Source organism: Pteropus alecto, unplaced genomic scaffold, assembly GCF_000325575.1.
Source record: "Pteropus alecto unplaced genomic scaffold, ASM32557v1 scaffold73, whole genome shotgun sequence".
NCBI classification, from domain to species: domain Eukaryota; kingdom Metazoa; phylum Chordata; class Mammalia; order Chiroptera; family Pteropodidae; genus Pteropus; species Pteropus alecto.
This window is the reverse complement of record NW_006436284.1, coordinates 5,237,462-5,309,550: the sequence shown is the minus strand read 5'-3', so window position 1 is coordinate 5,309,550 and position 72,089 is coordinate 5,237,462. Positions and strand designations below refer to the sequence as shown.

The window sequence follows — 72,089 nt, the reverse complement described above, 5'->3', positions numbered from 1 at the left end:
GTGTGTGTGTGTGTGTGTGTGAGAGTTGGGCCTGGTTAGTACTTGTATGGGAGACGACCTAGGAAGACCAGGTGCTGTAGGTGTAAAAAATAAAATAAAATATACAGGATTGTAAGCTGATAAGGGCCTTGCAATCGGTGAGGTCAACCAAGGGTTGTCTAGAGAGAGAGAGAAAGAGAGAGAGAGAGAGAGATGGGGATTGTGAGAGGGATTTGTTGCAATGGCCTGGTGGTGGGAGGAGGAAGGCGAAGGCAGGGTTCTTTAGAGAGTTCTAGAATGCCAGAGCTAGACAGTTTCTTAGAGATCACACTCCAGAGCTGTGCTGTCTGATACGGTAGCCATGAACCACATGCAACTATTTCAACTTAAGTTAAATTAATTAAAATTTGAAATCCAGTTCTTTGGTCTCAATAGCCACATTTTAGATGCTCACTAACTACACGTAGTTGGTGGGAACCATATTGGGCATCACAAACAGAGAACGTTTTTATCCTCTCAGAAAGTTCTGTTAAACAGCGCTGTTCTAGAGTCTTCTAGACACATCCTTTTGTTTAGAAAACGGGGAAAGTAAAGCTCAGAGAAGGGACTTGCCCAACTGCTTCATACTAGAGCTGGGACTAAGACCCAGGTTATTGGCACTTATTGCCTGGTGCCACCAAAACATTTTCTAATTAAGTTTATGGCATTCTGCTAGGGATCGGGGGCAGTGATGCGATTCTGACCTCTTACCCTCTTGGAGAGCATAGTCCTTTTCCTTTTGCGCTGAGAGTCTCACTTGTAAAATTTCAAGAAATCTCACCCAATCGAATTTATGCCCTTCTAATGGACAATATTTTTAGCTTTCTTCTGATAAACCATTCTTGAAATTTTCTATTTTCATATGTTACTTTTATGAATGTCAAGAAGGATGATGGTTTAAAGATCCTTGGAAAAGTTACTTCTTGTTATGTGAGAACATGATTTGCCATATTGTGTATTCTCTATGTCTTAAGTGAGGATTTGTGTGGAACATAAAAAGTATGTGGGCAAGGAGTTATTTTCAGTTTTCTTGGTGCTATTGGCAGTTTAATTGTTTCACAGCAGATTCACTAAAAAATTTTAAGTCAGGTAAAATTTATGGCCAGGAGCTCAAGGAACGGAGATCCTGTCCAGGGTAAAAAGAGACTCTGAGGAGGTAACTTCTAGCAGGAAAATGAAATTTTCCTTAAAGTGTTGGGGCCGGATTGGGGCTAGATTTAGTTGGTGAGCAACAATCCTATAAATCAACCTGAAGATTTTCTCACAGAGATTAAACCCATCATGAGTGAGGCCATTATCAGTTTAAGGAGAAGCTGACTTTGGTGTGGTTGTTTATTCAATTGTTACAGAATAGATGGTAGTAAATTGATTTTTCATAATAATTCATGGAAATTTGGAGGTGAGGTGTGCAATTTATAAACTCCGTGTAAGCCTTCCAATAGTACAAATATTCCTAAGGAGTGCTTCCTCAGAACTCCGGACAGGTGGAGCAGGGGACTGAATTTTTCTGTAGGGTAGATTCATTTTGCTTAGCAATTCCTTCTTTAGATAAGCCTTCCTGCATTTGAGGGCACTGAGCTTGCTTCTGAAGGATGAGGGGACAAAGGTCAATGAGCGAGCACCAGAGACGAGGGCACATCTGCCGAGTACTGTGTTGGGCACTGCAGACACACTCATGAACAACAGTCCTCATGAGCAGAGATTACTCACATCTTTGACCTTTAATTGCTTCAGTGCCTCCTGCTGACTTCCATATGTGTCCATCTGCTTTTTTGGTCTTTGGGAGCATTTAATATAGTAGAGTTTATTATGAGTGAAGTGGTGCTAAACCACCAGTTTATCTTCTTCATCTTCACCCTTCCCCTATGCACCCTCTATTTCCCATTCATGTTATTTTCGAAACAGATAAAATTATAAAGATAGTACCTGTCATATTGTATTGTAATGGAAACATGTGGAAGGCTAGGTCAGGCCTTTGATTTAGTCTTACCTAAAGGGTGAGGGGCTTGGTAGACCAGAGAAGTCTCAATTCTACAAATAATTTACATTAAGTAATACAATGCAGCAAATTTTAGTAAAAATTGCAAACCTACTCTGACATAATGTAAGTAAAAAAAAACCCTTTGGGATTGCTTTAGAGCTACTTTTCTTTGTGTTATCTCCTTGCATGATTGTGCCTTTGGAAAAGCCTATTCTTATACTAGTTTACCTTTCAGTCAATACTTATTCATAAAATAAAACACTGGCTCAGTGGTGTGCTGGTTCTGGTTATACCAGCTCACAAGAGCCAACTGTTAAATTTTCAGGAATTTTGTAAGCTAGGTGTTAAACACAGTCAATATTAAACATTAAATTAGATAAACTTACATTAAATAAATTACATAAAAACAAAGTTAATTAATATTCAAAATATACTACTTCTTAATTATTTTACTATATTCCTTTAATATCTAAGCTCTTAAGGTTATTTATTTCAATCATATCTGTAATGTATAATGATGTGCTACTATGCACCTCAACTCCATATTTGGTGGCGTCACATCGGTTGCTTGAGATTGGTTATGGTGAAATATTTATACCATAGAAATTGACAGACACTGTAAATTAGGGCTTTTCTGCCTAAGGACCAGCCAGTACACCACTAACCGGTTGTGCTTTTAAGGGCGTAAATTAGGGCTTTTCTGCCTAAGGACCAGCCAGTTGCTAACCATTTACCAGTACACCACTAACTGGTTGTGCTTTTAAGGGGATTGCACTTACATTTCACTTGCAGTGAGATCTGGGGGGTCATCTCAAAGATGGAGACAGCACCCCAGCATTCAATGAGACCCCTCCCTTCCTCTGTAGTCAGACAACCACACTGAGACACACTGGAAGTCATGTATCTGGGCCACTTGCTCTGTCTGATCGGGTCAAAGACATTTTCTCTCTATACCGGAGCTATGGCCAGGGATAAAAAAAAGGCTGTGGCCCAAGGCCAGTTTTAGGTTAGGGTGGGAGACTTGGCCATCAGGAAACTGTCGTGGGTTCACTTGCCAAGCAGCAATCTTTCTGGACAGAGTGCTTTTTCATTTTCTCTGTTTCTTTCTCTAGAATCGTGGACTCCAAGTGTATTCAAAAATAAATACTGCCTGATGGAAACTCATCATTTTTGAAGCAACATGTGTGACCACATTCAGGGATCACATGACTTAACTCTATGTCGGTCAGTTGGCTAGTCACTCTCTGGTAAAAATACTTCTGCCTCCTCCTAACCCTTTCGCTCTTCAGCTGCAGGCTTTTGGTATGTTCTCCCTAGGTAGCAGGGTATCCAGTTTCCAGAATTTCCTCTCATACTGTTCATAGAGTCTGACTAAATCTTTCTAGACCTCCACACATTTTTCCAGAATTTCTCCTCCATTATAGTAAGTACAGTATAAATTTTGAGGTCAATCTAACATGGTACAAATACCAGCTCTTTTATTTATTGGCCATTATTACTGACTATTATTACTATTGTCATCTCTGAGCCTAAGTTTACTTATCTATGTAATAATTGATGTGAATCAGGTTACCCTTAGGTCTCATTCACTTGAGCATGTCAAGGAGATTACATTAAACTCGCTGTGTGAATGCTCCCTCTAAGTGAGAGCAGGACCTCCACTTGCTCTTTTCAAGGGTCTCTCCCAAATCCCCACCCTCCCCCAACCAGTTGTTCTGGGGAATTGTCTGGCAAGTGTTGCTTCATTGGGCTCCCACTGCGTCTGTGCCTTGCAGTCACCTGGATGCAGACTGCCTCTCTGCTTAGCCACAGGCCACCGTACCTGTGGTTCTGGATACTACCCTCATCTCCTCCCCCGCCCCCTCCTACTATCACTGCCTTTTTTATTTCTCTGGCTCAAATGTGGACATATCCTTTTTCTTAATTCCCCATAAAACTGCTCAGACAGGTGTATCTTTTAACAAGATTTTATGGAGGACTCAGGGTGAGAAAAGGGAGTTATAATACAAAGAGTGATTATCAGCTGCCTACTGGGTGTGGCTGCCCTTGGGGCTCACAGGCTCAGGATCTTCTGTCTCCACTCTGATTCCAGCTGCTGCCCTGGAGAGGAGGCCCGTGTTCTCCTCCCAACACCTGGGGGCTCCATGAAGCTTATTTCTACTCCTCAGAATCAGATTCTCAGCAACCCTTGCTGCCCACTCAACCTTGACAGAGAGAGTTCTCTGTTGTTACACTGCCTTTTATTTACTTTAAAATTAATCACTAAATATTAGTGTTCATAATAATAACAACAGCTTGCATTTCTATAGAGTTTACTATGTACCAGGTTCTGTTCTAAGCATTTTGCATATGTTAACTCATTTTATCTTTATAACAATCCTGGAAGGTGGTTCTATTATCATCCTCATTTAACAGAAGATGAAACAGACACAGAGAGGGTAAATAACTGATCTCGGGTCAAACATCAACTAAGGGGTGTATTCAGATTCAAAAGCAAGCTCTAGAGGCTGTATGATGCATGAGTGTGTGTGTTTATGTGTATTTGTGAGTGTGCATGTGTTTGTATGTGGGTGTGCATGCACATACGTGTGTGCTTGGATGTGTGTATGTGACTATGTGTCTGCGTGAATGTGTATTTATGTGTATGTGCGTGTGTGTATCAACATTAATCCATATCCTGGGTGGAGAGATCCGCACTCAAGGGGAAGTTAGCATTTGAAGGACTAATCAGGAGTCCTACTGAGATGAGTGCTTCAAATATTATTTTCTAAATTTGTACTGCAGTACTGGGTGAGTAGCATAAGGAATGATAGAAAGACATTTTCATTGACGAAATGAGTCATGGTAAGATATATGATTGCTTAGACAGATTTTATAGGTACCTCAAGGCCTGCATGAATGGAATATAAAAATCAGGGGAGTCTATTACCTTTAGGGCAGAACTCTGGGACCAACACTGTTGGTACTATGTTGTACCATTAACAGCAGGAGTTTATCCTAATACTGCTGTCAAAGTATTGTTGTATTTGCCTAAGAAGGAATCTTTCATGTGCTAGGAATTTCCTGAGCTTCCAGAATACATCGTTTGAATATTTTTGTTCCTGCAGAGCTTTACCAGTTAGAACCTGATGTGTGTAGAGTAGACAACGTGGCTTAGGTCAGTTTGCAACACTTTCTCATCTCCAGTCTAGGCCTCATCCTCTCACTTCTCATTTCTTTTTCAGGTGTCTTCCAGGTTGATAGTAGGAATGTTTCTTCCTTTCAGGGAAAACCTGACTCCTACCTATTGCAGGTGGTCTTACCTTTAGGTCCCAAAAGAGCACTTCTATTAGATAAGATTCCCTCATCAGTTCATCTTTCCAAGGCTGGGTTATTTATTCTTAAATAACACTGCTCTTAAGATAACAGTGCTGTCCAGGCTGAGTTTTCTCCAGACCGCTGGTCCAGTACCAATTCCAGCTATTAATGAGGATTCACATCTTGACTTCTGGTTTCCTGTGAGCAACTCACATGAAGACATATGCTCTTTCCAAAACAAAAATTGAATTTCAGGCACAAAATTCTATCTTAGAAAAAAAATAATTTTATAAAGCACAGGGTGTCAACTGGCTGCACATAGACCGTATTCTGATCACTGTCATATTTAGTTTGGTCTTAATGGCATGGACCAACCCATTGTTTTAAATAATATAAGTTCATTTTTTATCACTTTGTTATTTTATTTTATCTTTTTTAGGTGAGGCAACCGTTTGTTGATCTCATAGATTGCAAGGACCTTGTCAGCTTATAATCCCTTATTTTTTATTTTTTACGCCTACAGCACCTGGTCTTCTAGGTGGTCTCCCATCCAAGTACTAACCAGGCCTGACCCTCCTTAGCTTCTGAGATCAGACGAGATTGGGCTTGTTCAGGGAGGCATGGCCGAAGACTGTATTTATCACTTTAAAATAGAGAAATTACATATAAAAATCTGGATGTCTGACTTATTCTCAAAAGATCAGAATATTTGGCAACACGAGGTCTGCAATCTCATCCGTCAACAATCAGTAAGAGCTACGTAGCAACTGCCATCTTTAGGGGGCGCAATCTCTCCTCAGTTCACCACAGTCACCACCACTCCTTTTTGTACTCCAACAATGAGATCAGGTGTTATTTATTGTTTATTATTGTGTTTTTGCTGTTATTTTTCATATAGTAGAATTAAAAGTATCATAAACTGTATCCTGTACTACTGTCTCTATTATAAGTTAGAACTAAATAATATCTGGAGTTCACCTATACTCAAAATGTCTAGGTTTCAGTCCAAAACCACACATTATACTGAAAATAAGGATGATCTCAAACTGTATGAAAAAAGACAAAAGTGCCAACAGAGATGTTAGAATTATCTGACAAAAAATTTAAAGCAGTCATCATAAAATTCTTCAATAAGCAATTACAAACATGCTTGAAACAAATAGTAAAAAGTGAGAAAAAAAATAGAAGATATAAAGAAGATCCAAGTGGAAATTTTAGAACCGAAAAATACAATAAGAAAAAAAAAATCTCAAAGGATGGGCTGAATATTAAAAGAAAGGGAACAGAGGAAGAATCAGTGAACTGAAATATAGAACAATAGAAATTGCCCAATTTAAACAGCAGAGAGAAAACAGACTGGAAATAAAAGGAAAAAGAACAGAGCCTGAGGAACCTGTGGAACTAGAACAGAGGATCTAGCGTCATGTCATAGGGGTTCGGAAATAAAAGGAGAATAAAAGCGGGGCTGAAAAAGTACTCAAAGAAATAACATCTGAATACTTCCCAAATTTGGCGAGAGACATGAATGTAAAGCTGAGTATATTCCAAACAGGTTAAATCCAAAGAAATCCACACCAAGGCACATGTCATAGTCAAACTTCTAAAACTAAAGATGAAGCAAAAATCTTGAAAACTGTGAGAGAGAAGCAATAACTTTCTTTGAGGGGAAAAACAATTCAAATGACAAATGATTTTTCATTAGAAACCATCGAGGCCAGAAGGAAGTGGCACAACATTTTGAAAGTGCTGGAAGAAAAATAAAACCTGTCAAACCAGAATCCAGTGAAAATGTCTTTCAGGAATGAAGAAAAACTAAGAACTTTTTTTGTCAGCTCACATATCCTAAAAAAATGGCTAATGAATTTTTCTAAGAAAAAAAATGATAAAAGAAGAAATCTTGGAATATCAGTAAAGAAGAAAGAACATAAACAAAAATATGGATAAATATTATATACTTTCCTTCTCTTGAGTCTTCTAAATAATGAACTTGGACACTCATTTGCCAGTATTTTATATCTATCAATATAAATTAGAAGTATAGGCTGAAGCTCTGGGAAAACATTCTGTAGGTCCTCTTTTGTTTTGTTTTGTTTTGTTTTGTTTTCCCCCTCAAGGCATGGGCAGTAAACTTGATCTAACAGGAGTAAATTTTGTGGTCCTGACTCAGGGTCAAATGGTCATTAAACAGCCCACAGTAGAGAACAGCCAGTCCAGAAATGTCCCCAACAGCAACACTGATTGGCATGAGGAGACCAAGTCTTCCCCCTCGATTATAGCTGCTGCTTCTGTGGCCTGTCAGATGAACAGGCTGTTCCAGCCAGAGCCCATCAGTTTCGGGCCCACGTCCTTTATATGTGTGCCTCCCACTTAAGATAAGATTAAGTTTGGAGCCTTCATTTACTGTCTTCCTTCCAGCTGTGTTATCTTTAGTTTCTTACTTTCTTGCTGTTTTGTTTTATCATTTTCATTTCTAGGGCAGTAGTGACATAAATAAAATTCATGGGAAATTGTTTCTGGGGCTTTAAATTGCTAGCAATGTTGTGCAATTAAAATCCACTAATTGGTTGAGAGAAATGCAGCAGTCCTTTCTCTTTGGGATACGATTGTGGCAATGCAGGAGGAACCTTGGAATTAACAAACTGTTGACTGAAATGTACTTTGGCTGGATAAAAAGAGTAATTCATGACAACCACATATAGGAAGAGACTCAATTCTGCTATATCTGAAAGGGAAGTGTGCAGTGTTTTGCCATTCATGTAGTGTAACCTGCATGAGTTTTGTTTAAGGAAAACTGTGGCTCCGGCCTTTTGTGACAAAGGTCTTCCATGATCTGTCTCACATCTACTCTCATCTCTTATCACCTTTTCACCCTCTCCCCTACTCCTCCCACATGGAGCTATTTGCCGTTCCTCCTTTTTCATGCCTCTGTGCCTTTGTTCATGTTGTTCTTTTTGCCTATTATGACATTACCTCTTATCCACTCAGAAAACACCTACTCATCCTTTAATCCAGTTCAACAGCTTCTTCCTCTGTGGGGCCTTTCTTAAATCTAATCTACCCTTACTTTCCACTCCACTCCAATGAGTTTCTTTCTCTTTGGTCTCCTACAGCACTTTATACAGATCTCTATTAAAGTCTGTATCATTTTGTATTGTCCCTTGTACTGCACTGTGAAAATGAGATCTTGTTCATCTTCGTACCTTCAGGGACTGATTGTACCTGGGCATGTGTTAAGAGCTCAATAAATTCTCATTGAATTAACAAATAGTGGATGAGGATACATTCAGTGTCATAATGATAAAACATTGCCCAGCACATCAATGTTAGAAAAGAGAAAATAATAAAATACAAGGCAAGGCTTCTACTTCTGGGAAGATGTAGTAGATATACTTTCTCCTATTCCTTCTCTGGATATTCTATTTAAAAAGTAAACATAATACTCTTCAAGTTAGAGAGAAGAAGGCAAACTGTTTGGGACCTGGGGACCTAAGGAATTCAGTAATAAGTTCTTAGGCTTTTCCTTCTGCCTTTCATATCCTAGACTTACAGCTGAAGAAGCTGGCAACCTGGAAACACCAATATGGCCAGGCAAAATAAGTCTCAGCAAAAGCCCACTGCCTCTGGCGATGCCAAAGAAAGCTTAGTAAGGAGCTGGGACTTCATCCCCACTGAGTGGTAGTGAGCCACCATGCCCATGTGATGTCAGTGGAGGACATATGGAGAGTCATATGTCTCCCTTAACTCTCCTAGTCAGACATGTATCAATGGAGGTGTAGTGGGAAGCCAGAATGCCCCCTTCTGCTCAGCAATAATGAAAGGCTCCTCTCCTCATGTATCAATGAAAGCTAGGTGGTAAACTTGGACTTTCTACCTCTGCTTGTCAATAATGAGGCGATGTCCCCACTTCCATTATTGGAGCATTGTCAGAGGAAGCCAATTAAAAACCAAAGGTTAAAATCAGATTTGCTACCCTGCAACATTTTGGTTTACACTGGAGAGAGGTGTTTCCTATTAAAACCCTGGATTCATTAATTTATTCAGCAAACGTTAATCGAATATCCTGCATGCACCAGGTTCAGTGTGGGGCCTTAAGAATAGAACTAAGAACTCAACAGACATAGGTATGATTCTGCCCATGAAGAACTTGCAATCCAGCAGGGAACACAGATCTCACAGAAACAAAGAAATTATAGCATGATAAAATAATTAAAGTCCAATAAGCAGTAAGAACACAATAAGAGAGCCACATCATCATTAACTTTTTGGCGGTGCCTACCATGTACATATGGATAAACACATACCTAGAAGCCAAACTCTTTTCTCTCCCACACCGGTTACCACCATTTTCAACTCTTTGGTCAGGAATTAGCCTAGAAAGGAAACCCAAGATCCTATGAATCTATGAATCACTGAGAATATCTTTTAAAAAATAATCCTAGTAATGTATTAGCTATGAGAAGTTTTTAGATTCACAGTGCATTAATAGATAAATGAGCCTTTGAGTATATACAATAGTTACTAACCTTAAAGGATTTGCACTAGCTTCACCAATATTTCCTGATTTTCATTCATGTAATTAACTGGCATATTTTTAGGTTTTACACATGATGATTGAGCTCTAACTCAGCAAACATTTACTGAGCATTTACTATGTGTCAGACTGTACCAGGCTTTCAGGACACAAAGGTGAGGAAGATACAAAGGGTTGAGAATAGGGGCAGGGAGAATTTTTCCATTAACTTTCTATGTGTGAACCTTGTCAAAACAAACAAACAAACAAATAAACAACAGAAAAACGAGATATCCTATTTTGCAGCATTATTTGGAATTCATAAAGACTGGAAATAATCCAGAAGTCCACCAGTAGAGGACTGATTGAATATTTGGAATTATTGGAACATGTATACAGTGGTGTACCATGTAGGTATAAAAAGAAATGAGGAACATCTCTGTACATTGGTATGGAGTTATCTTTAGAATATAATGTTAAAAAAAGTAAGGTGAATAAAAGTATATTTTATTTTATAAGATAAATGGAAGGGTAAACTTAAAACAAGTGTTAATATTTTAAGAAATGGAAAGATAAATTTTTTTTTTTTAATGCCTACAGCACCTGGTCTTCCTAGGTGGTCTCCCATCCAAGTCCTAACCAGGCTTGACCCTGCTTAGCTTCTGAAATCAGACATTGGGCTTGTTCAGGGTGGCATGGCCATAGACCATGGACTATAGCTCCACTGGGGTATAAACCCAGGACCTTCTGCGTGTAAAGCAGATGTGTTAACTGCCACACTATGGAACCACAAAGATAAGATAAATTTTAATAAAGCATAATTACCTGTTGAAAGGGAAGAAATAATACTATGATCAAAGCTACATTTCTCCAAATATTTCTTGTGTTATAGGTATGACTTTGAAACCACATGAATATTTCACTTAACTGTAAAATAAAATTCAATTTAAAAAACCTAATCTCTAAATATTAGAAGCAATAAGAAACAAATAAACCTAACCGTGTATCAAGTTGGTTGCAAAACCACACAAACAAAAACTCCTTTAAGTGACCATAAAACACAGCTGTTTGTCTCTAATAATGGGATTCCAACGTGAGAAAAGGAGATATGAATGCAAGAATGAGATTAAGTAAATACCCTGTGGATGTAAACGGGAAGTACCTGTGTCAACTGGTTATGTGCTTTTTAAACAAACTCCTCTCCTAGCTGTGTCCACAGAAAAAGCCTAGGAAAAATGGCTAATGCAGTAACAAGAAGCACTTGAGTGAATTAATGGATCTAGGCAATGACCAATAGCTGCTAACATCACAACGAAAGAGAGGTAGCTATTATGTGTTCTTAATAGACATACAAACCACACATTGCTCTAAAATTGAACCTCAATCTGATCAGATCTCTAAATTTCACTATCAACTCACAGAAAATAGAATGAATAGAGAAACATGTTAAACGGCATGATGAAGATTCAGTAATCAAAACCCACTCTGAGAAACTACAGGAAAAATGACCCAGTTTCTTCAACAACTAAATTATAAGAAAAAAAAATATGATAAAAAGACTTAAGAGACGTATTAATCAATTTCAATACGTAGACCATATTTGGATAAGTTACTTGTTTAAATTAGACAATTGGAGAAACTTGAGCATTGCCTGGATATTGTTCAATATTAAAGAATTAATGTTAATTGAAAAATATGCTAACTAAAAAGATTTTAAAAACCACAATATAGTTATGCTTTTAAAAAGAACCCTTGTCTTTTAGAGATATGTACTGAAATATTTATAAGTGACATGATATGATGGTTGAGGATTTGCTTCATAATAATTCAGATTTGGGGGCACTGGAATGGATGAAACTAGATTAACTATGAATTGAAAATTATTGAATTGGATGATAGGTTCATGGGGACTCTCTACTTTTGCATAGGTTTGAAAATTTTCATAGTAAAAGGTTAATTCCAAAAAGAGGTAGCCTATTAAATATAAGGTTTACTCTCTGAGTTCGTTTGTGCTTGGTCTGACCATGTTTAGGACCTGTCATCTGGTTCCCGTTTCCTTAGATACCAACAAATATTATTACAAAAAGAAAAATGACTTTGTTGAGATACTGTTTCCGTATGCTACCCTAATGTAAGAAAAATTGGGGGCTGCCAAACCTGTGTAACTGAAACTGGGGTGAGGAGGCTCGTGTGGCTGCTGACTTGCTCTTTAGGGTTCTGCTTCTTCCATTTGGTCTCTGATACTGATACCTAACAGCCATCTGTGGCTGCGGCTTGGAAATGATGTGACTTCTGAAAAGGAAGGACCTCCAACAGCAAGACTATGTCAACTGCTCAAAAATGAGGAACATAAAATATTACCTCCATCTAGCAGTATAATAATTGAAAAACATTTTTGAATCCAGACTCATGGGTTTTTAGGGCTAGTAGGAACCTTATAGCTTGTGTAGTTCAAACCATTTGTGGCAGATGGAGAAATGAAAGCCTGGAGAGATTAAGTGGCTTGGTCAAGGTTGCACAGGCCATGGAAAAGTTGAGATCAAAGCCCAGATTTCACCAATTTCCAGAGTTCAGTGCTCTTTCCTCCACACAGCATCTGGAGTGGGTAGGACCTTGACTTGTTTCTTTGGTTTTAGTCTGAACTCCCTATAATCTATACCACTAATTCTCTGGAGCAACATGCTATGACAAAGGGGAATTTTCAGTCCTTCCAGTATCTGGGCATGGGACTAGTGACATGTGCGTTAGTGGAGGGAGTGGGATGACTTTAGAATAGTTGGCAAAATAAGCTGAAGGACACTTCTCAGGATGAGTTGTGATTTGTGCTTGGAAGTGAAGATGGCTGCATATCAGAGCATGAGTTTGTGCCTGCCGGACCCCAGGAAGAGGTTTAAAGGACAGGCAGGCTCTGGATAGATTATGTGAGTTTAAATCCATGCTTTGTCACTTACTAGCTGTATGTGTTACCAATCTCTGTACCTCATCTATAAAATGGTGTCGTTGTGAAGAATGAGTAAGTTAACACAAGTAAAACCCTTAGACCAATGCCTGGCAACATCCAAATGTTGGCTATGACCTAAGAAGGGAAACTGCATGCAAGTAGCAGTCACTGGGCATAACCAATAAGACTTACCTATTAAGACCATTAGATATCTTGGTAATTTCAAATAGGGCCTACTTGCTATAATATTAGGGTGTCAAAAGTCTCCTTTAATCCAGAGCTGAGACACACCGTGCCCGGATGTCTCAGCCCTGGATTATGACATTAAAGACTCGGTGTCAAAAGTCTCCTTTAATCCAGAGCTGAGACATGCCTGGATGTCTCAGCCCTGGATTATGACATTAAAGACTATGCTACCAAATGTGTTACCTAGAAGTAGCAAATATGATCATGTAAGTCATTGACACTCCATTACCAATTCATTTATCATCTGAGAGAACTAGTCATTTGGCCAAGCCTTTAGGTAGGAAGCACAGTCAAGGACAGTATTGAGGGTATCTGGTAAATATCTTCCAAGCAGTTGTAGCAGACACTGTTGGGTCCCACATCCCCTTGGCATTCACCTCTACACACTGAAGGCTGCTTACTCAGAAACATACAGCTCTGTCTGAGAGTACGTTTTTTTTTTTTTCCTGGCTGTGAAAGTACATTCGGCCCATGAGCAGGGCAAGCTAGAATTGCAGGAAAGTTAGTGACCCTGGAATGGCCCACTAACAACAATGGTGGAGCAGTTAGTGATTAATATCTCAGCCCCTTTGTTGAGGTGTGTTGTACACTGTTGCCCAGAGTTCTCCATGAGACTGAGCCCCCTTTGCCCGTAGTGGTAACCAGCATAAAAATGCACTTTATTGGCTTTTTATTCTCTACTTTCTTACTCCTCTGCTCTCTTATTTGATTCCTGGTGCGACTTTAAAATAGTTGGCAAAATTAGCTGAAGGACACATCTAGTAATTAGACCACTTGTACACTAAAATTCTGATATCACTGCAACATATGTGTGTGGGGGGGTTTCCCCCACACCATCAAGCAATGCTCTAATACCAGCGGGGTGTCCTACGATTTAACTCAATTCTGACACTGTCCACCTGGATATAGCATCAGTTTCTAGAGGTTAAGGACTCAAGCCCACAAGACTAATTCCACTTCAGATGCCAATCAAAAGTCCAGGTTATTACCTGTGCTTTTGCCTGACTGGTTTATAAACCAGAGATTCCCACAACCCCCAAGATTAATTTTTTAGAGTGGTTTACAGAACTCAGGAAATCTGTTTACTCACTATATTACTGATTTATTACCAAGAATATTAAAGAATATGAATCAACAGTGAGATTAAGAGATACATAGGGCAGGGTCCCAAATAAAGAAGCTTCTGTCTCTGTGGGGTTTGGGCCTAGCATGGTGTCACATGGAAATGTTCTGGTTTACCAACCTGGAAACTCTCTGAACCCCATCCATTAGAGTTTTGTGGAGGCTTCATTACATAAGCATGATTGATTAAATCTTGGCCGTTGGTAATTGATTCAACCTCCAGCCCTTCTCCCCTCCCTGGATGTCAAGAGGTGGGATTGAAAGTTCCAACTCTCTATTTTCGGTCAGCTCCACTGGAAATTAGCCCTGATCCTTCGGTGCATCCAAAAGTCATCAGCATAAACTCAGCACTGGTATAAAGGGGCTCGTAATGATTAACAAGACACTCACTTTACCTTTATGGCTCTGAAATGGTTTCAGGAACTAAGGACGAGAGACCAAATATTATAATTAAAGATGTTCTCATTGCTCTTATTGCTTAGGAAATTCCAAGGGTTTTAGGAGCTGTGAGCCAGGAACCATGGGCAAAGACCAAATATATATGAGAAATACATATTTGATTACCTGAATGAACAAATATATATTCTTATAAATCATAATATCATACACTCAAATCTATGTCTCAGGATCTGCTTTTGGGGAGCCCAAACCAAGATATTATCCTTCAAGTGTTTGTTTGGATTCCCCCATGCTTCTTGTTCTTTTTGCCTCTCTCTTCTCCATATCGACATCGGCAATTCCAATCTCGAAATTTAGAGGCTATTTTTCTGATATAGCTACTCTGTAGTGTGGGATGATTACCCTCTCGGCCTCAAATATCTCTGTGGCAATCTCCCTGGAGTAAGTAAGTAGAGTATTCAGAATTAATTAGTGTCACAGAACTCTCTTGAGACAGGCAAGCCACATACAATGACATTTGGGAAGTAGAAAAATCATCAAAACACCATTTCTTAACAGAACTCAAGACCTTGAATCTGGTTGACAACCAATTCCTAAATGAAATCAGGAAGCTCAAGTTTGCGCTTGAGGCAAGTTATCTGATAACCCATACCACTATCAACAAGATTCGCAGGTTATATCTGTCCTCAGTCTTACTGATCCAGATAGCATTATAATAACACATAAAGTTTATTAGTTTCCTTTGAAACTAGAATTTCATACAGAATTGAAAAATATTAATATTTCTAAATCTTTTAAGTATACAGTGAATTAAACAGAATAAACATCTTATTAAGCTAATGAAATGATTTGCAGTTTAAAGTTCTACTCTATATTCAGATGACGACAAGGCTAAAACAAATAAATAAAAGTAATCTCTCTCAGATCAGGAATACTAATTATGTTCATAACCTTTTTAAAAAAAATAATCCTGGGACTCTTTCTAAGTCACTTACTTTAACCCCGAAACCATCCTACCCCTTGCCTTTATGAAGAATTTTAAAAGGCAATTTTAAGCATATAATTATTATATTATTCAATGGTTCCAGAAGTAGAGATGTATTATTAATTCATCATTCATTCACCCATTCATCCACTCACTCGGCCACCTACTTACAAATATTTATTAAGCAGCCACTGCATGTGAAGTCCTACGCTAAGTTCTGGCTATACACTAGTAAACACATGTGGGTCCCAGCTCTTGTGGAGCTACTGGTATAATGAATTCTACAGTGTAAATTCTAGTAAGATTTCTGTGAGTATACCATTTTTATATTTGAAATATTGTTTTCCTCATTAAGACTCAGAGAGTTAAATTGAGATATAATATTTTTAACTACAAAAATGTAAAGGTAAGAACGCTTGGAAAGAGAATGGAGGCCCTGTGTAAATACAGCTGAGTGCAACCTGTAGTCTGTGCAAGCAAAGTGATTAGATCGCATACTGCGAGTTGGGAAAGCAGGGCAGTGGCCCACGAGAACCAATACACTGGCCTGTTTCTGTTTAATATTATTTTGTTGAGTTGCTTTTTTTTTTTTTTATGACTAGGAAAACAAAAGCAGGCAAGACAAAGTTTGGGACAGGTATACCCTTGAATTCCCATGTCACATTGGAGTTTGCAAATTCTTCTTCTGTTCCCTGGTCCCCAAAACTTCTAAAAGAGCAGATGAATAATCATTCCTGGTTTATGGAATGAGCTGAATCATCTCTTGTTGAGAGAAAAGGAACAATTCCTCTTGAGAAAGATTGTACTGATCATATTGCTTAGTCTTGGATTCCCTGTGGTGGGGTTAGGTTGTGGAGAGAGCTGAGTCCTTATAAGGAGGAAATGTGTTCACTCATTATATTGATATAGTTTTACTACAGCAACCGTTGTAGCTCTTGTTCTCTTTTATCTGGTCAGGGGTAGGTGATCAGATCTGGTGATCTAGATATTTCCCTTTATTTGCCTTGGGAAATTGTTGATAAACGACAGTGAATCAGGCCTCATCTGTACAGGCCCAGAGTGATTGAGCAAATTGTTTCTCCTGCCAAGATTCTGGATGACTTGTGCTCAAATCAGCTTTCTGTTCTTATGTTGGTATTGCCATTATAACAATTTTTGGATCACAGTATAATTATTTTGTACAGGTCTCCATTATGATTATTTGATACATGTCACCTTTATAACAAATTTTGGAGCACGGTATATTTGTTTATTTGCATGTCCATGTTTGCTTGCTAGACTGTGAGTTACTGCAGGGCAGGAATTATGTCTTTTCTTCTTGGTATCTTCAATGACTAGCGCAGTGCTGGGTAAACAGAGGTGCCCAGTAAGTATTTGTCGACTGAATGAACAAGTGAAGGATGGAGGGAATCTCTCTGGGTGCTCAACAAGAAAGATTCAGAAGTCTATCTGGATTGGTTGTTAACCCAGTCACTCTTTGCACTGTTGGCTGGCCTGACCACATGTAGGCCTGCTTTGCTAATATTCAGGGTATTACTATGTCCAACTATCTTCAAATGGAGTTGCTTTTATAGTTTGGATGGAAAAAACTGCTATATTATTTCAAATGATTGTGAAATAATAAAACAAATAATAACCTCAAATGCCAGAAAACATTATTTTCATGGAACTTTCTAAAAAACAGTTCTACAGTATCTACTTACAAAATATACACAAAAGGAGAAAATAGCGTTACAAACTACTGAGTGCCATGGATTATTTTCATAATAGGAACAAGAATGTTTGCCATGCAGCAGAATGTGGTTAGGATAAAAATATCTTCTCAAGCAAGGCAGGGCATTTTCTCCATGTTAAGCCACAGGATGGAACAGTAATAGGGAAATTATTTATTGATTATAACATTTAAAAATTCCTTTTTTAAATCACTTCTTCTTTAAATAGGGTAAAGTGAAAAGCTATTGGAACTTTGGAGGATATGGGCAGAAGGACCTGAAGACATCTGCTTGTCATTGTTTGGAGCATACATTGGAGATAGAAAGTTTAGGTTTCTGAGTTTATCTGTTAAGATTGGGTGGGAATGTATAAAACAAAAAAACTGCAGATAATGGTGGATTAAACATGTTTTTCTTTTCTTTCGTGTCAAAGAAGTCTCCAGGTAAAGAGTACAGGATTGGCATAGAATCTCCTTCTGTCTGCTTCACTTTCACTAACACTTGGCTTCTCTTCAAGTTTGCCTCATGCTTTTGGCATTATTACTGGAGATCTAGCCATCACATCTGCAATCCAGGCAGTAGGAAGGAGGAAGGGGAAAGGGCACTCCTTCCGGCTGAATCAGTTCTCTTTAAAGGAACTTTCTGGAAGCTCCCAGCCAATGATTGTCGCTTACCTCTCCTACTAATAGTGAAGGAGTTTTGTTACCAGGGAAGAGAGAAGACAGCTGTTTGAATAGCAAAACAGCAGTCTTTGATACCGAGTCAGTCAGATAGCACAGTTTAAAAACCATGATACTTCTCAGAGTTATTGAATAATCAGAGTACTAATGGGAATATGTATGTATAGATGCTCCAAATCCGAACACACTTCATGCCTGTGGCCAGAGCAGGGATGCCAGGAGTACTCTCTATGGGAAAGGCAGGCTATCAATCTGTTGAAAGTCTCATGGGATAGTTAATATTCATTATGTTGGTAAATTTACCAAGGTTCAGGATTTGACCTTCATTAATGCAGGGATGAAAACTTGATTTAAAAAAAAAACAAGCTTGATTATTTTCAGCACACCAAACGTGGATCTGAGTATCAATGAAAAATTCAAATTACCCACACTTAGAGGTAGAAAAATCATAGATGTGGAAAAGCAAAATGTTTATTCATTCGCAGTGAGAACTGTTGCAGGGAACGAAATGCTCACAGAAGTTTGCTTGATGAGCATGGAATTAGAAAAAGACCAGATAAATAGTTGAATGCTTAGTGGAATTAGACCAAAGTGAAGATGGGCTTGCCATGGGACCAGAAGGCAGTTCAAGGGGCTCAACTTCCTTCCTCTCCTGTCAGTTCTTCTTGGTCCACTACCTGTGTTGCTTCCTTTTCCCGTATCCTCAGCTGTCCCCCTCCCCCGCTTCTAAATGCGACACTCAGAATTATTTACCCTCAAGCAGATTACAGCCAATCTTGTAGGCTTGGGAACCTCACTGTCTCTTTAGAGTGATTTTGTGTATCTCTGCTCTGACCCAATATGTATGGAGTTTAAATGTTAACTCTCAGAAGGAAATTTAATTTTACTTATTTCTAAGTTTTTAGGAGGAGCCTCAATTGTAAACCCCATATGCTGCCTCTAATGGGCTGTTACATAGATATTTAAAAATGAACGTTATCCTTTCATGGTAGAGGATAAAAAGTGATGAGGGAAGATTGTCAATTAGAGTTGACTGATATGACTCAGAAAAATGACGGACGAAGTTACTGTTTGGAAACAGGAAGTCAATGTGTGAAAGCTTAAAAGCAGGGCTCAATCATTTAAGACTCAAGGAACCCAGTGTTCAGCCAGTATGCACTTGATACTCAAATAACTCATACGAGTAGCATTACAGGTGTGCCTCAGTAATTTTGTGAAATTGTAAGCTTTTGGAGAGACCTGAGTATATCGCCCTCTACTGAAAAAATCAAGCTCCGAAGCACTACTCTTCTATCATTTCAGGGTGAGCTGAGATTTATTATGTGCAAAAACTATGAGAGTCGGAAGGTAGGACTAATTCTGCTACCTGGTTCTAGCAGAATTATTTTTTCTAATTGTTTTCAGTGCGGTCACTTTCTATTAAAACCAACTAGTTGTAAAATAAAGCATGAAGCCTTTTTCTATGTCTGTGGGGAAGGCAAATGTGCTCTGTCCACAGTCACGAAGAAAGGAGAAAGTGGGATAATTCAGAGTAACAACAGCCAGCCATGTTCTCCTAAAACCTTTGAGCAATTTTAAAATTTCGATATTTGCCTCATCAACTCTCAATGTGCACTTGAGGCCTTAGGTGGAATCAAATAATCTCTCAAAGACAGAACTCCCCAAACTACAATGTTATCTATGTTCTTTTAGGCTATGTTAGGAAGATTTCAAAATGTTTAATAAAATACTACTTTCCTGAAAGAATGAGGTATTCTTTTCAATTGTGGGCTTCATCATTAACTGCTGTCAAAATAAACTGTTTACCTTCCAATTTAACAGTCACAGATCTGCCATAGCTGTTGAAAGAGCTTCCTCTCTGGCAATCTCATCTGGTTTGACTATTGGATGTGAACAGTATAGAGTCTGAAAACACAGTTCTCAGGTGTTAATGACAACTTTTCAGGATACTGACCAACTGCAATCAATAGTCCTTTTGTTAGATTAAAGAGTCCTTTTTTTCCTCCCCTGGGTTTTTAATTCAATTTTAAAAATTTTTATTTATTTATTTTAATTAGTTTCAAGTATACAGTGCATTGATTAGACATCTACATAGTTCATAAAACGATCCCCCCAATTGTTCTCTCCCTCCCCAGACCCTCCACGTAGCCAACATATTAATGCTAACTGCATTCCCTGCATTCCCTCTGCCTTGCTCCCCATCCCCGTGACTATCAGCTACTAATTTGTACTTCTTTAACCCTTCACCCCATTCTCCCAACTCCCCAAACTTTTTCCCCACTGTCCATCACCAAATTGTCCACTATATTTGTGAGTCTGTTTTTGATTAGTTTGTTCTTTTTATTCCTTAGATTCCGCATATAAGTGAAATCATATAGTGTTTATCTTTCTCTGACTTAAATACCTTCTAGGTCCATCAAAGTAATATGTTTTTCCATCCCTTCCTTTTAGTCTCTGTCTTTTAATTTGAAGTGTCTCTTATAGGCAACATGTAGAGGTCTTGTTTTCCTTTCCATTCATTCACTCCTTTAGTTGGAGCACTTAATTCTTTTCCATTTGAGGTACTTATTGATAGGAATGTAGTTGTTACCATTCTTTATTCTTGTTTTTGATACATGTTTTTTCTTCTTAGAGAAGTCCCTCCAACATTTCCTATAATATGGGCTTGGTGATAAATTCCTTCAGGTTATTTTTGTCTGGAAAGCTCTTTATCTGTCCTCCAACTCTAAATGATAGCTTTTCTGGGTAAATTATTCTTGGTTGTAGATCTTGGGTCTTCATTCTGCTGAATATTTTTTACCAAGCCCTTCTATCCTGCATAGTTTCTTTACAGAAATCAGCGGTAACATTTCCTATAATATGGGCTTGGTGATAAATTCCTTCAGGTTATTTTTGTCTGGAAAGCTCTTTATCTGTCCTCCAACTCTAAATGATAGCTTTTCTGGGTAAATTATTCTTGGTTGTAGATCCTGGGTCTTCATCCTGTTGAATATTTTTTACCAAGCCCTTCTATCCTGCATAGTTTCTTTAGAGAAATCAGCGGTAAGTCTTACGGGTTTTCTCTCATAAGTAACTATCTGTTTTTCTCTTGCTCCTTCTAATATTTAAAGAGTCTTTTTGTTAGATTTGTTTCATGGATTTAAAGTTTAGATGGAATAGATAATTAGTTTTTAATGGTGAGTCTAGAGTCCTTATAATTTCCTTCTTTTCTTTTCTTATGAAATATAGTTCAGAATTTCTGGGTCATAATCATATGTTTTTAATGAATCAAAAATGACATAAAATGGAATATTTAGAACCTTTTGTTTTACTACTTCATTCTCAAAGCAGTTCTATAGTTTAATTAGGTTACTTTTTAACCTAGTGCTTTTATTTGCTTAAGTATTCATAGTAGAGTAATGCTATCTACAAACCATGACAAGCAAATAAGCGAATTAAAGCATCCATTCTATAGAAACGTAGGAAAACTCGATGGTGCCACCTTGAAATGAAAACTATCCTCTGAAACCCAAATTAAATATAAAAGCTGAGATTAACCCTTTGGTTTCTGACTATTGCAGGAAAAGCCTGAATGACTTTCCTGTCCTCCACCACCACCCACCCAAATCAGAAATTGTTGCCATTCTAATCACTGCACAACCACATCGTGGACAGCTCAGAGCTTCAAGCACACTTACTGAGTACACTTTGGTCTTTCAGTCATCAGTTCACACTGAAACATTTATAAAATGAACAATTTCATGACACTTACTGTTCTTTTTTGTAAGATGTTATTAAGAATGTTCATTATCAGTAACTCTCAGATTTGCCCATTTATCAGAATCAACTGAACTGCTTTTAAACAATGCAGATTTCCAGGTTTGCTTCAAGCCTATTCAATTCGAATTTCTGGGCAAGGAGTCAGGGTCATCTGTATTACAAACAATCTTCTCAAGTGATCCTGAGGCAGTTGGTAGGGACATTGGAATCATGGCACAGTGGCCTTCTTAAAAGGTTCATGGAAGAAATTTTCTCTCACCTCAGTTCTGGTACCAGTGATCTTGGGCAAATAATTTATTTTTATCTTTGGATACTGTAATTCATATAACTGACTGTGTTGATCTTTTTTCACTGACTTATGTGAGACACACAGCCAAATATGGCTTCTTCTAGCAAAAGTATAGGAAGAAAATGATGGCCTTTTGGGTGTTAACAACACTCCTGTCTTCATCTCTTTCTTACTCTCATTTCAGGCTTTCCTCAATTTCTTCACCAAGTTATTGTTTTTTAAAAATTAATTAAGTAACTAAAAAAATTTTAAACCATTTGACACCCCACCTGGCAACCACTAATCTATTTTCTGTATCTATGAGCTTTTGTCTTTTTTTTTTTTTAAGAGAGATTATACAGTATTGGTCTTTCTCTGTCTGATTTATTTCACTTAGCATAAAGCCCTCGACGTCCATTCATGTTGCCGCAAATGGCAAGATTTCATTGTTTTTTTCATGTTTGAATAATATTCCATACAATTTCATTATCCATTCATCAATGGACACTTAAGTTGCTTCCAAATCTTGGCTATTGTAAATAGTATTGCAGTGAACATGGAGATGCATGCATCTTTTCAAGTTAGTGTTTTTATTTTGTTCAGATAAATACGCAGAAGTAGAATTGCTGGATCATACCGTATTTCTATTTTTAATTTTTTGAGAAAAAATTATTTTTAATTTCATACTTCTTATTGCAGGTATTTTTTGTACATTTCTTTAGATCCTGTATGAAACAAAGTGTGACATGAATAAATGGTAAGTACTATCCTAAATATTTGTACAAACCTTTATGCGTCTTTCTTAACTTGAGTTGGGGTGTTTGAATTTACTGTTTCTTATTTTGAAAATACAGTTCAGGATAATCTAGCAGAGATCACAACATAAACCTAGTTGAAGGTGGTGCCATAACTGTCTAGTTGAATCAACTTTTGCCCTTTTGGGGACTGTAGGTAGAGTAGGGGGATATGCCATTTGCCGTACTCATTCCCATAAAAGACAGATAGTCTTCTAAATTTTATTCAGAATGAAATCAGCATAGCAGAAATACATCAGTAAGACATGTGAAAGAGAACTTGAACTCATAACAAAGTCAATCATAAGGGGCAAGAGTGGACTCTAACTATGTTCCACTTTAACTCCATCAAGCTACATCTGAAGATAAAGTTAGCCTATAGAACACATTATGGGAAAAACAACAAACAAACACAAACACCCGCCCCCCGCCCCGCCGAAAAAACAGGCAACTGGCAGATCCAAAAAAATCATTTGTAGCCTCAGTTTGCATGAGATCGGGCAAGCTTGCTTTTGATCCAAATCAGGTATTTCTTGGTAAGTAGGGTGTAGATTCCAGGTTTCTTGGCTACACCACATTTACGACCTCCAGAGACTAGGGCATAGAAGGCACCTTTGCAGACCAAGGGACCACCTGAATCACCCTGGAAAGAAGAAAATGGGAAAATACTTGGTAAGAAGTTGTTGAACTTTTTCTACCACCACCTGTTGATTACTCAAAGATTATTATCTGGGTCCTTGGTTTTTTGTGTCCTGAATAGTGCCCAATGTAGCCCCTTACTGGTGTAGGGTCTCTGTGTCTCTGTCTCTGTCCAGGACTATGTTCCTGTCTGTCTGTCTCTGTCTAGGACCATACATATACATTCTTTGGTAATCAGTGACTATTGAACTTTATTCATTAAGGAATGAATGGGTAGACATAAAGTTTAAACTAACTCACTGAAATAAAAGAAATTTTTTAAATTGTGAATTTCATTTTGGTGTTTATGGATCTGAAATCAAGTGGGTATTTAGACTGGCAGAAAGAGTATTGCAGTAATGTCTTGGTGGCAGGAGCTCTATCTTCTGTATAGCTTCTCCCTGTTTTGCATCCTCATAGAGATGAACATAGTGCTCTGCACATACACAACGCTTAGAAAATATCTGCTCAATAACCGATTCTTGAGGACTCACTCTGATAATAAAACATGTAACTAAAATTCTGTCAAGGAAAGTGACAGGGTCATAGAGGGGGCAGCCTGGCCTTTCAGATTAAGAGCTGCTTTCAAATATGAAAAGTAGCCTTTGCCTCTGCTGCCACTCCCATCGAAAACTGCAGTACCTCATGCTCTGGTTGGCCTTGAAAATAGAAGTTCGGGAGATGATGATCCTGGGGCACTGCAAATGCACATGATCTTTGAAATCATCATACCTTCTACCTGATAATCACATGTATAGTGTGATGCAAATATTGTATTCTAATTTTTAAAAATATTGATAATCTATGTGCTACCTATTTGTCATCTGTAATCATGTACACCTATTTTTTTTTTTAGTACTCCAAGAGACAAAATTTTGAAAAATATGACTGTTGTTTCTTTGAGTCAGTCAGTTGACATGATTTAAAAAACACACACTATATAGTTGAGCTTTTTTAAGTTAAGTCTTATAAGACCTTTCTATTAATTTAAAATGTGGTTCTTTTCTTAGAGAAGTTATCTTCTAATTGCCACTAGTGACTTCAGAGTTGGTAGACTTTCTAGGATGGTAATACCCCTCAGAGGAAGCCTGTACAAGTCATCAGATACAGTCTATTATCCTGATTAGAAAGCATTTAATGAGTCTTTATTATGTGTTGGGAATGTTCTTATGATTCATTCAGACTGAAAGATGAGAGATAACACTGTTTAGGAAGGGAGAGTTCTTTTAGGAACTGTGATTTTGTGTATTCCATGCCTCTCCTCTGAGCTAATGAGCAAATGGAGCCTTGACTATAGAACAGCTCTCTGAGATGCCTCTTTGAGTGATAGGCTCTTACCTGGCAGGAATCCTTCTGGCCTTTGGCATCTCCTGCACATACCATGTCTTTAGTTATAATCGGATTGCGGTTGTAATAACGTGGGGAGTTGCAAAGTTTTCGATCTATGATAGTAACAGTGACTTCTCGCAGGGTATCAGAGGGGTGGAAAAGTTCTGGATCGGTGGTGCCCCAGCCAGTAACTTGGCACTTTGTTCCAGCTTTAATAGAATTTTTGGTGCTTGGGTAGAGCAGCTGGACGTGCTTATCAAGTTTTGCGACCATGTGAAGCTGACAAATTGAAAAGAGAATAAATTATTATTCGTCCCCAATAATATTCTGCTATTAGCCTGAGTGATCCATGTGTGGTCCTTCTGTTCTAGGAGGGCGTCCCTCTTCTTGAATCTTCTTTGGTGGTAGCTCACAGCTGAATTCATGGTTGTTGCTTTTTGGAACATGCTCTCCATTCCCCATGGAGTTCAGTGATGTTTGGAGAGGGAACTTATGCAGAGCAGGAATTTTGTTCAGTCTCAAGTAAACTGGCCTTTGCTCTGCATTGGATGGTTTTCTGTGGAATAACATCCACAGGTCATGACTTTGAGGGTTGGGCTATTTCCTGCTGGATAGGACCCTTGAGTATGGTCTAGACTAAGTTTGGACTAGACTAAGTATGGTCTAGACTAAGTTGTAACTCACTTCTGTGTCCCTGAAGTCACTTGGTTGGCTCTGTTATATAAATGACTTGTATTTTTCATTTGCTAATGATAAAAGCATTTGGGGAAAAAGCTTTTGATCTGGATCCTTAGGCCTGTTAGGATGTTCCTTCCCACATATGTGAGCATCAGAGTTGCTTTTTCTTGTGTTAACACAGCCTGATGCATTTGTAATAAATTCTTGTTTCTTTCAAGGCAGTACATGGAGTTAAAATGAGCCCTTATATAGTATGTCACAGTCATCTCAAACATGAAGAGAGTGCTAACAAAGTGTTTTTGTATAGATGATTTAACAGCTGAACTATATTGTATAAGAATGTTGGAGAAACTAAAGGCAGGCAATGCTACATACCTTAACAAGCATGATATCATTTGATTCAGGATCTGATTTAAATCTTGAGAATGGTATGAATTTTATAATCTCAAATGTCTGTTTGGAGGCCTCATTCTTTGAGAGAGAGTGTGCTCCTAAAACCACCTTGGGAGACTGGCCTCTAGCAAACCTAAAAAAGGCAAAGAGAATAGAAGCAACGAAATGATTCCCAAATCCCCCATTGGATGAGAAATGATGGAAAAGGTCATATGCCTACAGGAATAAGGACCATTTCCACCTCAAATTCCCCAGCACTGTGAAAGAATATTAGAACTCATAACCTACTATGGGAAAAAGGAGTGAAATCCTAATTGACTAAAATCAAGTTTACAACAAAATTGTGTTAATTTATGTAAAATTAAAGGAAATTCTACTTCTCAAGTTTTTGGGTTGATTTATACCTACCATTGTTAAGTTTTCTTTTTTTTTTTTTATTAATTGAGGTAAAATATACATAACATAAAATTTACAACTGTAAGCATTTTTAAATATATAGTTCTATGGTATTAAATGCATTTAATTGTTCATCCATCGCCACCATCAATCTCCAAAACTTTTTTATCTTCTCAGTGTTAATGGCATTAATAACTAAAAGGTAAAGACTCAGCTATTCACTTGTTAACCGGTATGTCTAGATGTTATTTCAGGGCAATCTGGAGAAGTAAGGTCCATTACATGGCTGTCATATATGCTCAGATGTTGTGTCCCCTCAATTAGAAAGATGATTTGAACAAGAAAGGAGAATTTTCCTTAAGGTAAAAAATAACTGCTAATTTAAAATGAAGACACTTTAGGGTTAGTAGCCATTGATAATTCCATTGCGGAGACTTAGAGGATATAAATGGGTGGGTCAGATGGAAAAAAAAAACAGTTTTTTTTAAATCCCCAGTCATATACAGTTCTAGTACCAGTACTTCAATAGTGCCACAACTGATCTGATTTACCGTATATTAAATAAAACTACATTTACATGTAGTTGTGAAAATAGAAATGACTTTTCTAAGTTCTTGGCAATACCTGGGAGCCATCTGCATATTACAAAACTATCCTATTCTAATATGTGTTTTTAGGAAGTCACTTCAAATCCTTTTTTTGAACAAGGAAGGTTATACAAAGAATTATATTTGTTTACGTATATCTATTTAGTTGTCATTTGAAAAAGGGATCAAGACAGATTATTAAAAAACCACACATACCCATACATGCAGATTAATAAAGATTAATGAAAGTTAAAAAGGGCACCGAAATACAGAAAAGAAAAGGAAAGTTGTTTCAGGTTCGGGGAATGAGTGCATAACTACTATGGGGCAAGTTGCGTATGGCAGGGCCTGCCAGGAATGACCACTTTTTGGTTTCTACCAAAAGAGTTTATTTTGTTTTTTTTTTTTGGACTTCCAGCTCTATTTGTTGAAAAGTTTACCTATTGCAAAATCAGGATGGGGATAAAATTTCTCAAAGGATGAGGACTGAATTTCCTAAGATTGATTCAAACTCAAATTCAACATATTCTCTAAACCCAAGGCTTTGGAGGGGAAGAATGAGAGAAAATCCCCAAGATCTTGGGTCTAACAGAAACGATGGGTACACGAGTAAATAACGAGCCCAAGGAAGGCTGTGAGGTACAATGCGGACTGCGGAAGATAAAGTCTGACTAGGGGGAGGGTGCTGAGAACATTTCTGGTTTCCCTTTATCTTTTACCAATTTCCTTGATTAGTTAACACTTTTGAAACATTTTGGTTCTTTTCATCTCCACTGGGACACGTTAATACTAAAAATCACCCAAGCAGATTATGAACGCTCTCTAAACTTTCCATTTCTGGATACACTTTAACCGTAATCTGTACTACAAAGGTCAGTTTTTCTGCTCACATGATACCTGAGTTCTAGGATCCCACCTCCTTATAAACCCAGGTCTAAATTCATACAGAGGCATAATAATACCAGTGTCTTTCATTTGTACATTTGTACAGCACAGTGTTTCTCCATGGGTGGGCCACCTGCTTCAGAATGGACCACCTGCTTCAGAATCATCTGGAGGTATTGGTTTATAATGCAGCTTTCTGAGTCCCACCCTGGACTTACCTGGATCAAAACTACATATAGAGCAGAGTCAATGTGTTGCTTGCAGTACGTCTTTACTTCATCTGCTGAAGACATTCAGAAACATTGTCTCTATTGAGCCTAACAATAACCCTTCTCAGTGTTGTTAAAGCCAAAGGGCTATGTAGTCTTTATTGGCGAAAGAGTCCTTTGACTGGCCAAAAGTGACACACATTGTAAGTAGGGGAATCAGGACCCAAACCCAGTTTTTGTGACTTTAAGTCCAGTGATTTTTCCGTGACATCTTTTTAAGCCCTGTGTCAAGAACTTTCAAGTCTCTTATTCCTTCTGCCCATCTGCTTTGGCACTGAGCAGTGTGTCTGCTTAGACGCAGGCCTTCGCTCTGACAGAGAAGGCAGGGTGCCTATTTCTTAGAGGTCTCTTTTGCCTAAGAGAGGAGGGAATGACCTAGCTGTCCTATCCCATTAATGCAACTAGATCATCAGATTGTTCCTCAGTGATTACCGTGGAAGGTACAGATAATGATATAACAACATTAGATAACATTTGCTAAGTTATAGTGGTATGTCAGGTTCTGTGCTAAGCATTTCATTTATTTTTTTTACCCCTTATTTAAACCTTACGACAGTCCTGTATGGGAGATATTATGAATATTCCCATTGGCACATGAGGAAATTGAGACTCATGTAAATGAACAAACCTGAGAAAGTCCCATAGACATTAAGAATGCAAATGCAGGCAGGATGGAAAGCTCAGTTATGTTGAATCCAGGGCCTAGATTTTTAACCGTTCTACTCTGGGAGCCTTGAGTGATTTGTGATGAAGCGAGGGCATGTGGATGGGAGTGTGGGGGCTTCCATCTAATCACTGGCAGGTGGTAGGAGGGGAGGGTGCTCAGTAAGAGAAGACATTGGGAGAGACTCAGGAAGACAATGGACAAGAGTTGGTGAGAGATTGCTTCTCATAAGTTAAAATGTTGAAAATAAGATTATGCAAGAAGTCTTTTTACCAGTTTCCTTTTAAAATTGGCATGGCAACTAATAAAGGGTCAAGATACTGCGTGAGGAATCACGTAGATGGGTAGTGAGAGGGGAGCACCCCAGATTTGGCCTCCTCCACCGTTTCGCTGAGAGAGGGGCCGGGGTTAGTAAGCTATTCCTGCAGGATACTTGCAGTACATTTGTGGGAAGCCACCATTGAACTATTTCATAAGTATTTTGGATTTCACAAAGCTTAATATTTTTCTAAGCACTAATCCATCCACATTTTTACACCCAAGTGTCCTGTAGAGGAAATTTAAACTCCACATATTTTGAAGTTCTTTTAAACTCCAGCCATTTAAAATGATAGTCAGCAGTAGTTTTTTCTTTTTTCTTTCTTTTTTCTTTTCTTTTTTTCCCTTTAAACTCCAAGACCTCTTTTCCCTGATTTGTCAATTTGAGAATCCACCCCGACTGAGTCAAATTCACTTGACAAAATTTAAAATTCAACTTAATAATACTATTTACCTTTAGGTAACACTTTATGGCTTGTGAAGGATTTCACATACTTTATTTTCAGCTTAGCCAAAAAAAAAAAAACAAAAACAAAAACAAAAACAAAAAGTCTTCAGATTTCTTTCTTCCTATCCAGCATTTGCTGAACATTTATAAGAAGTCAAGCTCTGTGTCTGGAGAAATTAAAGTCCATCTGAATGTCTACCATAAACATATTTGAGGATGTACATATTTTGAATTGAATGAACATTTACTGATAGTCACCCTCTGCCTAGCTGGTCCACAGGGAGCAAGTGCCCTGGAAAGAATAGAAGTGATGGGGACACAAGGGTGATTTCTATGACAGCAAGAATCCCATTTAAATAAATTAGCCACATTAAATTAGAAATTAGTGGCTTACTATTTGGAAATAAAACAGAAACTCTCACTGTTTCCAGGCTTCAAAATTTCTATTTTGTGTTCAGAAGTCTCATTAATGGGGCAATCAAACAACTACCCACCCCCGCTCCTGCCGCCCCACCAAACCTGGAGAAGCGAGTCAATTCAGTTGTTCCATTTAGGTATAGCTGATGCTCAGAGAACAAAGCATTATGGCTAAGAGCTTCTTAAGTGAAATGCTGTGATGCTTATAAGGAAAGGAGAAGGAGGCCCTGTCTCTTTACAGCTTATTCATGTAAGAATCATAAGGAAGAAAACATACAAACAAACAAAAACAACCCCCCAAACTCCAACAACAACAACAAAAACACTAAATTTTTGTGATGGTTGCAGAATCCCAAGAAGAGTTTTAGATTTTTTAAGCTGAAGTAAGAGAATCACAGCCTGAAATGGACTTTGAGAGGTCATAGTCTATCTTCAGAAAAGCTTTTATTTTAAGTATCTCAGAAAAAGAACTCTGTGTATATGTGTGTATGTGTGTGTAAATCATCTATAACTTTTTTTTCTCACCTGGGTAGGTTGTTGCCCACTACAGCTGTGATTCCCAACTATGGGCCTCACTTCTAGGCTGGGAAAGGGGGCAGAAGAGTTAATGTAAGGAGTCTAAAAATCCATTAGCAAAGCAAGTTTCTCTTACTACTACTACTACGGCTAGCTGTTACTTATTTGTATTTACTATGTGCTCAGCATATTCAAATATTTATAAGAATACAATTTAATCATCAAAATCCCATGAAGCAAGTACTACTATTATCACTGCCCATGTGTAAAATGGAGAAGTGGAGGTGCAAACTCAGGTTGTCTGATTTTCTCATGAGAAGTATGACCTAATAAGGTCAGGAATACTGCTGCTTCCATTATTACTGTTGACGCATTACACAGTGGGCTTGAATTTGTCTAATGGCTTCATGGGAAAGGTAGGCCAGCTCTCCCTTTCTGAAAAGGAAAATTCAGGGCAGAAAACATGGATGTGCAAATTCCACCAGTTGGTTGGTTATCACAGAAGCTACTGGTAGATCAAATTCTCTCCTGGGAGAGGTGAGCTTCTCTTCTCATCAACTTGAGGAAAAACATGGAAAAAAAGCAGAAAGTGCAATGACTCACTGATTGCGGCAGTGGGCTGCTGTCAGCACCCACTGAGGATGGATCAGGACTCCTCCGCAAACGTGATTGCCGCCATACTGGAGGGAAGCCATAAACGGCCTGGAATGAGGTGACACTTCTTTCCCTCCAATTATCTCCATGTTGAAACCTACAAAAGAAAATCGAAAGATTTAACATTAGAGATCTAAGCAGATAATTTCATGTAACTCTTCTTTCGACAATCATGATATCATTATCAAAGATTTAAAAATAATCCTACAATCACCTAATAGTTATAATTTTACTGATGAACAATTGTATAACACATTACAGGTGAGAGGAATAGACATGGTTATGCAAAATAATTTTCATTTATACTGTAACAATACAATCGCTAGAAATTCATTTAATGCTCACATTTGGTAGGCACAGAAGATACTTACACTCTGGAGTCAGACAAGCTCCAGCTATTAGGAAAAAGAGAGACAAAGAAGAGAACTCGGTCATTTTAATGGCTTAGATTTAAGAAACACAGAAGAAATACTCTATCGGTAAAGGAAGAAGATTCTGAAGACTAAGTTTTGATCTCGCAAGTTTTAACTTGTTCACCACAAATGTTCTAGAGGTAAGGATTTTCACACCGAAGTCTAAAGGGGTATATCAGTTTGGGGAGTTTCAGGTCTGTGCTTTTAGCACTTTTGGGGGAGTTCCGTGTGCAATAAAGAATTCATTCCTAGAGTTAACCACCTTCAATATCTGTATGAACACTCATGTTATGAATGATGCAAGAATAAAAAATATTCAAGCCATAGAAATAAATTAAGTTGCAGACAGGGTTCTAAAGCAATACTTACAATTTTTCCTGGCAGAAAATGGTGCCTATCACATTTAGTTTCTCTTTGTCATTTGGACATAGATTTATTAAGTAGAAAGACATAGAACCTTGCACAAATAATGGTTGTGTTACAATAAGGCTTTGCTAAAGCCTGAATGTCACCCAGAGAAACCCATATGCTTCAAAACAAACTTATTCCTAGTCATGCCATTTTCTCTAAATTTGACCACATTTGGTTAAATTTTAGTTATATTTTCAGGAGACTTCATAATGTATTAAAGGGAACATTGGCAACATATTTTTAAATTTTGAGTTTCTCTTTTATTCATTTTTTTAATTGAAAATGACCATGTGTTTATCCAGGGCTTAATAATAATGTATTTAAAAAATCAAGGACTACATTTCGTCATTCTCCCCAGTAACAGATGATAATGCATTGCTAGGCTTTCTATAGTACTTTCTCCTTCACTACAAGAGATATTAGACTTACGAATCTTTGAGATTCTAATTTTGCTAGGTGCTGATTAATAGTGCAGGTATTATACAACACAGAGTACAAATAGAAAAATCAGGCACCAGAAACTCAATTACTTTCCAATATTGACCAAATTACCTTGAATTAACAGTACTTACTTTCTTTATTCTAAGATCTTTACATCCTATCTTCTATTTTTTTAATAAAGAAAAATTGAAATCCAGGGCTATTACTCTTGGTGGACTGCAAAAGACTACTACCAAATTGTTGTTTTCTAGCATAAGACAGTAGGAATAATAATAAACAATATTGTAATTATATATTATGCATTGTAATTTGATAAGTGCCTTTAATTATTTCCAAAATTCTTTTTACATGATCATTTATATTTTTTCATGTCTTCTGTCTGTGAGGAAGGCAGGACAACTATTATGTTACAAATGAAGAAATAGGCTCAGGAAGGCTAAGTAATTTGCCTAATGTTACAGCATACAACCTGGACCAAATCATTTGCCTGACCTGAAATTACTTGTATATTAATAAATACACTACCAAAGCACAGAATTTGAAAAATATCCTGTTTTCACTTAACAAGGATACGGCAACAGTAAAGCTTTCTTGCATATTAAGTAAGCAGAATTAACAAAACCAATGCAGAGTAATGACTTCCTGTCACAGAGAACTGTGGGTGAGACAAGGAGGAGCTGGATTAAGAAAAGCCACAAACTTAAACCAAACTTGTTAGTTTCAGTCAAATGTCCCTGTGAATTTTCAAGTCATCTTTGTCACTGTTGATGTACTTTAGGTGGATCCCTGTGTGCCAGTTTTCCAAGCTATAAAGATGACAGGATGACACCAGTTCCCTACTATATCCCAGTGATGTTGGGAACATAAGGAAAATAATGTGTGACATGTGGAAGTGATTTGAACTAAGAGGAAGAAATGAACTGTGTAGATGACAAAGCTTCATTTCCGATGGGTGGAAGGGAGGCATGGTTAAAAACATCACTCCCTCCTTATTTTTGTGTGGCAACATCCACATAGCTTTTAACAAATTGCTAAGCATTTTCAACTGTATCTCCACAGAGGCAGTTGTCATTAGTCTTGTGGATAGTTTTGCTGGAAATGACTGAGCTAGCAGGTGGCAGAATCAGTTTTTAAGCCCTTAAGTGCTGGCTCCAGGCTTCATGTTGCTTTCAACCCGACTACGTACCTGCCCTGTTTTGAAAAGTCTCTGGGGCTTAGATGCTCTAAAGAGGCAAGCTAGCTGTGACCAGGGGAAAAGGATTTAGTCATATGCACTGCAATTAGACATGGGTGAGATTTAGTTCACTTGGAAGGACAGTCTCATAACTCTTTCTTGTAGCTGACCTGGAAAATTCTGAGAATCATGTTGGTTTATAGTAATGAGTTCCTTGGTTTTGGCTTTAGTCCAATGCACTGGTTAATAGTATCATTTGTTATTATACTTAGGATCCTGGATTTGAGAACAGTGGGCTGTGTAACACAATGAGCTCCACATCTAATTTATTTCTGGGTGTTGGATTTTGTTCTGTTGAGTCTGCTGTGGAGAGAGCCTGTTTGCTTTGGATGGCGTTTGTAGCAGCTGTGCTGGGCTGAGCAAGTGTGAGGCTGCGGTGCTCAGCACAAGACTGGCTTCACACGTCGGGAGGCCTTGTTGTTGCGTGTTATGTTCAGCTGTCCTTATTAGCTGCTCTTAGAGATGCTGCTTTTGAGCACAGGTTTTTGGTTTCCCTCCATCTCTCCTCTCTCTCTTGGCCCTGCTGTGTTTTGGAAGACCCTTTGGAAGGACAGCTGTCTGGAAGCGCCAAAGGCCATGTGTGCTTCTCTCCATTGGGCTGCCTTTCTTTACCAGCCCAGACACCTGCTTTATCACATTCATCAGCCACACCCTCTTACAGTTGTGTCACTGAAACCATAACCTATAGACCTGTGCCAGTCTGTAACCTGTTTTTTACCCATCTGGGGCAAAAATAGGCAGAGATTGAGAGTCAGAGCTTAGAAGCTCAATCCTAATTTATTTTATTTAATGAAATGTAATTTAGTGTCTGTTCAATCTAATCATTAAATAGGACATGCATTTTGCATGCTTTTGTTTTTAATTTAACTTTTCTATTCGTGTTGTATTATATCAAGTATCAGTTCACAATGGACTGGAACTTAAACCAAGCAAATTAACAAACAAACCCCCAAAACACACCTCATCTTCCTCGCAGGTAGTGTGAGCATAGCTCTGCAGACACAACTACAAAGCAGAACTCTTGAGTTCTCTCTCTTCTCTTTTAGCCTCCTTGAAAAAGTTTACCAGTACCAAGGTTTCCAGGACTCTCATGGCTGTCCAGGTCTCCCTAGCCCCAGGCACTTGAGATCAGGATTTGGCAGAATCCCCCTGGTTCCCTCCTATATGGCCCGCCATCGTCTGGGCCATGATTTCTGGCCAATAATGGTTTAGCCAATTGGATAAATGAATCTGCTAACAATTATGGTAGCCTTGAATATTGGAGTGAGTAGGCTATTGGGTGCTGTGTGATGACATTACGTCTGGAGGGTCCAAGACAATATAAATCCTACTTCAGATTACAAGTATCCCTCTCATAAAATTCCTTAATATTGATGAGCTTGAGAGCAATTGCAAAGGAAAGCAAAGTACATCTTAACTTGGACCTAGGGTTTTGTCCTTAACATCAATGCAGAGAAACTTTGCACTGATGGATGGTAAGCTGGGTTAGAATATGTGGTGCACTACCTTGTCCTTAGCTACTTAAATTTAAGTACTTCAGAGAGTGCTCTATGACTTCTTTTTGGTGGAATGGTGGTGGTGATGAGAGTGAGCTGGCAGGAAATTTGTTTTCTCTTCTACCTTAACTTTTAATCAAAATATATTTTGCATATTAATTATCTTCCTTGATTAACTATGAATATGTATCTTTCTTGATTAAACATGATTATGTTCCATCATTATTGAGTTACGTGACATAGCAGTCTTTTAACTTCATCCTCCTTTACTCCTCTCCAAGTCAACTATGAAATGACTGCAGTGAATGAGAAGTGCAGTGAGTAAAATACGGGATCTTGGCGTAAGCAGTAATCGTAGGAAAACACCTGAGAAGTTGGCAAATGAGGCTTTCCTAGTACTCCTGTAGCTGGCTGCCTGCTCACCTCATCTCAACCTTTTCTCTCATGCTGCCCTTTTATGATACCTCTTTTTTTTCTTTACTTCTTCAGGGTGGCTTTCAGTGTTCATTTTCAGTGAGTTGAAATATTATGGGAGGAACCGGAAAAGTCCCACATGGGGTGGTCCCTGTGATGTCTCTGGACCCGAGGCAGATCACTCACACTGTCTACAATATTTGTACCAAAAGATTTACACATGTGAGAATCTTTCCAACAGGAACGACCGCCAAAGGAAGGTTTACAGCCTTGATGTCTCTCCCAGGCAACAACTTGTGGGGACACTGGCCTCAAACAGAGGAATTGAGGACTTGGATAAGCCTAGTGGGGTTTTAGGGAGGTGACTAGGATCAATATGTAGGTCAAGTCAAGGGAAATATGTCAGTGAAAAGAACCAGGTGATAAAGATCAGAAGAAAGGTGGAAGTAGGAAGGGAAGGAAAGGGAAGTAAATCGTATTGTAGAGGAAAGAAGGAAACAATCAATTGAGAATGGGAGACCTTATAGTAGAACATTTCCATGAATATCTGAACATCTCAGATACTGTGATATGCCTCAAGCCAAATACATCATCTTTTTACAATAGAAACAGATCTGATAAAATGAATACTCATCACAATGAAAGCAATGCAGTTGTTCAAATTAATCAGAATGGTTTCATAAAATAAAGCCACAGCAGGCAAAATAGTAGGTATTTCAAAGGGGGTGATCAGACTAATGAGAAAATACAGTAAATGCTATGGCCGAACTGGAGCTCAATTGATTCACTATGCCTTAATTTTTCATTTACAATGAATTCAAGTTGAAATTGTCACACAGTTTTAAGTATGATAGAAATACTTTTTCCAAAGGCTAATGATTGGCCAAACAAAACACACACAGTTAAGTATGATAGAAATACTTTTTCCAAAGGCTAATAATTGGCCAAAGAAAACACACACAGGTGTGCACACACACACACACACACACACATGCACACACACAAGCACACACACATATTTGCATCTCCATCCCAACCCCACACCCATTGATTCCTGAATCTCCACCTTAGTCTTTACCGAGAAAAAATTCCAGGTGGATTAAAAATTTTTATGAAAAAATGAAATCATTATAAGCACTAAATAAAATGGTAAATTAAAAATAATGTTTGATAGATGAGGGCATAAAGGAAATCACCAATAAATTAGCATATATAAAGCTTTGACTTTTGTAAGGTAAAAAACACCATAGGCAATATCCAAAGACATATGACAAAATGTTTGTATTTGTATTGAAAAGCATTTTCCCCCAAATATCTTTAATATATGAAAACTCTCAAAGATCAATCTAAAAAGATAAGAGTCATAATAAATGCACTTGATGATGAACAAATAGATCTAAATAAAAATAAAACAATACTTTAGTTAGGGACCTAATATATAAATAATACTTTTTAAAAAGTGTTGGTGATTACAAGATAAAAACCAAAGCACATTTCACATTTCTACAAGTCTTAGTAAGTATAAGTTTGATACACTAATAGTACAACTATAGCAAATACTGATAAAAAGACCACCAAGTTGAGAAAAGATAAATCAGCAAAAATATAATCTAAATTCTCGTTGTTGGTTGATGAGTTAGCTGATGGGTGTTAGCAGCAATATAATTATCATTCTATTTCTTTTAGATATGGAACAATGTAATTATCATTCTATTTCTTCTACAACTTTCTCAATTCATCTCTTCTTTCCAAAGTCCAAAATATAAACTTTCCGTTCTCACCAGAATTTCAAATCACTGTCCTTTTTGCAATTTAGCCATGTCCACTAACTCTCCTCTGGGACATCTGACCTCTTTTCAGTCTGAACAAGATAATCATGTTAACAAGGCCCACATATCAACTCCAGGTTTCCCTACCCCCTTAACCTTCTATTATGGAAGTTCCCAACCCTACATCACCTTTACCATATGCTTTCTCAGATTCTAGCTTAAAAAATACTGCTACACAGGACCCTGGTGGGCTAGCCCACCAGCTCAAGAGCGAGATGTACTCTTACTAAGATGTACTTACTAAGCTGTTAACTGTATTCTAGAAATTCTTTCACTCATTTCTTGTTCATTCTCTAAATCACTGGCCACAATAGCCTTTCCAGACTTTCTTCATTTTTCCCAAGCCCCATATCCCACTTCTAGACCCAATACTTCACCTTCCACTTCAGAAGTCGAAGGTGAACTCTGTCTCTTTATCTAACTGCTCATCCGTTCTACCTGGTCAGGTGGATACACCTTCCTAAAGGAACAGCTTTATTCTTTCCTCATCTGCTGGGGACTTAATCTTTTGATTGTTTCTTTATATAGCAACTTAAATTTATATATCTTCATTAGCTCATTCCTTCGATCTTCATCCACCCATCTATCCATCCATCCCTACATTAGTTTTGTTTGCAAGCCTACATAGACCTATCTATTCATGAAAGATATTTATTTGAACATGGTTGTTCCTCAATTTATCATTCCTTTTCTTTCTTTCATAATCAGAGTTCTTTATTTCATGATCAATTTCTTGCTCTCTCTTGTCATCCTTACAAATTGTTTTCATTTCTCACTGAACAGGTGAAAACGTTATAAGTAAATCTTGTGGGTTTTCCTCAGTCCTCATTCTCTTTGATATCTTCGCATCCCTTTACTCTGCTTTTTCTTGAAGCATTCTCTGCTCCTGTCTACTCTCACACACTCTGTATTGATATTTTTCACCCCTGTAATCTCTCTCTTCACTGCTACTTCCACTTCCTCTTCCTGTTCTCCAAATTATGAGGACGAATGTTCTTAGGTGAACATTTACAGTTGCTAATTCTATATTTGAAATATTAAAGCCCTCCCTCATACTCTTTATACCAGTAATATCAGGAACCAAGAATATAATAGAGCCATTTTGAGTAAATGTCTCCAAGGGAATTCACAATGATAAAATCAAAATAACATAAAATAGATTCTAAATTAAGATTTTCATTGTTTTCATCAACAAAATTATAACGTTGGGAAGCTTCTTTTTTCTTTTCCCTCATATTCAAGATAGTAACCGTATTTCATTGTAAGCGACTTGATGCCAATAGTTGAATCAGTCTGTATTTTAATTTAGTATTTCCTCCAGACATTCTTTGAACGTGTGTCAACAGGAAAGAACATGTTTCAAAATCAACTTCTGCCCATTTCTCCCTTAATAAACAAAATTAAGTTTGAATACGCCTTTTAGTTCTCCCTATGCTTTCTGAAATTTGCCAAAAAAAACTGAATTATCAGAATTGTTCAAGACCATATTCTAAAGCAGGTGAAATTAGCCATGGAGGCCCCTTCATCTCCACTCTCTTAACAGTTCTCATCTGCAAGGATTTATTGTCAGTAAATATCTACCAACGCCTCATAGCTCAAGAATATTTTAAGATGTTGTCACTTAACAGTGTATTCTCATTTTATTTAATGTATTTTAAACAATAAAAAAATCTCCTAGATTCAGAGGTAGCATCTCTAATGATGAAATGTCAGGTATGGTGACAGGAATGGAAATAGTTTGAGTGGATAACATTCCTTATATTGATTAACTCATACCATAAGGCATCACCTCCTCTGAGTACAGAAGAGGCTGGCTCTAGAAATGTTTTGTTTTTGCATATTGTTGTGTAATTGATAAGCCAGAAGTCACTGAATTGCTGCTGCCAGGGGGATGTTTAAAACTGTCACACTAGAAGTGCTAACGTACATGTATTTCTACCTAATATATGTGTGGGTCATGTAGGGGGTGGCCAGAGAAATATTTTAAAGTTTGTATTTTAATCAGAGAGTACTCTTCTCACTAGAATGAGTTTTAAATGCTTCTCTGAAGAAACAAAGAACACAAAATGAGTGCCCCAGGAGCTTATGGGCTTCCAGTTCGCAGATCGCTCTGATGCACATACACAGAGAAGCCGTTCCCGGGTAATATGTACTAAGAATAATTGGAAGCTACACAGTGGGGTAGCATGATGTTAGGGAAGATGTTCCTTCTCTGAGTGACACTTCTCTTGTGTTACTAACTGCCAGACATGCTCTGTAAGAACAAGCTCTCATTCAGTCAGAAGTCTTAGAAAAGCATACTTGTGATAGGATCTAAGCCAGCAGGCTGCAGCACCAGGTAACAGTATGCAAAGAGACCAACCCAAACCAAAGCCAAGGACGCTTGTTGTGTGATCTAAATCAAAGTGCTCAGAGTGTTCTGTAAGATGAGGCGATTTTTAATAACTCATAATTTAGGGAAGAAGGAAACTCTCCTAGAAGACCAGTCAGCCTTCCATCTGAGACATTGAGCACACCCTTAATTGTTTGTTCTTCAAAATTTTATCTCCAGAATGTTGTTTTGTGAAAGTGTCAGAAGAGATCCAGAGAGACAAGAGACTGTGATGAGAAAGGTTACGTGCATCGAAATGACCAATCCTCTTGGAAGAAAGGGTCAGAAAAATTGACGTAAAATCTCTGAATCAAAAACCAACATATGGGAAATCTATATTTTATTTAAAAAATAATTTCCTGGAGGAAATTTCTTTATTTTTAAGTTTTAAAGTAGTAATAATAACCATTGGCAACAACTGTTATCTCGAACTGTATTTTTAACTTATTAAATAAAAATTACTCTCTTCCAATGGGAAAACAAGGGATAAAAGAAGTAGGCAGCCAGAATTTTGCCAAGTGTATCAGAGGGAAGCCAAGACTCCATAGTAACTTAGCAATGAAGTCTGAGTCCCTGCTGAAATTTATTTTATAGACAGAGAATCAAGTCCTGGACACAAAACAAGATCAACATGAAACACACATAGAAGGGTCATCAGAATGTAGACAATGCAAGTAAGAGACAAGAAACAATCCAGACGAGTCTACAACAGGGATTATTCTCTTTTCTCCGATTCATCAGGGAACACAAAGTTTATATCTGAACTCTCATCGATAATACTATTTTAGTATTTATATATGTTTTTCTATATGTGTTTTTCCAGGTAACTGTTTAGTAAACTTGATATAATTGGATTCAGTCATTATCAACAGACCTTTTTTTATAGGCAAAAGTCTTGGGTTAAAGAAGTATCCCCTGTAGGATTACTTACGTACAGAGCAGAACAAAACCCACCTGAGTTGCAAGTCATAATTCTGTTACCTGTAATGCATTTTTTTCAGGATGTTGTTTCAACAAAGAATATATATGTCTGTTCGGACCACAAGTGTTACAATCACAGGATGTAATTGCTGAAAGATACCTGTTTCAGTCAGATCCTGTCAGGAAATAGAATCTGACCCAGGTGGTTCAAATGAAGAGACTTTTCATGAAGGGGGACTACTCATAGAGGTGTAGGCTTGGTAAAGGGACTTGAGGCACTCAGGGGCTTGCAACAGCCATTGCTGCCCCTGATAGCACAAGAGCTGCGAGTTACCCAAGGGGAGCTGTAAGCACCGACACAGCCCCTGCCATAAATGCAGACCAAAGCAGGGAAGGAGTAGGGAAGAAATACCATGGCCCCATCCCTCTCTCCTCCTCTGATCTGCTGAAGGTGATTTCCATAGGCCAAATCCACAAGAAGCTGCAGGGCAAGGGAACCTGGGTGATGCAGTCCATAAAGTGTTCAGAGCAGGGCAGGAAAGGGCAGAGAAAAAATTGGGGATGGGTGGGGCAAGTGGTGAAAAACCACAGAGTACCTTGGAAATCTATCCTTTGTGCTCAGATGGAAAACTCCAAATTCTTTCTTTGTCTGGCCATAGACAAACCTCAGGTGGGCAGTGTGGGTAGAAGGTATGTGACTGTCTGAAGCAGCTTATACCTGGTAGAAGTAAGAGTTTGCTTGTTAAAAGCGAGCAGGCTGGCCCCTCTAGAAAAGAGCTGGCCTCTCCGTGGAAACCTAGATGTCCCAGTGCTTATGGCAACGAGTCCTGGTCAGTCTGTGATCATGCCAGGCGAGGGGCTGGTGCTTCTCCAACAACACATGCTTATAGGGGGATTCTACAGCTAGCTGGTGGCATCCCAGAGCTGCAATACTCAGTTCTCAGCTCCAGCTCCCATCATGCCAGGAAAGACCAGTCTTTCCCCGAAGCATGAGGGCTGAGCTGATGAGATAAGGCTGAGTGGAAGCACTGACATGTCATGTTATGCTTGTATCTAGTCTCTGATCATACCAGGTAAAGAGCAGTGTTTCCTAGTTACGCAGCCCAAACTCTAGCTCTGTTTGACCTTCAGTGCACTGCTCTAGGATGGACCATGAGGAAACTGATCCTATCTCTCCAGTGATCTCTGCTCTGTCAGATACGGTATGTGTGTACTGCTTTGCCAGTTGTCTTTGTTTACAAGAAACTCAGGCAGGAACTGACAGGGTATTGTGGGTGGCAGCAAGGCTCCCACAGCAGACATTGAGAGTTTCTTGTTCCCCAGCCTTCCAGCCAGCATCTCTTTAATCAACTGCATACTAACTCATAAGGCTGAGGTGACTGTCAGTACTCACCTACATAGCTCTGCAAAGTGAGATGATCAATGAGATGAATATTGAATGTTATGACCCAGCATGTGATGTCAGTGTGACACCTCACCTGTAGCTGGTGAGTGGACATCATAATGGGACAAAGAATGAAACAGGAAAAGCAAAATAAATGTGTTCATTAAAAAAAGAAAAACAGTTACATAAGTGCCCTTGAATCAATTAATAATATTTATTTGTGGTGCACTGCAAGTTGCTCAGTTATGTCTTTAAAGCTTTTATCGTAAGTAAGGTTTCGACTCCCATTCATTTTGTTTGGAGGAGGGTATTGTGGAAAATGTGGCTTTTTATTATTCCATTGAAGTCCACTTTGTCAGGGATCCAAGTGGCTATAGCAACTAAATCTCTTGTTGACTCTTCCTCTAGACTCAATCCCCGAAAATTAGTTGGAACAGATTACAGTGAGCCCTGTGAAATTCGCCTTTTGGTTTCAGAGGAGCAGTGAACTGGAAGGCTCATCTGTTCTTTGATCCTTTGTGACTTCTCTATTCCTGCGAGTTGGGTGTGACTCATACAAGGTCTTGTTGTTTCACTCCCTTGGAAACTGTCCGACTGTTATAAATGAGGCCCACTCCTGGCTGCCTTGACCTTCAGCCTCACAGCTGGATTCTGCAGACCCCAGAACCCTTGGAACCCTGGGCTAATGTCAAGGGCTCTTTTCACATGTGCAAGGCCACATCTATAAAATAAACCACTTTAACAGTTTGGTGTTAAATTGATTTTTTATTGTATGAATTAAGCTTTATCCACAACCACCCCCTCCCCATAAGTAGATAGAATCAAAGGGTTTAGTGGCTGGAGACACAGGCTGAGCTTCTGTCACTTCTTGGAGATCTTACGTACTCCTTTTTTTTTTTTTTCCTATCTGCTTGGGTGCTCTAAGGAGACCAAAAATCACAGGGTCATGGAGAGCCTGGGCAGGAGGGGGAGTCTGGTGGAGGACCAACCCAACGCTATGTTGTTATCTGAATATTCTGAGCACGCACTACTTACCAGGCGCTGGGCTCAGTGCATCAGTTCAACCCTATGAAGTAGGAATTCTCATGTGTTTGTGCAACTGGGATAATCAAAGCTTAGAGCTTCAAATGTTGTGGCCAATTTTTACTCTTAATAAGTTGTATGCTCAGAATTCAAACTCAAACCATCTAACCCAAGTGATCTTACATTCTTAGCCACTGCTACATATGGTGAAATAAATCTGCTGCTTCCACCTGCCTTTACTTTCCGGTAGAGGAGCTCGGGTCAGAGGCAGTGGGGGGCCTGGTGCCCGAGAGGGCCATAGAGGTAGAAGGCACAGGGCAGAAAGGAAAGTGATCTGATAAACTCTCCCACTAATGTGCTAGTGATGTAATGCTGGAGCTGCTTCTTGTGATTTAATTTTAGAAGAGGGTGAGGTGAGAGAACTCACCTTCCACCACAGCTCCTTGAGAACTTGGGCAGGGCGGACGGACTCCAGGGCCTAGGGAGGGTCATCCTGCTTGCTATCCTTGGAGGGCTGGGGTTTGTGAGGCTATTTCTGAAATTTGTTTATTTCTTCTGTGCGGCGATGCCATTTCTGGAGCCCCTCAGAGGTGCAGCGCCCAAGCCAAGCATTGTGCAGACTGCAACAATGACCATAAAATGGTTCCTGCTCACTAGAACTAGAGAGTCTCCTGCATGTAAAGAACAGAGCTGGGAGTGCAGAAATGCCCAGTCAGCTGAGGGATAAATTCCGGCCTGGGAAGAGGCTGGGGAGAGACTCATGCAGAAGGCATTTTAGCCTTCAAGGGTGAAGCGATCTGGTGAATGGACAAAAGGGGTTAAGCAGGTGGATGGAGGAGCAGACCCAGGCCAAGGCCACATTTATCATCAATCGTGGACACATATGCCTATGATCTAGTCCTTTTTTGTTTTCTATGAAGAGAAATATTTAGTAACATTCTAAACTGTAAATATTAATGTGTTATATATAACCACTATAAGGTAAAGTTAAAAAAATTAATATTTAGTTTAAAAATAAATTACAAAATTCCAGATTATCAAACATTTCATAACTCTGGTTTCTTCGGCAGTTGAATAAACAAGTTACCCTGAACAAGTTACTCTGAAGTCAGACTTTTTCTAGCTCTAAACTCAGAGCTCTGGTGTATTTACTTCTTGAGAGGCTTTCTGGGGCCACATTTATTGCTTCAACCCATTTCTCTTCTTTTCAGTTACAAAAGGTCTTTGATTATCTGTTTACAGTGGGACTGTATGTGGAGAAAAGCGTTTCTATGCTTTTTGAAGTCTTGGACTCTCCTAATAGAATGGGAAGTGTTCTGGTGATGTACCCTTCCCCTCAAAGGAGAGGCATGTCTTCCTGCAACAGGTCTGTGTGGCATTCCAACTGCAGTGGACAGTTTTGAAGGCTCACCATGTAAGACTATGTGACAGAGTGAATCCCACGCAGTTTTGGGAAGAGGTTATCATGGCAAACATGCCACGCACGTTATCCCTTTTCAAACAGCTTTATTCAGTGGTTTCTTCTCAGGTCCCTCAAAAGTACCCATCACGTATTCCCTGGTAGGATCAAATACCCTACATTTTCTTGTTTTCAGTGTAGGCTTTTGTCTAGATGTAGGGTGCTTGAAAGGCGGTCATTCACGGCCCTATTTGAGTTCCATTATTTTAAATTAGTAAAATGAAGGCATTAATACTTTAAAACAGCCTGGATCAGTGGTCATCAAATTACCTACTTGTAATAACTGTTGATCCCTCATAGACTAGCTTCCTAGACTAGACCACATAAAATTTGAAGTTTTGATTTGCCATGTTGAGAACACTTTGAATACAGAAAGCCAAAGTATGTTGGATTCCTTTCATTCTTGGAGACATTGTTTGGTGTTTTATTCAGTGAGTACTTCCTAAATATATTTATAAAGGAGACAGGCTCAGCATGTTGTCTGGAAGTGGTGGTATATACACAAACTCATGATCCACTATTAGAAATGTAAGCTGGAGGTACGTGTACATGCACGTGTGTGTATATATGCACTTTGGAACAGAGAGCAGGCTATTAAGCTCAGGTTTTACAGAACATATATCTTACCCTAAAATACCTTTAGTCACATCAAGTTAGGATATTTATTAGGCAGTTTGTAAGATTAAAGTATTTGGTTTCATCATTTAAAATTCTAGTAGAAGATTAAAGATTGGTAAACAATTTATTCTACTGCTAGGCAAATTGTTGATGGTGAGTCAACAAAAATAAACACAGGTCTATTTATTTAGAAAACCACTATATTTCATTGAATCTAAGATGTTTTCAGTGTAATTTATGCCATTATTTTATATATCATTAAGGAAGAAAAATAATTCTTCCAATTAAACTGACATAAAGTTTCCAAATTACTAAAATTTTTTCTTATACTTATTGAAAGCACTCTTTTGGGCTTATTTTGGTATATATTTCTATAATTTAAAACTTTTGAACATTCATAGGAAGGAACATAGAAATTTAATAAATTGGATAAAATATTTCTAAATGACTCCACATTCATATCTGGCCCTTCTGAATCACATGTCAGTGTTGTGTCTTTTTTCACAGAGGATAGGCACTTGCACCATCAAAATTATGAGTAATGCAGAATCTTAATAGCCGATTCTCCTACTGTGTTTGAGATTCCATTCCATGTAACTGACATTCCTCATGCAAGTTTTGATGTGCACATGTAGCAGTGACAATTACATCATGATGACCATTTCCCAACTTCATTGATATTAACATGTGGAGATGTATGTCTTAGAATCAGTGGCATATGCTAACAAAATTTGAAGTGCATAATATAGTTAATAATCCTAGGCTAGTCCCTCAAAGATAGGCTTTTCATGTCAGAAATCTCCAGAGTAAAGACTGAGTAGTAACTCTACTAACATGAAGAGATGTGACTGGGAAAAACCGTTAGTCTAGAGGTTTCTCAAATTTTTGAGTTTGTCAAAATCAAGTGGCTTACTTGTTAAATGTGTCGATTCCTAGTCCCACTCCAGACCCATCACATTGGAATCACTGGGTGCAGCATTTTGGTGAGCTTCCCAGGACACCAGGGTACTCAGATGCAGGCGGTCTGGGGAACCCTGTTCAAGGCACCCTTAGCGTACAGACACTAAGCTGTCAGATCACAGGCGTGGAGACTTCATGAGGAACATGGCAGCCAAAAGAAAGCAAGACACTTCTTTTTTTTGAAAAGAGGTCACAATGTGGCCCTTCACTGAGAACATCTCAGGAAAAAAGGAGCCAAGATATTTTAATACAAGATTAAAGAGCGAGTCTGAAACTGCCAGTTTCTTAAAAAGTCCTAAATAAAGGGCTTGAAAGTTATGCTTCTTACTTCTCTTATTCTAGTGCTTACCTTTAACTTAAAACAAAAACAAAAACAAAAACATTCGATTCAACCCACATATCATGTCAAGGCTAAAGCAAACTGGCTGGACAAACTGATGAGTCTGAGGGTGGTCCTGATTAAGATTTTATTACATTCTAAAAAAGGTCAGTTTAAGGTTAGGATAAGGAAGTGCCACGTTATTAGAAAAGTAAAGTAGCAGAATCATTTCCTATAATTCTTGTATTAATCAGAATTCTCAGTCTTTCCAAAATTCCTAGTGAAAATTCCAAACATCTTAGCAATAACTTCTAACATGACTTTTTCAACCTATGTTCTCTTATGCCAGAGAGTCTTAATATCTAAATGACTTCCAATGCCTAAGCTAATTTTTTAGTCATGTAGGAAACTAGTGATTTTTTGAAAACTCTTTTGGCCTATAAAAGCAGTTTGTGAGCTGTTTAGTCATCTTGCGCCAGGATGAGGTGAGGCAGGCTGCAGGGGGGAGGGTTGGGGTCTTACTAAGCAAGAATGTTAATGCTCAGCCATCATTCTGTGAATTAAGTGAATGAAAAACTATGCCATTTGCAGAAGATGAGGGGGATGGAGGAACAGGTGAGCCTGACATAGATAGCCACAGGCTCATTTGTGTGTGTATGTGGTATAATTTGTCTTACAGAATAAGAAATAATGTTTTACAGATGTATGGTAATTTAGTTGATAACATGTTTTCATATCTACATTCTGCTTTGATCTGTACATTTGTTTGAAAAAAGAATGGTGTTTCTATCTCTTATATTTTGCTGGAAAAAAATGACTTTGTGTTAATCAGGAAGTCTGGTTGGTGTCTTATACCAGGACCGATGGTGGAGCTGGAACTCAAACTCAGGTCTTCTGGTCCCAAGTTCAGGACTGCATACATTTGAATACTCACCCTGCTTCTCATCTTCTGTCAGGGCAGTGACTAGTGCTTCTTGATGTGGCTTCCTATTTGAAGGCAGAAGGACACTGGAATTTGACTGGAATTTCTTGCAGATGGGAGTACAGACTCAGAACCCTGATTTGAGAAAGAGCTATCTGTTAAGAACACTTGCCTAACTCCTCACATTAGAAACTGCCAGAATTGGAGGCAAAGAAGAGAAATAGGCAGCTAGGTAGTGAGAGCTCCTCACGTGTTCCCAAGTCTAGACTTTGTCACTCTAAAAGATTTCCTAGCAGTGTGAACCCAAAGTGGAAGTGTCTAGGTTTGGCTAAAGTTAAAAACAGACCCGATTCTGGGTCTGTTTCCTTGGTGGACTCTGTTGGCACCAAAGCTCAGTATATAGTGACAAACTTCTCTGAGGGGTACCCAGAAACTTGGGGTTGACATTCGTAGTAGATGCTGTCCTATCTTTTCAAACTACCCCCCACTCATGATTCTTGCAGGGATGTTTGCTGTAAGCAATTGTGATTGCTGCCAACACACACACAATCAGAAGGCTCCATTCAGGCAAAAAGCTTAATTAAAGCAGGTGCGCTTCATCTTGTTCTTCTGAGCAGAGGTGGTTTTTGGTAATTCCTGGACCATCAAATTCCCCTTTACTATTAAATTTGTCTTTATTAAAAATTAAAACTTAGAGAACTGGAGAGATATTTCTTTTGGGAAAATATTTCCTCTGAGACATCAGATCATTTTTAAGGAATGAAGTAAATTTTTAGAAATTGAGACTCTTGATAATAATAGTCATGATGTTCCTTTTGATCCTCTTGACTCATTACTGAGGTAGAAAGGAGAGACTGCGGGGGAGGTCTAAGGTATGTGTCATGTGACGTGCCTAAAATCACGTAGCTTGGTATTGGCAGAGCTGTTTCTAGAACTCCTACAAGCTGTTCCCAGGTCAGGAGGCTCTGGGAGGAGTCCCTGTGACTGCTGTGAAATGCAGTCAGTTTGGCAGACAGGTTTCATCAGGGCCCATCAACCACAAGGAGGTTTCATGAACTTCTCAGAGTAGATGTGGTGCTGTCAGACCCAAGGCTGAAAGTTCAAGAGGACAAAGTTGGTTAGCTGCGCAGTTGTTGACATGTTGGAACTAAAGTCTCTGCTCAGACGTCAGTCCACCCTCAGCTACTTCTGCTGCCTTAGGAAACCTCTCGCTCACGTCCGCAAAGAAGCCTCATGGACTGCAGCTCAATCCAAGCTGCCCAAGAACCCGGCCTCACTTTCTTCCTCTGGTAGAGAGAGAGAGGGAGCACACTGGTGCCCATTTTAACTTATTTTTCTCTGAAAATGATTCTGAAAAACAGTTGTAAACATTTCCATGTTTATTCAATATTAAGCCCTTATTATATGCTAGACTTTGTGCTAAGCACATGTATAATATTGCCATTAGCTGAGTGTCAAAGGAGGAGGATTTTCAGATGGTACCAAACAAAAACAAAAACTAAACTACAAAGTCTTATACACCTAAGTTTGTCCATTTGCTTCTTGGACATTTTCGCCTTCAAGGCTGTTTTTGTAATTTAATTTAAATCAAACTTATCTGATAAAGAGGTTTGTGAGGAAAGCACAGTCAGCATGGTGCAAGTTGGCTTGACCATGAGAGTTGGGAACCTTTCCAGAGCCTTTGTCACTTTACCTATCCAAAAACAAACAAACAAACAAACAAAACAACAAACAAAAAACCCCCATCAAAACAAACTTAAACAAAAACTTGGTATTTGATTATGAGCAATTATATTGTGCAAAATAAAGCACAAAATACTAGTGCACATTACCTGGGCTTATTCTCCTGCTTGGTGCAATGCCAAGTTTAAGGGAAAAAAATTATAATGGTATTTTAAATGAATAGGTGTACTTCTTTGAATAGTTATTTGGTTTTATCATTTCTCTGGCTCCCATTGCAGAAGATTGCATACTATCTTTTGATCTCCAAGATAATATGGTTTGACCCACCATTGCTTCAATTTGTGTTTTCAGAGTTATAAAAAGCTTATGTGATTCCCCTTGGCCTTTCTCACTCTTTGATTTGACAACTCATGCACAGGCAGAGCAAAATTAGAGATCTCCAGCCCCAGCACAAAGCAAGTCAATCGAGGTGGACCTCATGCCCTCTTCAATAGCTTTGTTTTCACCTTATCTTATTTTATTTTATTTTTTTTACTGCAGATTAAAGTCAGTTCCTTGCTTACTCTCCTATTTCCCAACTCTCTGTGGGCATTGCTAACTTTCCTCATAAGACTGATTATTCTGGGCTCAAGTTTGGGTAAGACAGTGATGCAATTAGATAAAATCCCATAGGGACTGTGCTAGGACAAACCATTTTTGCTGGGTCTTGGAAGGAATCGAAGGTTCCCCTCAAATGAGTTGCTAGGTTTGTGAACTTTATTGAGCATATTTTTTTTACTCTTCTGTGTAATGTGTTTTGGTTTACTATTATTGCAGATTTAGTACCCTCAACTGACATCGTCTCTCTGTTTAGTTGTCATTTACCAAAGGTAGTATCAATTTTTGGAAAAGCAGAAGATAGTTGTTCACAAGCTCCTCTTCACCTTCTTCCCTTCACCACTTGTGATTTTGACCTTCGAAGGACTTTATTGTTTCTTCCTTAAATTCCTATAAAAGCTCAGAAAGCTCTTATCCTTTTATTAGTTTTCTTTATTTACTGCTAACTCTATGATGATTATATTTTAAAAATTAAAAAAGCTATCACTTATTGAATGCAAGATAGATACTTTCCATCCCTTATTTTATCAATCTTAACAATAACCCTTATCAATCCTAACAATCAATGCTAACAATAATGAAGAAGGTATTATTAGCCCCATTGTACAGCATAAGGAAATGGAGCTTTAGGGACATTAAAATAAGTTCCCAAGCCCCTTAGGGAGTAAATGGCAGAACAGAGATTCAGGTCCAGCACTGTCAGAATCCAAAATTTATAGTAAAACCAAACTAGTGTGCAGGCTGGATCCAATCCAAAAGAAATGAAGGCACATATAATGTTTTCTAATTTGAATGAAAAACTGGCCAACATTTAAAAAATAGGATATTACATTTAAAAGTCTGGATTCCAGCTTCTCTTTTAAAAAATTAGGAGATCGGGCTCAGCGGGCTCATATTCTCACACGGCAGCAGTCAGTCAGCCCTAAGGAATTTCTGCTTCCCTTAGTGGAGGCATTTGCTCCTGAGGCAGGCAAAATCCACTCTTTTCTCACTGCATTACACCTAGTATAGCTTACTACCTTACCCACCTGGGTCATCTGCTTGGCACCTGTATGTGTTTGATTTTGCAATTCTTATTCAAGTCTCCAGAGACAGTCTGTCTCAGGGTTAGAGTCCTGACTTTACCATTTGCTAACTGTGTGACCTCGGACAAGTTAACTCCTTAAAGCCTCAGTTTTCTCATCTCTATGATGGGGATAAAAATAGTACTTAGCTCATGAGGTTGTTTTGAATGTTAAATGTGGTAATCCATATACAGTGCTTAGCATGGTATCTGGCACACAGTAAGATTCCTATAATGGTTAGGTGTTATTATTAACCAAGATTCGAATTATCCACTCTCTCCTCTGAAAGTGGCATTCAGAAAAGTTGGAGCAAGAAATCTTTTCCAGGATCAGCTTAAATTGTGAATAAGTCCATCATCAGAACCACTGGCCATGGAAGTGTGATTTTGTTGTAATAGGCAATAGAGTGTGTGGCTTTGGCATTAGACTGACATGATTCCAGTTCAATTTCTGACATTATGGGGACTTTGGGAAAATTATTTAACCTCAGTTTTCTCATTCATAAAATTACTTCACAAGATTGTGGTGAGGGGCAAGTGAGTTAACATATATAAATTGTTTCAGAATGATGTGTGGCACGTGTTATGTACTCAGTGAATGTTACCCGCTATTGAAAACAATAAATCACAGTGTGCCATTTACTAAATATGTGTTTGCTTCTGGGGAGGTGAAGATAGAATATTTCAAATTGGATTGCCATGGAAAATCTGAGAAATTTGAAAGCTAAAACTCTTGTCTTCATTTCCCAGGTGGAGAAACTCAATTCCCTGTAGTCCAGATTCTGTTTCCCCATTGTCCTAAAATTGCACTTTCAAAGGCTAACCTAACCATGAAGACATCCATTGGTCCCTGCCTCACCTTCTAGAGGGGGCAAGAATTTTAGAGATCAGCTAGCCTAACATTGTCAACTCTCAAAAGAGGGCGGAAGCTGAGAGAAGTCCTGTGGCTTGCCCACAGCAAATGTGTGACAGACTAAGAATTATCAGCTTTATTGGGTGGATATTTACTAAGTGACAGTGGATTTACAGTTCTTTTGACAAGTTGGCGGGGGAGGGGGCTCTTGGCATCTAACATGTGGCTGGTAAGGGACGCCCTTCGCTCTTCTTTCACTTTACTCGGTCTGCCCTACAAACCTCGCTTAAGGCCCTGGTCCAGTTAATATTTTAAGAGAGCTGCTCTGTCTTCCCTGGTGGATCTAGGCCCTGTGGCCCTCCATAGCATGAAGACCTTGATTGCTGATGGGTAATGTTTTCTCTTCCCTGTGACTTGCCTCTCTGGGCCACGTTCCGATTTCCCTGCTGTCTCATTTGTTTCCCTGGGCTGGCTGCCTTGTGTAGTGGTTTTTAGTGAGGAATCTGATGGATGCCAGGAGGTGAGAAGAAGGGCTCTGAATGGGCTCAATTATTGGACGAGTAGATTAGGTGATGGATGAGCATTATCCCCAGGGAGTTTTAGGTCAGGAGAAGTCAAACTGATAAGTTTTTCCAGAATTGAGTAACCCAGAAACAGTGCCAGCAACATCTTACCTCTTTTGTGGTTTTTGTATTGGTTTTAAAGGAAATTCAGTGCTGCAGTTCCACATCTTACTAGAAATACAGCTACATTCATGACAAACTTAGATATAGGCGATATGAATTGTTTTAGAAATAACATTTGAGGAGAGGGGTGGGAGGAAGGAAGAAAGGGTCTTAAAAAAAAAACCGCTTTCAAAATATTTCTTTCTTCTAAGTATTGAAAAGGGACAGTATAACACTCTCTTTTTTCCAAGTGCTCTCATAGCTATTTATTGAGGGGAAATACCAAATGTTTATTTATTTTTTTAAAGGAGCTTCTTCTGTCCTGATGATTCATGTAGATATCATTTTCCTCCTGACTACAGAGGCTCTGAGACAAAGCTACACCCTAAGTGATATGCTGGTGTCAGAACAATTCCTGTCCTGAAGGAGGTATGCAACCTTCTTTATTGCCCCTTCGCAGACGTCCTTGAGCTGTTGAGACGGATGTGAGCGAGTTTTTTAGTCCTCATGCAAAACAACCATCTAAACATAACAGATGACATCAGCTTGGGCTTTTCAATTCCTGGATGGCAGCAGCGTGTTAATCCAGCCTTCATCCTGGATTTCATAAACTAAAACAAGAGAGCCTGGCAGGAGGACAGCGCTGCTGCTGGGTTGAGGAAATTGATGACGGGAAAGCATGCGGGCAACGCAGTGTATAAAACTCATAAACGTGTAGGCAGAGGCTCAGCTACCACTTTGGACGGCTGCTTCCCACCAGCAAAGACCACGCGGAAGGAAGCTGAGCCTCAGCCCACAGGGAAACATGAAGAAGAGCTTCTTGCTGCTGGCCACGCTCCTTGTCCCTGCGCACTTGGCGACGGCCTGGAGCACCAAGTATGCGGTGGATTGCCCTGAACGTTGTGACAGCAACGAGTGCAAAAGCAGCCTGCGCTGTAAGAGGACAGTGCTGGACGACTGCGGCTGCTGCCGAGTGTGCGCGGCGGGGCTGGGAGAGACTTGTTACCGCACAGTCTCAGGCATGGATGGAGTGAAGTGTGGCCCGGGGCTGAGGTGTCAGTTTTACAGTGAGGAGGATGATTTTGGTGACGAGTTTGGTATCTGCAAAGGTAAAGAGTGACCCCTTGCTCCTTCCTGCCCAGGGCACACTGAAGGCTTTTAGCTCGTGTGGGAGGTGAGGAGACATTCCTCCTATGATAAAGAGGGAAAATGCAGGTGGATTAGGGACAAGACCCACACAGGTGTTGTCACAGGGAGAGAGAGGGTAACTATGCAAATAGCAACTGAACCCACTGTGCAAGAAAGCACTGAAAGAAATAGAGCATTTCACAAATTATGTTTGGGAGATTTAAGAAAAAAAGTTGCAATGGAAGATTATGTTGCCTCATTTTCTGGAAAACTTTAGAAACTTGGCAGGTAATCTGTTATGGATGGTTTAGGTGCTCTCTCTTCTGCAGGCAGTGGTTACAGAGGTCGGCACTAGATAACCTCTTGGAGTGCTGTCTAGCACTGGGGTTTAGTGATTCTTTGATGTTGAAAGGGTCCACAGGATGGAGGGCATCTCTCAAGATTAAATATTTCTGATGAACACTAGATGCACTTTGTGAAATAGGGTGGACTTAAGTCATCTAACAAAATGACTCACATTCTTGGAAAAGGGTACCATGAAGTATAAAACAAACCTCATTGCACTTTATCAATGTTTTTCGTCATCTAGAAAAAATAGTAGATGGTGTAAGACAAGCAAAAATCACAGTAAAGAAAAATAAAAATTGGCAGTCTGTAAAGAATGAGGTTGGCAGTCTTACAGACTTAAAGGAAAACTTCTTTAGGTTGAAACTGTAGCTAATCAATATAGTTAGGCATTTGTAGAATTGATTTCAAACTTAGTGACTGTAGTTTAAAATGTTTAACATGTTTAAAATGTCGAGAATCTAAAGAATGGTGAAGTTAAAAATTCTGTATGGATACTTCATGATCTCATCATTAAGAGCTATTGTTAAGATGTAACGCATATGCTATAGCCCCATTTGTTAGTTTTATAATATTAAAGAAGCTTTTAAAATTATTAAAGGGACTGGGAAATTGCTAAATAATTCTTATATTTTATGTATTTAATACAATTGTGTGCTTTTATGAATGATAACCATCCTGTAAGAGCTAACTTATTAATTCTCCTACCTTTTAGACAAATATTTTTATAAATGTTAATCACCTTTTAATCCTCAAAACATACTAAAGGTTAGGAAATAAATACTTGAACTATTAAGAGAATTTTATTTTTTGCTTAGTTTATTTTTGTTTATGACCAACAAAAGATAGAATATCAAGGAAACGTTTTCTTGTTAAACATTCACAAACATTTCTTTCAGCTGAATAGAATCTGAATTTTCTGTAAATTACAGGGCTTATCAGCCAAGAAAACAGTACTTCACATAAGGAAGTTAGGGAGGAAGTGGTTAACACAATCATACTTAGGATACAGCAAGTATATGCAGTGGATTGCTTTTTCTCTTGGCATAAAAATCGCCTCTGTAAATGTGACTGTAAATGCACAGTCACATATGGGTAAAGAAACAAGCTGTAAGGAAAGCATCAGTAGTCTTTAGTGCTCTAGTATTCCACTGAATGATTGAGGTAGCTGTTAATGAGATATACTTTTAGGAAATATTTAAGATTGCTCTTTTTTGGCAACCTTCAGATTATAAGCCAGTCTAGTTTGGAACATTTTCCTCTCTGCTGGAAATAGTGAGCCTGTGTGAACCTCAGCAACTCTGGAGAGAAAGATTATATTTTGCTATAGGCTAACTCCCACCTTCAGTTTTTTTACAGACCATTCCTATGAAAACTGTATGCCTCAGCTGCATATCTAATGTTTTCTAAATATTCAGGTGTTTGGCATTGTGTTGCCCAGACCAATCAGCCAGCCAACACATATTTATTGCACACCTACTGTATCTGCCCTGGAGATGCTTAAAACCAGTTTCCTCTGCAATCTGAGGGGTGCTGAAAAAAGCAATCCTATGTCTCTTTTAAAAAAGTATATTTTAATTATATCTCTCTTGATCATTCTGTGGAATATGAGATTATTAAAGACTCAAATGCTTCACAACTGGTTTCTCTACCCATATATGATTGCACGTTTACAAGGATATTGTCATGCCAAGAGAATAAATATTCTACATCTATTATGCTTGGCTGTTAAAGATTGGCTAGTCTATTGAGATGCTGTCTGCTTACCTCATAAAAACCGTGCAGTTTAATACATGACTTTGTCCTCTTTTTATCAACCTTTTTTTTTTATTATTATGTTTTAGTCTAAATATGAAATCAATGAAGCTCTAAAAGCTTCCAGATTTTGGTAGGTACGTAAATAAATTCTCAGCTTTCTTGCTCATTTAACATATTGCATCTTAGCTTTGCAGAGGGTTTTACTAGTGAATCCTCTTAACATCTGGGGGAGTTAGGTAAATTGTACTGTCATTCTGACAGACAATAAACTTGTTGGAGCAGATTGAGGATTTGGTCACTTCATAGAGAGCTGGAATGTCAGCTTTCTTTGCCCCTGGTTAGTTTGAAGCTCTGTGCTATAAAGTAGCAAATTGTCTGTGAATACAGTGGATTCAAAGACAGCATCACATTTTTTAAACTATTGAGGAGCTGATGCATATATCCGTTAAACCGCCCCCCTTTACTGAGCTGTCACAGAGATAACCTATGAGAATCTGTTTATTGGTATCTAAGAAGAAAATATATAGAATTAAGACTGGTTCAAGGGTATTGGTTACGTGCAGCTGTCTTCAACTAAGCTTCACAGAAGTACACAACTGAGGGGCATCCTTAGCGTGTGATTTCACATTTGTGACTTAAAGTTTTAATTTTCAGAGACCTTTTTTTTTGAGAGTTGGGTTTCATCTTACAGACAAGATTCATGAAGTTTGTTCAAATCCTGAGACTGTGCACACAGGGGCTGTTATGCACAACAAGCAGCTCCTTCTCTAAACTTTTCCTTTGCCCTCAGACTGCCCCTATGGTACCTTCGGGATGGAATGCAAAGAAACCTGCAACTGTCAGTTAGGCATATGTGACAGGGTGACTGGCAAATGTCTGAAATTTCCCTTCTTCCAGTATTCGGTCGCCAAGTCTTCCAACAGGAGATTTGTTTCTCACACAGGTAAGAACCGATTCTAGTATAAACATAGAAACAATAGTCTCATTTTCAATTTGGAATACTTACAAAATATCATTGAGTAAAATAAGATGTTGATTTGAATGATTTCGTTTCCTTTATTTTACTAAGGGGAAAAACAGGTGGTGTCGAGTTTGGTTGGTGTTGCTGTTTCTTAAAAAGATCTCAATAATTTTAAAGATTCTATGATTTCTCATAAAATTTACCCAGTTTACATGATTGGTTGCCAAAAAACTTGTAATAAAAAATAACCAAGACATACAAAGTTTGTAAATTCTTTAGTAATCTGTTTAATATATGTACTAGACAAAGCTACTTCTCTCTCAACTTTACATCAAAAAAGTACTCAGGAATTTATTGAATAAAGTTTAAGAGCCAAGATAGAAAATATAGAACATTTCACTCTCTCTTTTTAACCAAATGGAAGCATTTAAATGGAATAATTCCAAGCATGTGTTTTTTATGGATTTTGGAAAAGATAAGAGATAGTGTCTATGACTGAAATGTGGGAATTATCTCTAAACTGTTGAATGAAATTGTAGTAATAGTCTCATGCTGCTTGTTAGTGCATATTTCTTACACAGGTTGCTAGAATGTGAGAAATACACAGCCTATGCGATGGCGCTGTGCACATATTTGGTTCTCTTGTTGAATAAATGACCAGTACAGTAAAGCTTCATTAAATTGAAGGTAGCTCATTTAAAACGTGTAGCCACTGCAATTGTTAGTATTAATAAATGACACATTTCCCCCCTTTGTATATAAATATTTGACAATCTGACATCATTTATTTAGTATTTTTTCTGATCCTTTGCAGTTTAAAGTAAGATATGAAATATTTGGCAAATGTCCTTATTTCTCAGCTTTCCTCCTTCTAACATGTTAGTACAATTAAGTACATTAAGATAAAGGGGAAATAGTGGGCTTTTAAGGGAATTATTATTAAGTACGGCTATGCCCTTAAACGTTAATTTAAAATGAATACCCTTTTTAAAACCTATTGAATAACTGAATATTTGATCTGGAAAATGAGATTATTATTGATATTTTAAAAACTTATGACTAGTCCCTATAGTTCTTGAAAAGCAAAATAGAAGAAGATTGAGTTTTAAGACCTAAGATTTTTTTAGAGATGATATTTACATAACATAAAATTAACCATTTTAAAGTGAACAGTTCAGTGGCATTTAGTAAATTCACAATGTTGAATAGCCACTACCTCTAAATAGTTCCAGAACATTTTCATCAACCCAAAATAAAACCCCAAGACCCATTAAAAGTTATCCCCATTCTTACATTCCTCCAGACCATGGCAACCACCAATCTACTTTCTGAGACCTAGAATTTTTTGAGTGATGTGACTGCTTTTAGTGCAGGTTTGAAATCTATTGTGTCATTACAGCAAACTGCCTCCAATGCTTGCGATTTCTTTTATCTTATCTTGCTTTCTTAAAACTGAAGGCTGAAAAGACCTTTGAAGAAACAACTTTCACATCCCTCTTCACTCATTTAAGGTGTCACCTAAACTTTATTTCACCAGAAAAGACTTGAGTCCCTTGTGAATCATTGTTGGTGTTTGGGATGCATTTCTGGGAGGACAGGAGAGCAACTTCGGAATAATCCTCAATGACAAAACTCTTCGTGGTGTCTCATACATTCCTGTTTTTTAGCATATCCCTTCCTCCACAAGACTGTTGTGCAGTCTCTTTTCCTCAGAGTTGACACTCTCTCTCATTTGCTTGCAGGTTCTGCAAATACCTTAATTACTACATAGCTGCCTGAGAAACCAATATTTTGCTGGGTGGAAGTAACATTATAGGTTACACAAAAAATATTTCTATACCCAAATTAGGTGTCAAGATTCTTATCAGAAATTTATGAAAAAAAGCATTTCCTGACCTAAGGTGTTTTCTTTCATTAGCTAAAGGAGCAACAAAAGATGATTATTAGTGTAACCTTAGTATAGTGCCGTTAGGTTCAGGATGGAAAACAGAATATCCTAAGGACCTTGTGGAGAGCCTCCCAGGAGCCCTGCCTTCACTGGTGCATTGTCTACATGGGACTTTCTGGGGTTCGTGTGCTGCAGTTTATAGTAGTGGCTTGGGGCCTCAGTCCTGCCTTGGGCTTTACATCACCTCTGCACAAGCCTGTTTGGGCCTAGCCTTTATAAATGGCTCCGAGGTTCCTCAGCATAGTGACTTCCGGAGGTCCCTTCCACATCCTGATTACACAGGACTGTCTTCTCTAACTTTCTACCTGTTGGCTACAATACTCTTGGCAAGTGGGCTTCCAAACTTCTTCTATTTGTTCTCTCTCTCTCTCTCTCTCTCTCTCCCCCCCTGTATTTTGGTAGTGAGCTTTCCAACTTTCTAAGACTGGGAATTCACAAGCAACTTTTTGGAGTGTGGAGGAGGGGAGGGGCTGTGAGATCTGGAATGCTTTCTGAATTTATACACATTTGTCTGCCGGGCTGCACTGATCTTACAGTGTTCCATTTCAGGATGTGCACTGCTGAAGCAAACACACCTCACTACTCTTAGAAACAGAAAATTTTCGTTTTAGAAAATTCTAAATATTACAAACTTTTATGGAAAGCAAGAATTATATTTATAAAATTCTGCCCTTTGTTCTACCTTTTGCCTTCTGGAGCTATACCAAGAAACTAATCCCTCTTCATACTACATAGTATAAAAGTCTTACTTAGAGATCTATTCTTATAGCATTTGCTCATTTCGTAAGTATTTATTAGGTGCCTACTCTGTTCCACGCACTACTGTGGCAATAAGCAAAACACAAAGTCTCTGCCTTCATGCATCTGTTATAATAGTGATAGAGTGAGATAACAACAACAACAACAAAAAAGACAAATGCATGTGTAAGTTAATGTCAGATGATGGTAAGTATATGAAGATAAATAATTAAAGGAGATGTTATGTTAAATGGGAGGTGCTAATTGATATAGAGTAGGTGAATACAGTCAGCATAGACTCTGAATTTGTTAAATATTTCATTATAAATCCACTGTAATACAAAAACAAGACAAAACTGTATTTGATCTTGGAGTTTCAAACACTTGGACATGATTTGTATTCCTTCTAATTTCAGAGCATGACATGGCATCTGGAGACGGCAATGCAGTGAGAGAACTTGTGAAAGACAATGCTGCCCGGTCTCCTGTAATGAAATGGTTAAATCCACGCTGATCCTGGGTGGGATTTCTAAGAGAAGACTATTTTAATAATACACAGCCAGCATTTTAGGAACTGTTTAGATTATAGCATTCGGACATGTAATTTTTGGAGACCAAGTGTGATTCAGGGTGGGTCCAGAAAAAAAGTAGGCTACTAACAACAATCCATAAAATGCATATGACTGAACACTTAAATATTTGTTAAACATTTGAATGCATGTAGATTTGTTAAATAACTGTTTATAGTAATACTGAAGAACTAAAAATGCAGTTTAGATAATCTTAACATGGAGGCAGGTCAGCCAAAGAGAAAGCCAGCCAAAGCTGAAGACCACAGTGAGTCCTTGGTTTTTTGACTCAGATGTACATTCATGTTGGGATACAGAATAGAGAAAGAGTTAGGAGCAAGAGAAGGTGGGGGTGGGGTGGGGAGTATGATATTTAGAACTTCCTGGTCATAGCTTCGATAGAATTTAATTGTACTTTTTTTTTTTTTTTACTTTGGAAAAAATCAAACCAAAATAATCCCTGAAAGAAGTGGGATGTTTGAAACTTGTAGGAGTTTGAGTAGCAGCCTTGAACTGAGGCAAGTGTCAAAGGGCTGCTAATATAGTTCCCAGGTTACTGTATCTGAAGGATGATTCTGAGCAGAGGGCAAACGTACATTTCCATCAATGTCTTTCAAGAGTGCCACCTCAGATTGACAGGGCTAGGAAGTATCTTGCCTACTTGGGGGAGGTATGAAGGTAAATATTTATATATTTTTATAAGCAATTATGTTAGTAAGAGTCATCCTCCATGCCCATATTTATCAACCCCTCGAGAATATGAACATAATTTGTTTAAAATGGTTAGAATAAAGGGGTAATGCTATAAAGTTTTCAAAGATCCAAGGCATGGAAAATTTATTATTAATAATTATAGTAATATTAACAGTAAAAAGCATAAGAGAAACCTAGAAAAATTTAGCCATTGGATTTATAAAATGTCAAAAAATGATCAACAGAGTAAATTTATTTAAAGAAAAGTGCAGTGATTTAGATGAGTTTAAATTTAAAATAGAAAATGCTTTTAGAGAGGCTTGGGGAAGAGTCAGGTTTCAGCTGGAAATGTCAACTTTAAAATATAATTCATTTTCATATTTTTCCCCTTTAAACTTAGTTGTAAGTGGAACTATGAGTACACTTGGGAGGATCTTAGCACAAGCAGCACTGTTGTACTAGATTTTGTTAGGAAATATTTGCAGAAGTATTTTATTTGGAGTAAAGACTTATTTAAGAATCGTTTCACTATTTGCCTATATTTTATTCTCCAAGTTTGCCAACAAAGTTGTGAATGTATGTATAGAAGAGTCTTTGAATGTAAACTGAATAAGCTGTTAAGACTTGTTTTAAAAGGACAAATTTATGATTGCTCAATAAAAAAAAAAAAAGGAGAAAACAAGACAACTGTTGAGTCCTTTCATTAAATCCATTAAATTGTTAAAAGTTATTTAAATGATTCATTCAATGAATAAGAACATTTTAATGCATATTAAAGACCAGGATCCTCAACTGAGTTTTCTGCTACAGATAAACATCTTCTCTCAAAACATGAGACCAGAATATTTATTTCTTTGCCTCAAACTTTTGGTCTACTTGTGCCTTAGAATTCCCTAGAAATTATGTCCCAATATATTAACCCATTCTACAAAGGAAAAAAAAAAAAAGATGAACACTTCTGTTAGTGTTTGAAAGCGGTTACACTTTAGAAAACAGAAACTTTTGGGATAGTGTGGACAGTGGAACAAGAGCTAGACTAGCCCAGGACTTGCCTGTGCTAATGGCTCTGCAGCAACCACCTGTGTGACTGTGGGCACTAAAATCAAACCAAGGAGGATTCATCTGCTCTCAGTGGCAGGCATGTTTTCTAGCTGCCCAGCTTCATGCATTGGGTACTGGTGCGCTCTTCACTCCAAGTGCTAGTACCTGTCTATCCTGAACTGCTCTGTAATTTTCAAACTCTGTTCTTCATAGCAGTGGTCTCCAAAATCCTTGGATTTTTCACACTTTTTGATTGCAATATTTTTGAACATGCAATTTTAAGCTATTTTAAACTAGCATTGTATTAATACACTATGTTCATTATAAAATGTACACTCGAACTAGAAATTTTTTAAGGGATAAGAAACAAATATAAATAGAAGTTCTGAGATTTTCTTTCGGCACCTCAATGAACCATCTGGGAAACACTAGATAAGCAAAAGAAAATGCCACGGGTCTGTGGTCTCATATGAGGCAGAGTGTGGCAGTGTAATCTACCGCTGCCAGGAGTTGGTCAGGTACTGTGGCTGTGGGTGGAGTGTATATGGTCATCCTTGCTTAAATCACAGTTAAGGTATGAGCTCAGATTTTTACGACTCCCTTCTCCCCAGTTTCAGAGTTGCTGTGTGTGTGTGTGTGTTTTTTTAATGTGATACATTTATCAGATTTCCCCCAAACATTCATCTTAGTGGTCATAGAAACGATAATATTCTTTTTGCACTGCTAACTTGTTGATCTACATAATACTTAATTAAGTTACAGTGATAACTGGTACAACCAGGTTTGGGAAGAAATACGGCAAATTCTTGTTATGTTTTTATTTCGACTGGTGGAAGTGCAAGTGTATAAGTGCATTCCAGAGGAAGGCCTGACTGCTTGCATCCCTCGGTGGTCACCATGGTTTGATTTTAGTGCCCATAGTCACACAGGTGGTTGCTGCAGAGCCATCAGTGGTCACTAGTCATATATTATCCAGAGAGAAAGGAGACGCATAGTGATTTCACTGAGATGATTAGGTAGAGGTTGTTTAAGAGGGTTTTTACTGTATTTTAAGTGAGAAAAAAGCATGCTAGAATGCCATATGAATAATCTTATTTTTGTGAAAAGTATGTAAATAAATATAAATTGAGATATAGTGATGCTTATCTTATTTTTTATATTTTAAGCTATTTTTTGAAAATGTTTCAGTTAGTTTTATAGTTGGGAAAAAGAATACAGCTCTCTCCATTTTTAAAATTTAAATTGCAGCTAACTTAAACAAACGAAAACACATTAGTGGTTTACTACATAAATAATTACTGAGGAACATAATATTACAATTCAGTACTGTGAGTTGTACTTTGCCAACTTGATACTTTGTTAGATATGGAAATAGGATTTCAAACTGAGTAAATATGGAAAATTGTAGTTTTCCGGTAAATATTAGAAAGATACAAAGCACATTAGTATACATCGTACCTCTCTTCTGGAACAAATCATTGCTTCAACAGAAGCAAAGCCAGTGAATCCTTAGAAAGGATAGATAAAGGTTTCTGGATCCTAAGTACACATTTTAAATTATAATACACCTTCTATACCTTTGAACAGAAATGCGGTCAGGCTACCAGAGTTTCTAAAGTATTTCCTGACACCTGTGAAGTTGGTAAATATTTCCTGTTTTTGTTGTGTCTAGAGAAAACAGGAATTAACATCTTGGAAGTGATTATTAAACAAGCATCATGAATGACCTCTACATAGGCAGTTCCCAGTAGGAGGTCCATTTTTTTAAAATCTCATATTTCTCTTAAGGCAAAAAAGTAATTATCATAGTAATCTAACAACCAATTGAATGGTGCAAGATAAACTTTATACCCAGGAGGAATGACACCTATACTATTCCTGGGATGTGGACCATTCATTTTCAGAATATTAATGTAGATCCAATTGTAAGTCTCCAAAAGTAAGCAAAGCTGAGAAAGTGAGCAATAAATATCCTATCAATGACTCTATGCTAACTAGACTAGTTAGCCTATTGAAAAATATTTTGGATTATCTTAAGTACAATGGAAGGAGGACCCTAGAGTTTTTGAGTCAGAGAGAGCCAGGATTAACCCACTGCGATACTAGTTGTTGACTTCAGGTGTGTTATTTAATCATGCTGCCTCTTAGTGTCCTCTGTGTAAAGTGCAGGTACTGACCTATGTGCAAAGTTGTAAGGACCTTTGCACATGTTCTGTGTATGTCATTTTATCCTATCACTGTATCTGGCATATACTAAGCTTTCCAATAAATGGCAGATAATTTAAGTGTTATCATAGAAGCCAACCTCATTTTTTTTTTTTTTGGTATTTCAAATGTACATTAATTGCAGCAAGACTGAAATATTTAAAATATTTTACATGTATTAAAGATAAATAAATAGAGATTGAAGCAAATTGACCTACTCCTTAACAAACTTGAAGATGTCTGTAAAAGGTAAATAGCGGTGGGTGAAATTCAGTTAATATCATTTGAAATGCTCTCACAATTCTACAAAAGAAGTGACTATTTTTAAAGAACAAATAATAGTGTTCTATTTAAATCTCCAAACAATAATTAGCATGCTCCTGAAAAAAAAAAAAAAAAGCACAATGCTTTAGGAGAATGCAAGGGAGCCCTACAGATGTGGCACACTTCCCTGGGTGTTATTTTTAGTTGTCTATTCCTGCCTTTTATTTTGGGACTTGGCTGGCTTCCTTTTGTAGTTTCCCCTTAACTTGTTCATACCTTTCTTTCTTATATAATGCATTTCAAGCTGCTTTTTTTTTTTTCACCTTTCAAAGGAAATTCAAGGAATGTTGGCTAGTCCAGGAACTCCTGCTAGTCTTGGCACCAGCCGAGTTCTTGGTTTGAAAACAACCTAAGAAATCCAGGATCATGGCTGACTTTCTAGTTATTTAATGAATCAGCTTCGAAGGGATCTGAGACTACAGACCAGTAGATTTTGAATATCATTTTCATGAAATTGTTCATGGCTTGTAGAAGAAACTGGAGGAATTTAAAAATGAACTGTTTTTGATAGATTTATACAAAATCAAAATTCAGTTAAAAAAAAATAAGAAGTCTAGTTTAGGGCTATTTCACCTTTTCTCTCCAAGCAGTTAGGTAGTCTGGCCAGAGGAGCATTCGTTCTACACAATGTCAACGGAAGTAGAGTGAGGACATGCAAAGTTATGGTCCCTGTCTTTAAAGCGCCTTATAGAGAAACTGTGGAGATGGGACAAACAAAACTGAAACACATAGTTGCACAATTTATTCACGTGTGGTGGTTTATGGTTCTTTGGTTGCAAGTGAAAACAATGAAAAAATTGACTTTGGCCAACTTCAACAAAAATGTAATTTATTGGTAGAATACGGGGTCCTTCACAAAATGGAAAACGAAAAAACCTGCTGAATCAATTGGTTTAGAAGAGGCAGGGCAGCTGGGAAGTGAGATGACAGGAGCAAGCAGACATTCTTTCTGGAGTGTGCTGCTGGGACAAAGAGCTACAATTGTTTTGCTCATATTTCAGTGCTGCTCCATTGTTCCAAGCCTCTTTGAAACTCCTTTTTGGGGGGTATTCCTCTCAGACCTAGTGACTCATTTTAGTGAATAGCTCGGTTGTGACAAACATTCTTCCTTCGTAGGTGGATTTCATTTTTGGATGTAGTCAAAGACATTCAGAGTCCAGTCTGGCTAATGAGATGTTGACCAATTTGGGCAGTACTGTTTTGGTGAAAACCAAGTTGGGTAACATAACAAGATAGCAAACAGGGGTAGGATTTGGACAGGAAGGAGTGCTTTGGGGAACCAAGAAACTCACTCCGTAGTCTTGGTGAGTTAGGAAGTTGGGGCCCACCCTAGGTCACGTGTGTTTCTGGTGTTTTTGAGAGAAACATCAGATATGTTACTCAAGTGTCATTGTGAGTTGGGTGAAGCTTCTTGATGAATGGAACAGAGATATAACCAGGTTCTGTTGGGATGAGCATGGGAGCAAGAGCTGTAGTAGTGCTGATAGGGAGCTGTCACCCTTTGATTGCCTCCTTTACCTATCTCATAGTCTTACCATTGATTTCTTTTTTTTTTCTTAAATGACTTTAGTTGATATCAAAGGCAAAAACAATTATTATCCATAATTGCTTTAAGGCAAAATTGTCTTTTTAAAAAAAATCTAGTTATTTAACATCAATTAAATAACTGGTTATTTTGTGCTTCATCTTTAAAGTAGATTTCTTAGAAAACTTCTTCATTTCTATCCTACCTAAATGGCTGCAACTTAACCTCAAACAGGAAAAACAGATAATATGTATACTTATTGAGAGAGAGAATATAAAGTAAATGTAATAAAATATTAACACTTTGGGAATCTGGATGAAGGGCATATGGAAATTTTTTTCTATTTTTGAAACTTTCCTGTAAGTCTGAAATTAGGTCAAAGTAAATGTTAAAAAGGTGATCATTGCTCTTTTGATCAGCCTTTCCATGCTGCTTCCTTTACTGCCTTTCCATCATTGTCTTTACAATGACTAGGTCAAAATAACACCTATTGAAAACCTTGAAAAGCTGCCACTCTTAGGAAATGTGCTCAGTATGGTGATCACTTTTTGCTTCTGAAGCAAGCCCTGAAAAGCTCTACTTCTCTATTTCTGCATTTGTATGGGGGCATGACACCCAGAAGTAACAGGAAATGCCAAGACCGTGTCATCATCAAGTAACCAAACACCTGCTTTTTGTAGAAGGAAGTGCAATATGGCCAGCAAGGGCCAAGTCAAGACCCGTTCTGACACCTGTAGCAAGTAAAGGCAATGATTAGAGGGATGTGTCCATGCCCAAGTGAGATGATATGTCAGGGGGGCTGGCGAGGAGTTTCTTAGGGTAGATGTAAGCTTCCTCTTAACCCCATAATCATTGCCACTCACTATAAAGTACCACATCTGGTAGACATTGTCTTCTTTTATTTGTGCAATTATTTTCCAAACAATAAAGAATTAAGAGATCCAGCAATTCCACATCTGGATATTAATCCAAATTAAGTAAAAACACTAACTTGAAAAGTTATCTGCACCCCCATGTTTATTTACAGTAGCCAAGACATGGAAGCAAACTAAGTGTCCATCAATGGATGAATGGATAAAGAAAATGTGATATATATGTATATATATGTGTGTGTGTGTGTGGGTGTGGGTGTGTGTGTGTGTGGGTGTGGGTGTGTGTGTGTGTGGGTGTGGGTGTGTGTGTGTGTGGGTGTGGGTGTGTGTGTGTGTGGGTGTGGGTGTGTGTGTGTGTGTGTGTGTGTATGGAATATTATTCAGCCATAGAAAGAAGGAAGGCTTGCCATTGTGATAGCAGGACGAACCTTGAGGGTATTATGCTGTGATATAAATCAAACAGAGAAAGACAAATGCCATATGATTTCACTTGTACGTGGAATCTAAAAACAAAACAAAATAAAAAACAATCTCATAGATGCAGAGAGCAGATTGTTTGCCAGAGGCTAGGGTAGGGAGTGGGCAAAATGAGTGAAGATGGTCAAAAAATACAAACTCCAGTGATAAAATAAATAAGCCATGGGAATGTAATATACAGCATGGTGACTATAGTTAATAATACTATATTGCATAGTTGAAAGTTGCTAAGATTGTACATCTTAAAAGTTCTCATCGCAAGAAGAAAATTCTTTTGTAATTGTGTATGATGACAAATGTTAACGAGACTTATTGTGGTGATTGTTTTGCAGTGTACATAAATATTGAATCATTTTGTCGTACACCTGAAACTAATATGTTATATGTCAGTTATGTCCTAATAAAAAAATTTATGAACTATGTTTTTTGTTCCTATCGAGAAAGATTAGCGTTCCATTTTCAGAGAAATACTTTAATTGATGGAAAATTATTAGTATATGTATGTATTTCTATCTTCATAGATTGGTGGCAGTCACAGGTGGTGGTATGTCAAGGCTGTGATTCTGAAATTCTGAAATTCAGGATAAACGGGAATTTTGACTACTTGGTGGATGACACGCAGATGGGAAAAACATGGGCCAGATGTTATTACCTCTTCCAGTGTCTGTTTTCTTTCCTTTGAGTGATGCCCTCATTTAGTTGTCTGTGTGTTTTGAAGTCAGGAGAAAAGGTATTGAGCGGGAGTCGGTTTCCTGGGGAATACTGTGTGCGAGTCCACTGGGGCAAATCTTCTCAGACACGTTGTTTACTGCCTGTCAAGGGAGCTGGAATGTGTGCAGCCTTTGGATTTCTTTTCTGGGGACATTTTATTTGTGCCTTTTGGAATGACACACTTTGGGTGTGATGAAGTGAACTCCACTTTTTATGCTGTGGGAAAAGTTTTTCCCTTAATGACTCGAAAACATGGGCTTGTTATTCTGAAAAAGCAGAGCACATCCTCATTCCACACAAACAATGTGACACAGACCTGGAGCCAGGCCAAGGTTTTCTATGAATAGAACTTAGCGAAGAGAGTGTTAGAAACACTTTGGATTCACATGGCAATCCTGGATGCCTCATCCCAACAAAGGAAGTGATTTACCTGCTCTTCGAAGGTGGAAACGAAGAGAGTTCCCTCTTGACCTACACATCGCTGGGCCAGGGATTCCTGGTTAGCATAACATGCAGTCCATACAATGGAGGTGACGCTAGCGCCAGCTATCAAGAGGCATTTACTTCTGAGTTGTTTTTCCAGAAGCAAGATGTATTTTGACGGAGAGAGTACATATAAACAAGATGCCTCGGGAGCAGTTAATGGTGTTGATCAGGGAAGTGCCTCTTGTTTGGCCTGAACTGTGCTCTGCAAAGGCAGTGCTTCTGTCCAAGCTTGTTTGATTACAAGGAACAGAAATTCAATCAAAGGGGCTTAAGTTAAAATAAAAAAAAAGGTGGGTGGGTGGCTATTTTAAGAATATAAACATCTTATAAAGTGTATCTGGCCCTATGGGAAGTGGAGAGGCATCTGGAATAAAAACAACTCCTCTCTCACCCTCTCTAATCAGTAATCTTGTGACTTTGTTCCTAATCACATTCGACTCTTTATGCTCGGCTACTCTCCTTTCTGTCAATTGCTTCTTCTGCTTAACCATATTAATAATAATAATATAAGACCAAAATAGTAGCTAACATGTATTGACTGTTTATTCTGCACAAGCCCTGTTCTAAGAGCTTTACACATATTAATTTGTTTATTCCACACAACAACCCCATGAGGCTGGTACTATTTTCATACTCATTTTTCAGATTTTATACCCATTTTTAAGTACACCAAAGCATTGTGAGGTAGGGTGGCTTGCTCAGAATCACAAAGCTAGTGTGTAGCAAGCCAGATCTCAAACTCTGGCAGTGTGGCTTTGTTTTGGCTCCTCCATTACTTTGGCTTGCACAAGATATTGCCATATTTTGGCAGCAATTTTTCCCCCCTATATACTCTTTTTATTTTTAGAACTCCAACACATTGATTAACTACAACACAGTCTCTGGGTATATTACAAATTTTTGAGAGAAAAATTCTGCTTGGTCCCAACCAGTTTATCTTTTATAAAAACTATTTATCATAGCTCTTTCACCATGTATTCAAATTCTCTTCCGGTGGCATGTAACAGAAACCCATGTTATTTCCCACTGTACTTATCCAGCTCTCTCTAACCACATTGGCTTTTAGTTCATCTTGTACTCTTACCTATACAGTTCCTCTGACTTCCATCCTTTGCTGAGTTCTCTTAGTCTTCAAATTTCAATTTAACTATCTACTTTTTAAGGAAACATTCCCTGGATTCCTATACCTGGCTGTATTCCTCTCTGATATGCTCTCTGAGCACCATGCAGTTCCTGTGCAGGCATCTATGAGAGCTGCAATTATCTATCAATGAGGCACACACTAGATCTTTTCATGAGACCATAAGCTCCATGAAGATAGAAACTGCATCTAATCATTTTTATTTACTACTTATCTCTAGAAGTAGCACAGTGCTTGGCATATAGTAGGAACTCAGTAAGTATTTGCTAAATTTTTAGTTTTAAGGTAGCTTGCATCATCAGGGGAAATTGTACATAGCAGTTTTCCTTCTGTGCATTTCTCTTCAACCTACATTTTACAAGTATGGTCTATGATTGGCTAAGAGCAGTGATAGGTGAAGGAAGACGATCCCAGAACTCCTACCTTGTCAGTTAGTCAAGAGATAGCAGATGTGAGCCAGCTTTTCTTTCTTGACATTTACCCTCTCAATGTAAATTCTTAATGACCACAATCATTTAGAACCCAAAGACCCTCTTAAGACATTCCATGTCCAATTCTTATTTTGGCAAGTTATGAAAACCAACCTGCCTCTTCTGAGGAAGGTTGACTTATACCCAGAACGTGATTCTATGTTAGCTATTTTTCAGTGATGAAAGATAGAGCCTGCTTGTTGCTAATAGTGGCAATGAGAGGTGGAACATAACCACCTTTTATTCCATACATCTTCATATTATGTAAGGAAAAATTGTAACCTTCATGAATCCTTGACACCTGGGCTGTACCATCTGTACAGATACAAAAGCAGAATAACATGATGACATCTGGGTGTTCCTCACTTCCTTCCATTCTCCTCAGGATCTGAAAGGACATCAGTTCTGACTGTATGATACTGATAGATTTGCAGAGCCAGTCATGGCTCTGCGGGATAAGGAGTATGCTAATGTGAAGAGCATTTTGACAGGCAGTGCTAGAAGGCCATCCAAAGCTAAAAAGGAGGAATAGAGTTGCGCAGATCTGCAGTGGAAACTCCAGCATGCTGCCCAGAGACTTCTCCGGGAATGAAAGACTTACTCGAACCATTTGCTGGGAGTGCTGCCAGCAGGCAAGTGCCCTTGGCTGTCAGCTTCCTTCTAGGATTGCCTCTGCTAAAGAGAATCTTGCAGGGGGCTACCTACATCCATAGACTAATCAACATGGCAGCCTAAAAGCCCAGTCCCCTTGCCCCAATTTGGGACACCTCTTAATGGTTTTCGCAGCTTTGAAACTCTCAGCAAGGTCCCCTGAGGTTTCTGCAGAGACTGCGTCACAGCTCAGCTTCTCCCTCTTGTCCAGTCTTATTCTTCTCCCTTCCCCTTCCCGACCCTTCTACAGGTGTTGCTCCAAGAGCACTCTCTAATAAACCACCTGCACATTCAACTCCAACTCAGAGTTGGTTTCCCAGGGAATTTAACCCGTGACAAGCACAGAGCCTAGAGGGCTAGTGAGGTTTTTTACACAGCTCATGTTTGCTCACCAAGTTGTAGTCAGTGGAGTTGCATCGGCTGCCTTTTTGTGATCTTCTGCGAGTGGTGTCTCTTTTTGCAGTTCCTCTGCCCAGAGTGGATGCCTTTGTGTAATTCATCGTCTGGGAGGAACCATCTTTGTAATTTATCTCCCTAGTGGATGTCCTTTTGCAATTTGCATTAAACCACCACAAAGTGTCTTGCCAACCCAAGCTCCATATGACCAGGGTGCAGGCCTATTAAGTTTAGATAAACTATAAAAAAGTTTATCTAAACTTAAGTTTAGATAAACTATAAAAAAAGATAAAAATATTTCTAGGGAAAAAAATCAAAGAGGAAGTGAACTATAGTGTCTTGAATTTGATGAAAAAAATCAACTAAAAGGCAATTCCATAGGTAATTCATCAGAGCTCAGGTCCTTGGGATTTCATTAATCTAAAGGGGAAAAAAGTGCAAAACGGAAATTGCTCTTCAGATTTAAAGACAACTCCTGAGGTGGCAAGAAAATGGCTGAGGAGTCCATTGCTGTTTGCTATTTAGGCACAATCAAAAAATGTTTTTCAGTGTTATGTAGCATCTCCTGGGTATTGCGATAGCTCCCCACTATACCCATGAGCTCTTGGTGAACAGTGGACAGGAACCAGAGAAACGGTACCACAATCCTATCAGGACTACTTAAATTTAATTTTAGGTCAAATAAAAGAAACCCTAGCTAGAACATCCAAAGTGTCCACATAGTAAAAATAGAAAAATTCCTTTGTGAAGAGGACTTGGGACAGTGAGAATGGTTTGAAGACTTGCCTTTAACTGTTTATTTGGATGTGTTACCACCCTGAATGGAATGAAAGCTCCGTACCCAAAGGAGAGGTATTTTATATCCTTGATAAACTTGGTACAACATTTCACACATGTTAGAAGTGCAATAAGTGCCTAGCTATGAATGAATGAATGAATGAATGAACAAATAAATGAACGAATGAATAAACCTAGCCCTTACTGATCAACCCTGGCCTTTTCACAAAAATGCTTTTTCACTCATCTATTCATTTAATAAATTCTTTAGCTACCTTCTATGAACCAGATTCTGGATCTACCAAGGGGCCTCACAGTTCAGGAGAAGAACAGACTATTATAGAGAGATGATAATACAGTGGGCTAAGCTCAGAAGTTAGATATGTCTAGGTCTGCTAGGAACTCAAGGAAGCATCTTAGAAAAGGCGAACTGAAAGATACGGGCATTATATCAAGAACGATGTAGGTCAAGGAAGTTCGATGTGGAGGGAACAGTATACGCAAAGGCATGGAGATGTGAGAGATCATGGACTATGGGGAATTTTAAATCTATGTGACTAATGGATCCAGGAATGGAGGAATTTAAGATGGAGCTGTAGATACAGCCTCTATGTGACTAATAGATCCAGGAATGGAGGAATTTAAGATAAAGCTGTAGACACGGCCTCAAGACAAATGCATGAGTTCTTTAATGCTATATACAGAAAGCTGATTTTCTCCTGTAGCAAATAAGAAGAAGCTGTGCATAGTTCTGTGCATACGTCTGTGTACAACTACATAAGCATGAATTCAATTGTATATGTGTATATTTTAGATAGCTAGTCAGACATGAAAGACAGGGGAACAAAGGAAT

At 38.3% G+C, this 72,089-nt stretch overlaps 2 protein-coding genes and 1 pseudogene across 2 annotated transcripts; 1 reads left to right on the top strand and 2 right to left on the bottom strand.

The window, feature by feature from the left end:
• Positions 1-5,810: 5,810 nt before the first annotated feature.
• Positions 5,811-5,928, bottom strand: LOC112480254 (annotated as a pseudogene).
• Positions 5,929-23,126: 17,198 nt separating this feature from the next.
• LOC102898754 (granzyme K) lies at positions 23,127-31,379 on the bottom strand. The gene is made up of 5 exons (XM_006912456.1): positions 31,316-31,379; positions 30,894-31,041; positions 25,773-25,923; positions 24,729-24,998; positions 23,127-23,355 (listed from the first exon to the last, which is right to left on the bottom strand). Exons 1-5 carry the CDS (start codon positions 31,377-31,379, stop codon positions 23,194-23,196), a joined length of 795 nt encoding a protein of 264 aa, XP_006912518.1. The 3' UTR covers positions 23,127-23,193.
• Positions 31,380-52,745: 21,366 nt separating this feature from the next.
• On the top strand, positions 52,746-59,412 carry ESM1 (endothelial cell specific molecule 1). Its single transcript, XM_006912454.3, has 3 exons — positions 52,746-53,129; positions 56,042-56,194; positions 59,315-59,412. Exons 1-3 carry the CDS (start codon positions 52,826-52,828, stop codon positions 59,410-59,412), a joined length of 555 nt encoding a protein of 184 aa, XP_006912516.1. The 5' UTR covers positions 52,746-52,825.
• The last annotated feature ends 12,677 nt before the right edge of the window (positions 59,413-72,089 follow it).

Bases quoted from the DNA above. Each gene is read 5' to 3' on its own strand.
- LOC102898754 (XM_006912456.1), bottom strand. From the start codon at position 31,379: ATGACCGAGTTCTCTTCTTTGTCTCTCTTTTTCCTAATAGCTGGAGCT. The intron at 25,924-30,893 runs GTGAGTCATTGC...TGCCTTTTTTAG, and splicing joins GCAGCCCACTGCCGCAATCA to GTTTGCTAGAGGCCAGTCTC. The intron at 24,999-25,772 runs GTATGTAGCATT...TCAATTTGTCAG, and splicing joins ATGATATCATGCTTGTTAAG to CTTCACATGGTCGCAAAACT.
- ESM1 (XM_006912454.3), top strand. From the start codon at position 52,826: ATGAAGAAGAGCTTCTTGCTGCTGGCCACGCTCCTTGTCCCTGCGCAC. The intron at 53,130-56,041 runs GTAAAGAGTGAC...CTTTGCCCTCAG, and splicing joins CGAGTTTGGTATCTGCAAAG to ACTGCCCCTATGGTACCTTC. The intron at 56,195-59,314 runs GTAAGAACCGAT...TTCTAATTTCAG, and splicing joins GAGATTTGTTTCTCACACAG to AGCATGACATGGCATCTGGA.